The 54,581-nt window shown below is 33.4% G+C and overlaps 6 protein-coding genes and 1 long non-coding RNA gene across 8 annotated transcripts; 1 reads left to right on the top strand and 6 right to left on the bottom strand.

The window, feature by feature from the left end:
- Positions 1-4,665: 4,665 nt before the first annotated feature.
- Positions 4,666-6,689, top strand: LOC122598403. Its single transcript, XR_006323608.1, has 4 exons — positions 4,666-4,812; positions 4,964-5,152; positions 6,103-6,221; positions 6,310-6,689. It is a non-coding gene; the product is annotated as an uncharacterized LOC122598403 (long non-coding RNA).
- Positions 6,690-8,604: 1,915 nt separating this feature from the next.
- LOC122595741 (probable serine/threonine-protein kinase irlB) lies at positions 8,605-11,339 on the bottom strand. The gene is made up of 2 exons (XM_043768170.1): positions 11,058-11,339; positions 8,605-10,032 (listed from the first exon to the last, which is right to left on the bottom strand). Exon 2 carries the CDS (start codon positions 10,028-10,030, stop codon positions 8,966-8,968), a length of 1,065 nt encoding a protein of 354 aa, XP_043624105.1. The 5' UTR covers positions 10,031-10,032; positions 11,058-11,339; the 3' UTR covers positions 8,605-8,965.
- Positions 11,340-12,588: 1,249 nt separating this feature from the next.
- On the bottom strand, positions 12,589-16,308 carry LOC122598505 (multiple organellar RNA editing factor 1, mitochondrial). The gene is made up of 5 exons (XM_043771098.1): positions 15,820-16,308; positions 14,685-14,782; positions 14,542-14,607; positions 13,540-14,441; positions 12,589-13,039 (listed from the first exon to the last, which is right to left on the bottom strand). The coding sequence occupies exons 1-5, from the start codon at positions 16,227-16,229 to the stop codon at positions 13,034-13,036; spliced, it is 1,482 nt and encodes a 493-aa protein (XP_043627033.1). The 5' UTR covers positions 16,230-16,308; the 3' UTR covers positions 12,589-13,033.
- A 2,398-nt stretch (positions 16,309-18,706) lies between these two features.
- On the bottom strand, positions 18,707-19,362 carry LOC122595860 (ferredoxin-like). Its single transcript, XM_043768323.1, has one exon. It carries the CDS (start codon positions 19,303-19,305, stop codon positions 18,865-18,867), a length of 441 nt encoding a protein of 146 aa, XP_043624258.1. The 5' UTR covers positions 19,306-19,362; the 3' UTR covers positions 18,707-18,864.
- A 1,646-nt stretch (positions 19,363-21,008) lies between these two features.
- Positions 21,009-21,640, bottom strand: LOC122595140 (ferredoxin-like). The gene has a single exon (XM_043767456.1). It carries the CDS (start codon positions 21,574-21,576, stop codon positions 21,139-21,141), a length of 438 nt encoding a protein of 145 aa, XP_043623391.1. The 5' UTR covers positions 21,577-21,640; the 3' UTR covers positions 21,009-21,138.
- Positions 21,501-24,774, bottom strand: LOC122595138 (transmembrane 9 superfamily member 1-like). 2 transcript variants are annotated; one of them, XM_043767455.1, is made up of 6 exons: positions 24,298-24,771; positions 23,925-24,197; positions 23,352-23,486; positions 23,175-23,274; positions 22,544-22,636; positions 21,501-22,459 (listed from the first exon to the last, which is right to left on the bottom strand). In XM_043767455.1, the coding sequence occupies exons 3-6, from the start codon at positions 23,454-23,456 to the stop codon at positions 22,389-22,391; spliced, it is 369 nt and encodes a 122-aa protein (XP_043623390.1). In that variant the 5' UTR covers positions 23,457-23,486; positions 23,925-24,197; positions 24,298-24,771; the 3' UTR covers positions 21,501-22,388. The 2 variants fall into 2 exon arrangements, with proteins under 2 accessions (XP_043623390.1, XP_043623389.1); XM_043767454.1 differs by having other exon boundaries at positions 22,279-22,459; positions 23,108-23,274; positions 24,298-24,774.
- A 3,241-nt stretch (positions 24,775-28,015) lies between these two features.
- Positions 28,016-34,246, bottom strand: LOC122595137 (transmembrane 9 superfamily member 1-like). The gene is made up of 12 exons (XM_043767453.1): positions 34,052-34,246; positions 32,418-32,610; positions 32,239-32,343; positions 32,012-32,029; positions 31,815-31,909; positions 31,563-31,715; positions 30,804-30,938; positions 30,560-30,726; positions 29,975-30,069; positions 29,457-29,830; positions 28,786-29,059; positions 28,016-28,422 (listed from the first exon to the last, which is right to left on the bottom strand). Exons 1-12 carry the CDS (start codon positions 34,133-34,135, stop codon positions 28,355-28,357), a joined length of 1,761 nt encoding a protein of 586 aa, XP_043623388.1. The 5' UTR covers positions 34,136-34,246; the 3' UTR covers positions 28,016-28,354.
- Positions 34,247-54,581: the final 20,335 nt, after the last annotated feature.

Raw genomic sequence — 54,581 nt, forward strand, 5'->3', positions numbered from 1 at the left:
ACAAATTTCTATGGTAGGGGCATAGAGCTGAACTCACACACTAGCCTCATTTTTGCACTTATTTTGAATAAGTTTGCTTTCAGGTTTTCCGGGAGAAAAAAAAAAAAAAAAGAAGGGGCAGTTACAACTGTTAGTTTTAGAAAAGTCTTTGTTAAAATAAGTAGTTGCTAAAAGAAAATAAACACAAAGAGGCTCCAAGGAAAAGTAATAGAATTGCAAAAAGATATTCAAGGAAAAACAAACAGAACTGCTATGGTCTGAACCATGGTGGATCATTTTATTCAAGAAACGAATACGCACATTAGCTTGAATATCGATAGTTTGTGCTTGGTATTGGTCCTGATGAAACTTTCTGTGTGGCTTGTATATAATTAGTTGAGTAATCCTCTTGATGATGCAAGTGTAAATCCATAATGTATTGATTACTTTTATACCATTTCTTTGGCTTACAGTAGTGTTACTCACTTTTGCATGTAATAGGCTCAGAAATTCTCCCGACTTGCCCAAATATTTAACTATTTATTTAAGCGTTCATTTGTTGAGAAGACCTGTCTCATAAGATGGATTATTGATATATAACGTTTTTGGTTTAGAAAAGACTTGAATTTTGTTGGCAGCGACTGAAAATGTAAGTCTACAACAAGAATTTGTACTCTCTACCATTAACAATGAGAGAAGAATATTCATTACACAGTTTCTGAAATTAGCCCATAATAAACACCATCAGGATATGAAAACACCACCTCCGGTGAGTCAACAACTGGAATCAAAGCCTACAAATTCCAGTAAAACGACCACCAGGTGCAACCGTACGTGCAAGTATGTTGAGAAATCAGAATAAACAACCACCACACAAACTCACACAATCAACAAAAACTGCATCACCTTGAGCAGAAGGGCTTAGCCTCATCCTACACAAGTTAACCCACAAAAAGTTTATCTGTGGGTTAATTACACAAAGTTAACCAACTTTTTATCCAATCTCTGTAACATGTACCTTTTCACCCATGCACCATTCAACTTTCAAGTTAAGTTTTAACCATAATCAGTTTGCCAGTGCCGCATAGCTGTAACCATCATCGGTATATGCATGAACCACTGAACACATTAGCTGTCATGCCAACATTTTTACGTGTTAACCTATACAACTTACCTTAAACAGAGGTCTTCAGGAGTCAGAGAGTTTCCAAGGGTGAAAATCTGTTGGTTACTTGAAACAGAAACCGGATCTTGGCTTATGTATATAACCTTTTTATCTTTTGCCATTGAGAGGACAAATTTTCGGTCAGAAGACACCATTAACAAGCTGTGAAACTTGTTTTTCAGATGTGAAGTGGGCCCAAAAGAGCATCATGATTCCACCTTCCTTGTTATTGAAAGAAAGATTTGCAAACTGAGATTCCATGGTACTGGTTCGCCGTTGGCTAAGAAGTGGCTTTTCTGTTGGTGGTGGTTGCTGGTGTTTATATAAGGCTCTCAGGCTCTTTAATCTCTTTCTCTAAAACTTTTTGTTCCACTGCAAATATATTTGCTTTAGTTTTCCATATACAATCAACATATATAATTCATACTAAACAAATCTAGGTTATACCAAAAGATACAAAGATCTCTACTATATATATTTATAACTTCACCAATGCATTAAACTTGGATCTTTGGAATTTGACACCCTACAACTGCACTCAACTTGAAATGGTATTGGTTAATGCTATCCTAGACAGACATGGCCTAATCTAGCTTCTCAAAATGCCATAATCCTGAAATTGACATGGCTTATATGCTAATCTATCAGGTTTCTCTTTGACTCTGTAGCATATTCCCAAATTCCCCCACCCCCCCATCTCCATAACCAACTGGTCTGAACATGTTCTGTTTCCAAATTATGCCCGTTTAACCCATCAATATAAAGCATAACCAAATCAACCCAACTTCAGGTACATGAGCAAGTCGCGACCTCCAGTTCTAACATTGCTGCAAGTTGTGAGCCTATCATACACATTCTTTATGGAAATGATCAAATTACACGTCCCATCATTGGACTTTATTATTGTCAATTTGCCATACACCTTTTTGAGACTTTAGTGTTGAATCTAAATTTTGGACAATGCAACTCCAACATTGATTTTAAAATGGAAAAACCTAGTTCTACAAAGAGGTTGAATTTAGTTCCCTCCTAAAAGGAAGGAATCAGGAAAGATGGATCAGTATAAAAGCTGAAAAGGGAAGGATGGAAATAAGAATTTAAAGTGAGATTGATGAACTGATATCTTTTTTCAAGTGAATTTATTTTCTTTTGAGGGTGAAAAAGACGTCATAAACACATACATAAAACATTTGAGAAAATCATATTACACCAATAAAAGAATAGACCAAATACATTTAAATCCTGTGATGAAGTTTTAAATCTATTAAGTTCACCCTGCATATTTCTGACTATACAAAGAGTAGGCATGATATTAGTACCATTTCTAAAAGTTGTAAATTACTCGTGAATATATTTTTTAAAAGTTGTAAATTACTCGTGAATATCGGAAAGTTTGACTTATGTTATTTTAATTGAGTCCGCGTTAAAAAGCTCATTTCTAATATTAATATTGCTACGTGAACTTCATTCATTCTTATTTTTAAGGGAATTGATATTAGCACCATGTAAGTTTATTAACTTACCACAACCATGCATTATATGCTTGTACATCATGATATAAGTATTGTATTGTGTGGTAATTTTATCAAAATATTATGATATTAAGAGCACCTGCAATGAAGATTGATAAAAAGCTTGATATCATTAGGTACAAAGGTTTTTTTTTATCAAAAGGTTGACAATGTTCAACCCTTTGATGAAAAGTTTTTTTTTTTTAATTCATACACAAAAAAGCTTTAGAAAAAGCTTTTGCATTGGAATGGATAGCTTTTTCTATTTTTTAATTAATAGATCGGTTAGTTGCCAAAATAAAAAGTTTTTAAAAGCTTTTTCTAGATGCCCTATTATCAACTATCCATTTTTAACCTTATTTGTGTCAATATCAAAGCTTAGAAATATGTGTAGAATTCTTAGTTACAACAAACTGTTTGTTTTGCATTCCTTCTCACTTTTCTTGCTCACTTTTGGCCTATTCTATTCACATTTCGCTTTCTTTTCTTCCCCACTAATTTAAAAAAAAAACTCTCCAATCTATTAGTAATGAAAAGTGTACAAAAAGAAGAAATTATCGTTTAAAAATGATAGTTGTTGATAGTTGGATGACTGGTTATATTATTAGTAAAATACGAGATAAGAACTATGCATATATTCTTATAGACAACCAACGAATAAAATTTTGCTTACTCGAGTAATCCAATGACGAAAAGTGACCCATATCTCAAGACATGTTGATATTATCACATGCTTATCATTAGAAGATATCAAGTCATTGTACTCGTGCGTTGTCGCAAAATATATTTTTTACACGATGACCCGAATTTATGTCATATATTCAAACTCAAACTTTATAATGTAACAATAACAATAAGAAAAAAAAAGGATTATTACCTAAATAAACAAAAAAGAAGCTTATTTTATGAATTAGCCAAGCTTTTGAAAACTTGTCAATTTGAACAAAATTTCCGTGTGATTTATGTACAAAACACAAGTATTCTTTTAGCCAATCCTTGTATTTTGTACATAAATCACACGAGTATTTTATTTAAATTGACAAGTTTTTTAAAGCTTGTCTATTAATAAAATAGGCTTCCTTTTTTTGTTTATTTAAGTAATAATCCTCCAAAAAAATTGTAAGGAATAATAAAATGTATAAAAACATAAACAATAATTATATTAATGCTTTAAATGTTACATGAATATAAAATGTAATGATGATAAAAATTGTTATATATTAAAAACGTTATATATATAAAGAAGGATGAAAATAATCAAAAATTAAATGTTTAAAAATAAAACCATAACTGTGTGAATGTTGTTTAATGAAAACATGGAAACCTAAAAGTTAGTATCAAGAAAATGAAAAAGAAACCTTTGAAGATAAAAATTAAAAATATAAAAACTTTGAGGAGTTAAAATGAAAATTAGTAAAATTTAGTATGTGTGAGATAAAACTTCTACATGTCAAGTTTAAAAGACTTATATATTTCACATTATTTTTTAGTATATGTATAACATATACAAATGTTTTGTCCACAAACTCTACCAAGAAATCTCATTGGCTCAGAATTAATATTTCGAAAAAAGATCATCACTATCGTAGTATCGTATAAGATAATCCACTATCGTACTTCCTAGTTAGTTCAAGTGGTTGAGCACATGCCTTACAAGCATGAGGTCTTGGGTTCAAGACTTGGGAAGTACATAGTTAGTCTTCCTATGAAGGCTTGGCTTGGGTATACCCAGGTTCAAGTCTGAGGGGGCAGAGTTTACCCCTATTGATCGTCGTGCCTTCAGGCGGATTAATAGGGGGTTTTCCCCCATTGAGTATTTGAAATAGGCATTTCTACTTCGAGGGAGCTCTCTAACGCGGACCCGATTAAGACAACGTATGTTGGACCTCCCGCTGTCGAATCGCGACACGAAGTTCTCAATCGAAATTCAGCTTTCAAAAAAAATTAAATAATTATAATAAAAGAGAAAAAAAAAAAAAAAAACTGTATGCCATTTTGAATTTTGAAAACCAAAACTCAGCCCCCATATAATTACCCAAAGAGAGTCAAAGACCCAATTTTCAAACAATCAGATCATACCTAGCCAGCAAGGTTTTTAATCGGAGCTCCAACGAGTCACAGCCCATCAAACACAGACCATCTTTCGGATCTTCAAAGGTTGTTTTTAATTTCGTTTCTAACTTTTTTCAAATTTATATGTTGACTCGATCACTTCAACCAACCGCCTGATCTTGAAGTCTTAAAGGCGAGCATCGGCTCTGTGTAATCTAACTCATTTTTCTTTTTTTCTTTTGATAATAAAATATAGGTTTGCTCTGAGGTAATCTAAATATCAGTAGTAGCAGAAAGTAATTGATGGCATATGATTTTTTTATCATCCATCCATCCATCCATCAAATTTCCGACCATGATTTCATTGTTTAATAATCCATCAAATTTCCGACCATGTTTAATAATCCATCAAATTTCCGACCATGGTTTCACTGTTTAATAATAAGTAAGTTACAATTCTCATCATTTTATTAGTTTGTTTTCTTTTTACTTTAATGAATATTCTTCCATTTATCATTTCATCTATTTGGTTACATTTTGTTTTAAAAAAGAGAACAAGAAGTAGTGTTTTGTTTATGTCATTAAGTAAGTTGAGTCTCAATTGATGGGATTGATGTTGGTAGAACCTCTCTCCCAACTCTAAATCTATGAGATGGGTCAACGATCCAACATATAGCATAGTGATGAAAGAAAAGTTAAGGGGGCGTTTGGTTATAGAAAACACCTTTTGTTTTCCATTTATGTTTTCCAGGAAAACATGGAAAACAGAAAACGCGTTCTAATCATAGTTTTCTAAGAAAATAAAAAACAACGTTTTCTATTTTTCCATAGAAAACTTGAAAACACCTTTTTCTTGTTTTCTATTTTCCATTTTCATTTTCCAATTCATTTCACCCCCTTCCCCTCACAACTCAACATGTTTTCTAGTTTTCTAATTAGAACGCGTTTTCAAAATTTTTATTTGTTTTCTAGAAAACAAAAACTCCTTTTATTTTCTAGAAAATTAAAAATGAAAAACTAGACTACATTTTCTACAACCAAAAGCGCCCTAATATTTTCTGTTTTGAAACATAGAAGCCAACTATGTTTACTAGGTGTGCTATCTTATGTAAGACTCGTGTACCATTGAACAATACAACTTTGTTTTTTCCCTTTCACGATTTTATAGTTTTTTTTTTTATGTAATCTATTTTTAATAAGAGAGTAATTTTGACAATTCCGGTAGACAAAAACCATGTGATCGGAAGTTGGGAACAGCTGTCGAATTCTTCATAATCTTTTTTTTCTCTTTCTTTTTTTAGATATAGAGATGTTGATGATAGTTTTGGTTTGATTTTGTTATTGTTGAGGATGATACCATATAACGGCTGTTATAACTTTTTTCTTATTGTACAGTCTTCTCAACAAAGATGCATGGCACTAATGTAATAACTGGTGACGGTGATGAACTACGTAATGACACCTTTCCTCACCAGGGATTTGTTAATGGAATGATATGGCAAGTGGAGAGAAAGGTAGATATATACTCCGTATTTAAGTTTTTGTTTACTTACATTTTATCATCCCATAAGAATATTCTAATGAATATCTATATATGTATAGTTTTTTTTTCAGTTGGTGCCTAAAAACAAAGAAGTCAATGTCAATATCGGTGTGAATCCTTCTCTACAAGAATATCACAAAAATAATTCAAAGCTCGGAGCAGTTATGGTCAAAGCATGAAATGACTAGTGTTGAGAGCCATGAAAATGAGGAAAAAATGGTGAGGAAAAAATGGTGGACCTAGTTCATCATTTTGGGCTTGTAAAATATGGAGTATCAAATCAAAAATATAATATATTAAAATTGAAATAGATAACTATTAGGATTTATGAGTGTATATTTTTATGGAGAATGCTAACTACACAACCTTGAGAGCTATTGTTCTTGTGCACTAAACAAATTGTATTTTTCTATTAAAAGTTCACTATCTAGATTTTATAATAAAATTACAATTATTTTGTACACGTTAATAATGTGGGCAAAACCAGCAGTGTTTGGTTTTTTGGGTTTTTTTTATAACTCTACAATCCACATGTCTACATGGCTTCCCTGGCACTGGGTGACGACCATAGACATCATAACAACAAGGGCATGCAGGATCTGAAAGTTTTAAGTGAAATGTTTTGTAAAGATAGTCTTGGAGGTTCTCAGAGTAGTGCAAAACTTAAATGATTAATACAATGTCAAGTAGGGAAATCACTGGGGGCATGCGTGGGAAGTGATCTCGACCTCTCCTGCAACCTGATCAATGAACTGTGTACACCGGCCCTTGCTCTTGGTGACAGAAATTGTGGTTAATAATCTAGGATGTAATGTATTTGTACTAACTGAACACTAAACCATTAAAAATAACAAAAGTTCCTTCAAAATTACTAAAAATTGTAACAATATAGTTATCAACATTACTTTGCACAAATACAAGACTAGTTTTTTAAAAAGTTTGTTTTAACGACCACATGTAATCCTGGTTCTCTCACTGTATTGACCACTCTGCGCATGCCATTTGCTTCATTAGAAGCATCTGTGCCTGGTCTCTTAATTTGCAGTCCTCCATTTGCTTCATTAGAAGCATCTGTGTAATCCGGAAATGGAAATAGATTCACCTCAAACCATTAGTTACACAAGCATGTACAAAATGAAAGAGTCGAACAGGAGCTTATTTCAGCCATGATAAATCACTGTTTTTTTTTCTTTTCAAAATGGCCAAGCTTACCAACAGCTATTGCAAAATATTTCAATCGGCATGAATAAACATTCTTCAAAATGGCAAAAACTTACCCACAACTATTGCAAAAAACATGCAACGTACCAGCATCATACCCTCGATGGATTCTTTCAAACTTGTACCTGTAGAAGTAAAGTTAAGGATCCAAAGGTCTCAAAGACACTCATCTGTCTCTATATCTTTCCATTAAAGGCTTCTTTTACTTTCAAGCAAGGAAGGGAGTAAGTGCTAGATTTTGAAAATACAAGTGAAAGTATCACACTGATCAGTAAATGACTTGTAACCCAAAGTACTTTATCATAGCAAAAGTAAAAGAAGCAAGCTTCATTACTAGTATATAATGAGTTCAAAAAAGTGAGGGCCTTAGCAGGAACTGTTATGCCGGTACGTATTAGACAATATTCTTAGAGGTTTAGAGTGTAAATATTCACTCTATATATGTAACCCTTATTCTCTCATTATCAATAATAACAACAATGATACCTATAAACCTGTTTATTTGTACGGAATGTCCTATAAGGGTTATATGATAAATAAAAACTGCAGTAGATACATATAACCACCAGTAAACATATACTGTATGAAATTTACTAGAAAGTAGAAATTGAAAGATCCCACTGCAAGATGGCACCATGAATTGATCCTTGTAGAAATTATAGAAGGCAAAACTTTGAACACTGAGCTTTGACTAGATGGTCATGTTACTTCTGGCTCATAAAGTTTGATATCGATGTGGAAAGGAAAAGTAGCATTTAACCTGTAATGAAACCAAAGGTTCAACTAACTAGGATCACACAGAAGGTACACATAAGCTTGGTTTCGTATTAGAAGATCAGGAAAACATTCTGGGAAATTGACATGAATCATTTCGCTTTTTCTATCTTGATGGTCAATAGGTGCAGATACTTGATAGAGAAATAACTTAACCGAGTTAGAGAACTCACATTGATAAGTAGATCACAGCTAGCCATCTTGATCCCACAAGGGTGAAGGATTGATTCTGGTTTACACCGTTGGCCTTATTAGTGTGTAGTAAATTTTACTTCAATAACAACATATAACTTTCAACTGTAGGTGTAGTATGCATTATGCCTGTGGAAACATAGTATTAAAAATGACAGACAACAATGTTGACAAAAACCGAAGAATATACTTCTCATGTAAAATGAAAATTTAGAATCTAGTCGTTACAAAACAACCACCATGTAAACTGTAAAGACAAACTTTCAGATTTACAAAACAAAAGCCTCCACTGTCAACTTCTTCTACCTATAAACCATCAGTATTGCTATCATTGAGGAACTGAAAAAACTAAAAACCCATTATCCCAACGAACCCTAATCTCCTGTCCAACTTGCAGTCCCTTCCCTCTGATAATTTGTCCCCATTTTCCAATCAAATTGTAGTAACTCCCACGACACTTCAACTTCATCAAAAATAGATCCCCTGTATCATAGTCCCGAGCATTTATATTTATCTGAAGCTCATTTCTTAATTGTTCTCGTGCCTGTGATGCCCAATACAAAAGAATATGATCTTCAATAGATTTTCCAGGTAATGTAAGAAACGGATGATTTGTATCCACATCGGATAAAGTGAGTGCCTTTTTAATTGGCCAGTCTTGGTGGTGCTGGTGTTGTATTTGTTGTAGTTGTTGTTGTAGTTGTTGTTGTTGTTGTTGTTGTTGTGTTGTTGTTGTTGTTGTTGTTGTTGTTGTTGTTGTCGTTGTTGTTGTTGTTGTTGTAGTTGTTGTTGTATCACCGGGATTGCTGCAGGCACAACTGTGTGCTCATATGGGACAGAAAAGTGAAGACACCCATTAGCCCATCGAATCTTGATCTCTTTCCCAGCACCAAGTCCTCTACTCCTTATAATTTTCCCCCATTTTCCAATTAAGTTGTAATAGTTTCCACGCCACCTCAGCTTCATCACATACATCTCCTCTGTATCTACATCCCGGGCAGTCAAATTCACTTGCTCTTCGTTTCTCAGCAGCTCCCGTTGTTGTGGGGTCCAATGCACAAGAATATGATCTTCAACAGATCTCCTTGTTAGAGGTAAGAAAGGATGATTAGTGTCCACGTCAGACAATGTCAAAACTTTATTGATGGGCCACTGGTCATGCTGTGCTACGGGTGCTGGAATTATCTGCAACGGAGGTGCAGAAATAGGTTGTTGTTGTTGTTGTTGTGGGACCGAGAAGTGCAAACATCCATTAAACCAACGAAGTTTGATCTCCTTCCCAACATCAAGTCCCTTGCTACGGACGATTCTTCCCCATTTGCCAATAAGGTTGTAATAACTCCCACGCCATTTTAACTTCATTATATAACCATCACCAGTGTCATCATCTTGAGCGTTTATGGCCACTTGCTCTCTATTCAGTAGATGATCTCGTTCAAGTTGTGTCAAATGCACAAGGATATATGTCTCCACTGGCTGGCGAGGTAGAGTGAGAAACGGGTGAGTAATGTCAACATCCGATAATGTAAGGGCCTTTCTGATAGGCCATTCATCGTGTGCGAGTACTGCATTGTTGTGTCTAGAACGCCTCATGCCTGTGAGTAAGTTAGAAATAGAGTAATTTGTTACAACGTTCACTTTTTTCCCACCCAGATCAGAAAAAACATGCCTTAGTACACGTTGGAGCTTATTCAACACATAGTCATCATGTAAATAAACAAATAGTTATCCGGTATAGATTTTTCTTTCAAGTACACCAAAATAAGTGTCAGTCAACAGAAGCTACAAAAGTTTGTCTACAGATTTTCAGCTAGCACAAACAAAGTTGTCTACAGATTTTCAGCTAGCACAAAATGCTATTCCGGGTATACGGATATAATTTAACAAAACAAGTTTGTCTACAGATTTTCAGCTAGCACAAACAAAGTTGTCACTTGTTACAAAGGGGTCTAGCACTCCTACCCATTTATCAAAAAAGCATATTCAACAATTCGCATGTAATTCTTTAATTTCCATTTTGTTCAATAATAAGATCATCTATATGTCATACACTAACAATCATGAATTTCGGATAAAAACGTTCACCGTATATAAACCCGCTGAATTACTTCAATTTTGTGTTTTTTCAAAACCAGTGAGAAATTACAATTTTGTGGCTTCTCACCTTTTATCACAAAATTAGAAACCTTTTATTTAAATCCTGCCCCTATATGCCGAATTACGATCAACACAAAAATTCACAAACACATTAAGAATCAAGACAAAAATCTTAAAAAGTAATACAAATTAGCAAATCAAAAATCCTAATCCACCTGCATTTGTCAGATAACACAAAACAAACAAAATATTCAATAATTAAAATTTTTAATTTTTTTTTAAAAAAAAGGCCTAACTAAGCTCACGCCAATTGCAAGGTTAAACCACTAACTAAAAAAAAAATAAGTTAACAAAGAATTATGTATCTGGCTGTCAGATACTAAAACCTAACTTTAAATACAAAAAATAATAAAACTGAATAATTAAAAGAGGTTTAAGTAAGAGGTTTCGAAGTAAATTACATCGTTAGGAAAGTAATTAAGAAAATATATTGACAACAAGTGATGAAAGTAAAAAACTTTACCTCTAAAAAAGGGGATGTGATCGAGTAAAAACCCTAAGGAAGCATATAATGATGATTATGTTATAAAAATGGGGGAAATTGTTGTAAGAATTTTATATTTATTTATTTAACAAACTAGTAGAAATTACTCGTATTAAAGATAAGTTACTAATATTTAATTGATGAATGTTTAAAAAACAAAGGGGGGTGGGTGTTAAATGTTCATTGTGTGGTGCGTGTGGGTTTGGAGCTCAAGTGGCAATCGGAGCAACAGGAGCCCAATTGGTGTGATTCATTTTTTTTTAATTTTTTTTTCGTCGGTCGAGTTAGACTGGTCTCGGTCCTTAACTTAAACCTAAACCATGTAATTCGGGTAAAATTCATTTGGTGGATTGGTTTGTTGTTGGTTTCTCAAGTTAAGTGGGTTTTATGTCTAGTGATTTTCTTTATCATAATTCTAACTTTTAAAAATTTTAATAACAAGCTTTTATGATTCACTAGAGCTACGAGTATACGATCAACAAAATACAAGTTTATATCATACCAAAATTTTGAAATCCCATGGTCGTGCTTGCTCAAGCAGAGAGTCGACCACCCGTATCAATCCAAACACCACTTAATTAATGAATATATTCCCGAACCGAAATGCCAAACAGCCACCAGCAACGCTTAAAAGCCAAGCGAACAACCGAAAGCCATTTACGAGCCCCAAATGACTACATGATGCGAAGAAAACTAAGCACACAATGTTATTTTAAGATTAAAAATTTAAGATAAGATGGAGAAATCATCTGCACATCAAACTGTACAAATACACAACTAAAAGGGTTAAAATGGAAATATATGTTTGACTTTTGTATTATGTTCATGTAGGCATAATAGGAACAGCCATAGTACGTATCATAAGCCCTTTTAAGATATTAGATTTTAGATTTTGATTTCAGAAGCTTATGAACATGAACATTTATATTTTTCAAATAAACATTCAAAAGAAACCCGAGTTTGAGACTCGATTTGGTGGCCCAATCCAAACCAAAAATATAAAGTTCATTGATAGTTAGTATGTAAGTTTTTATAGTACAAAAAGTTGAGATTTCTTTCAAGATTTAAACTATTATTTGATTTTGACGAAGAATAAGTTTCATACTTTTAAAAGTTGAGATTTTATAAAAGAAAGAAAACTAGTAGATCCCTAACATTATTTGATTATAGATTCTTCATTATGTTTGTAGTACCAACTATATGATAATTTCCAAATCATTCTTTATTTGATGCATATAAAGAATGAATCAACCATTTACACAAGTTCCAAATGAGCAACCAACTCAAATGACAGTTACCACGTTCTATATAATTATTTGATGCAAATATATACATTCATACATACTATTTGATGCAGTTTGAGAAACGTATGCAAAATAGTGAAATACTGAGAAAAAGCTTCCTACAAAAAAGTACATAACTTTCATCTAAACTCTATACTAACCTTTTCATTAACTTTCAGTACATTGCACGAAACAAGTCGACAAATACATGAGCGACAAATTGTATATTGAAGACTGAATTGTTGGTTCATATTTAATTTCCACCACGAACCCTTATGATGTTTTATCAAATCAATGGTTTCTAATTAATTCATACTGGAGCAAGCTCCACATGAATCTTGTGGACTATGACAACCAAATAAACCAAATTGTAACGTTACACGGACTAGATAAAAAGCAGCTATCATCACTAATAAGATCCAAATAGCGTCTCGAGAATATACTACCAACATGGTAACTGTCGAAATGCATTCAAACAAAATGCAAATGGTAAAAGATCCAGGCACCATGGAAAGTTTCATCATTTTATTAGCCTTCTAGAACAAACAGCACACTCATAACAGAGGAAAAACAGAACCCAACAACATTTCCCCCTATGCTGCTTCAGCTAGTACACTTGACTGATTCTTCCCAGAAATATTTACGATTCTTGCTACTTGAACATTTTGATCATCATTTCTGCAGATGCAAAAGTAACTTCATCAATACAAGGGATTCAATGCAGTATCATAGCATTCAAAAAACAAGCATTTGCAGAAATCCTGGTCAACACACATATCCATACCAAGACACGCCTGTATATTTTGACACAAAAGCGGCAACTGGGCAAGTTGTATTTTTTTAGTGAGTCAAGAAGCCCTGTTTGGGATGTCCCGAAAAGAATTTTGGCTATCATTTAAAGATTGAAATGTATTTCAAGAGACATCCCAACATAATCTCTTTTTAGCTAAGTAGTTTTACCCACCCATTTGTGATTTCCATAATCCAAAGAAACCCATTCAGCTACCAATATGGTCACCGCTAGTTTAGGTGATGTCCCACAAAACGATCATTTTGTTTAAAAAGTTCATTGACACTTCCAACATTGAGTTACAAATATACTGATATAGTGGCATGGCAGAAAAACTCACACAGAGTAACCATTCTTAAAGGATAAAAGAAGAGCGAGGAATTCATACTTTGAAAGCATCTGCATCTTCAATAGCTTCATAAGTTCCTTGCTGCCTAGGATCATTGCTCCTCTGGTCCACCTGACTTCCACCATATTGTGATGAGCTTTGATTGCTGCCAGAACCAAATCCTTGCCCGTATTGTCCACCAGCCTGTTGCCCATAACCTCCACTGCTAGCTTGTCCATATTGTTGTCCACCAGCCTGTTGCCCGTCACTTCCGCCACTTATTTGTCCTAATTGTCTACCTGTACCTTGACCATAACTTGCACCGCCTCCTTGTCCATATTGTCCACCTACCCCTTGCTCGTAGTTTCCAATGCCACCCTGGCCATAGTTTCCAATGCCACCCTGCCCATAGTTTCCACCGGCACCCTGCCCGTAGTTTCCACCACCACCCTGGCCAAAGTTTCCACTGGCACCCTGCCCGTAGTTTCCACCACCACCCTGCCCATATTGTGCACCTGTGCCTTGCCCATAGCCTCCACCAATTCCACCTTGGCCATAATTTCCAGCCCCTGTCTGTCCATATTGTCCACCGGCACCTTGCCCGTAACCTCCACCACTTCCGTCACCATATGATCCACCCCTACTTTGACCATATTGCCCTCCAACCCCTTGCCTATAGCTTCCACCACCACCTCCTTGATTGTAAGCACCAGAAGGCGGGGAAGAAAAATCAGTTTGCCTGCCAGGACTGGTATTTCTCATTTCAGCTTGGTTGTAATTTGCCGGGCTACTTCTATCTCCTCGGTAATTACCCTGTCCTCCAGGTGGATTATTCTGTTCAAATTGGCCTCTTGGAGGTGGTCTATTGTACTCTCTATTTCGATCGTTATACCTTCCACCTTGTCTGCCATATTGTACAGGAGGTGGTCTTGGTATGATAGTTCCATTAACATACTTGTCTCCTGCAAATTTCAAAAAAAATAAATAATGCTCTTCAAAAACCATACTTCACTCCACAATAAAACACCTAGAATGATTAAAAAATATATAAAAAAATACTACCTCCGTATTCTTTGTTAACAGGATCTATATAGGAATCCGGCAACACAAATACAACCCCAGGTAAACCTGTTCAAGAAAGTGTGAGATCGCCAGCATTAACGATTGAACACCATAATCTACTTTCAAGTAAGAAATAAACATACTTTTAAATTTCTCTGAGTCTTCCTCTGACACCTCAACTTGAAATCCATGGTACGTAGTTGTGCTACAAGCATAAATTTTCTTCTTCGCTTCTTCCACGCTGGAATTATAGAGTATCAGATAAACTAATAACAACTTACAATATCATCTGACCGCAACACTAGATCACCATTTAAAACAAACTCACAGATAGCAGATCCCTAGTTATTACTAAACCCTCTTAACTACTTATTGACACTTCATATAAAAAACAAAACAAAACAAAAAAACGACATCTTTTTGATGCATGTTATGCTTGTGTGAACTACATAACCGCGTGTATAATCAAAGATTAATTCTTCAGAAACCAACTGATCATCACTAAAACATTAATTCTAAAAAACAGCTTCTAGAATCAGAAATGATGGTCTTATATGCCCACAACATTTCAATCAATTTCAGGTAATTTTGTCAAAACTATGATATGCAAAAGCTGCAATTAACATAGAAGATTCCAATTAACAATTAGCACTTTAAAAGAAGGAAAGATTTACAAAATCAGACAGAATCGCATACTCCTCTGTAACATGTACACTTATTAGAACATTCTAATTAAGCAACGCTAGCAAATGACCGAAGAATTTTCATAATAGTATTAAAAAGAACTCATGGCCATACTGATAGTGATTTAAACAAAGTTTTAAACCTCACAAAACACACCTTGAAGAATGTATACAAAACATACATGTTCTTTATATTGGAAAAACAAATATTCACACACGTCACCACATATTTCTGCTCAAAAAGACCAGTGCCTCAACCGTAATGCTAGGCCAAATATCCTTTAGCGTAAAAATTGCCAAATGTATTTTGTTTCGTGAGCAACTTGATCTCACAATTTTGTTTAATCCTAACAAAACAAATCATGTAAAGATCATACATATACAAAAGTAGTCAATCATAAACTCTACATTCAACGAAAAGTATACATCTTTCTTTTCGGGAAAGACGTATGCACACACCAATAGCATTAGAACCCACAATCGAGTAACCCCAAATCCCCAATACCACTAGGCCAAATAAAAATCATATTTAATCAATGTTCAAATAATTATATATATATAATACAAAATATGTAATGAGAAAGAAAAGGGCAACCTTCCGAAGACACGAGCAGCAGTTTCAACATAAGTTTCAACCATTTCCTCAGGAGAAGGTTTAGGATCTTTAGGAAACTCCATAGTAATCAACCAATGATTATAATCACACCCTTCGAACAATATTGCATCTGGGCTAATCTGATCACTATCCAATCCATCATATTTAGATGATGATGATGATCTTGTAGACAAACCCCTTATCTTAAAACCCATACCCATGTTTCCGGGTATGGGTTTAGCCTGACTAACATTTTTAAACAAACTATGCTTAAGGTTAGAGTTATGGAAAATGGTGGTTGTACATGGTGCGACGATGGATTGTACGGCGGATGAGAAGTGGGCTTGGTTGTTAATGATGGAAGATGTGAGCTTTAGTGGTCGCCGGAGACGGAGAGCCGTTGCCGCCATGAGTGTGGTGGTAGAACTAGGGTTTATGGTTTAATGGGGTTTGAGCTGAGGAACTACTACTAGTGGTAAAGTGTGTGATTTGCTTAAATGGTACTTGTGATATGTATATATTGGTTTTTTAGTCCATATAGTTGAAAGATATCCAATTTACTATAACTTGTTTTTTTATTTTGAAAATAAATATAAAACTATAAAGATAGCCCTGCAATACGGCGGCGATGATGATGACAGTGATCTGGTGGCTGTGACGACTGATGGTGATGGCGGCAACTATTAGTGACAGGGACTGCGTTGAATAGTGTTGTTTATATAAATGTAATTGATGTGAAAGTTATAATGAAAATATTTTAAAAAATAAAGACTTGGTGATGTAAATCAGTTAAATCGAGTAATTTCCATGTCTTTTATTTTCTAACTTTTTAAAAATATTTGTAAGGTAGTAAGGATAAATACAAACAAATTTTATATAAATATAAACATCATATCAAGTTAAAACGAAAATATTTAATTTGAAAATGTTTTATAACATAGCGTCATGTCGCTTATTCAGATGCAATTTACATGTATACTAGTTGAGAATTGGAGCTTAGGGGTTTAGTTATTGCCCAAGCTCGATATTCGTTTTTTTTCATTTCAATTAAATTTATATTACAAACCCTCAAACTTAATAGACTTGTCTCATTACACAAGCTCGAAAATCTCATGATCAAAATAAACTAATCTTATAGTTAAAAAAGAAAAAAACTCAAGAAACTTACTTTGGACTCTTGTGACTTGTGGAACTCAAATAGCTTTAAAGAAACTTTCGACCAAACAGAACTGAATATTAGTTATATTAGTTTATTAAGCTCTACTCGTGAAACTAACCGAGTACTAATTTTGGTTCGAGTTCGTCTATATAGATATAATTTTATATAGGCTATAATAATATAAAAACTTGACCATTTCTTCTTGGTAGCGTATACTATTTGTGGAACGGTATATTCCTTTTTTATTTGTCCGTTAATTTTGTTAGTGGATTCCCACATTCAATAATGGCATAACCATAATTTGATTTGTAAGGTCGCTCCTTATAGTTCTTCTAATGTGAGTCCGAAGTGCTTCCGACGCAGCCAAGGAAGAAGACGCAAGTAACACCAGGCGCGTTTAGGCCGGCGTCTGGTGTTTTCTTCTAATATTAGACACATTTTGTGAAGGAAAGTGGGGCCTGAAAAGCTGATGTGAGTAGAAGAAGTGGGGGTTATAAGGAAGGGGTGTCGTTGTGTGTCTAGAAGAGAGAGAAACTGATGAATAATGGAAGACGTGGGTTAAAATTTGGGTGTTATAAGGATAGGCGTAATTGCGCATTATCATATTTGACCAAAGTGTTGTATTTGAATTCTTTTTTAAAAAAACTTTAGGCTCATGTCACTTGTGAAACTCAAATAGCTCTATACAAAAACTGAATATTGGTTATATTAGTTTATTAAGCTCGACTCGTGAAACTAACCGAGTACTAATTTTGGTTTGAGTTCATCTAAAGCCTTTTTCAAGGAATATTGGAATAAAATATTTACTTTGGTCGACCAGGCCCCGGATCGGACAGCTTTTCACTCCTAGATGAAATGTTCTGCTAATAAAATACCACCAGCCACCATCAGTTATATTTTGTATCAATCCGGCTTGTGATAATATATGTTTTTTCAATCTATATGACCATGTTTTCCATTTATAAGACCAAACAACCCCTACTTGAAACCATAATTATTTTGACTCAGCCATCCATTAAACATCATACGAGTATTAATTTGCTCAACACCAATATTATTATCCCTCCCAGAAAGAATTAACGTGAAATTAATGAAGCGTGCGGTAGAAACGACATTAAAACAAAATACTAAATGTTTAAAACGACATTATTTGGATTTTTTACTAAATAATGAGGTTTGAACTTGAGAGCTCGGGTGCACACTCCGGGTAAAACAGAATAATGACTATTAGCTCTAATATCGAGCAACCGAAGACTGACTAAAAAAATTCAACATTGACAATAGAAGTATGTACAACTTAAACCTGCTACAAACAACACATTCATTTTTAAAGAAAACTTCAAAGAACCAAGGCCTTGATTTCCCTTGTAATCATCTCTTTCTCTTCAATGGTAATAGTACTCCAAATGTCTGGAAGAAAAATACCATAGAATTATAGAAATGCAAGACATAATGTCAAGTACATATATATACCGTGACTCATGAGCCAAGACCCAGTTGGCCAGTTGTACAAATTTATGTTTCACCTAATTATAAAAACATTGTACTCCGATTTATTAATGACAAGCACCCAAATATCAAATTATGATTAAATGAGGGAAATTACCACAAGACATAACAACATGAATAAGCTAGGTCTAAATAATGTATAGGGTCAATTCCAGTAACAATACCAAATTTCCTAAAATAAACAAGAGTGGTAAAAAGCATAATACATTAACCAACACATAGCAAAACTTGCAATTCAATTAAAGTTTGAAGACATGACATTACATAATACGTATGATATTATATATATATCCTCATAAAACACATCCATATCCATAATTTTATTAAATAAAAATCATAACACCGGCCATCATCATATATTAAACAAAAAAAAAAAATTAACCAGTGAGCTCCTCCTCCTTGTGGGTCTCAATGACAACATCACTAGTTGGATAAGCCACACAAGTGAGCACCCAACCTTGTTCAATTTGGTCATCATCAAGAAAGCTTCCATCTGATTGGTCAAGGGTGCCAGATACTACCTTACCAGCACATGAAGAGCATGAGCCAGCCCTGCATGAGTATGGCAAGTCAACTCCTTCTTCCTCACAGTGGTCAAGAATGTAGACATCATCTGGGACCTGGAGCTCTGTCTTTCCTTCTGGGGTTATGAGGGTCACTTTGTATGTGGCCATCATGGTCACCCCATGGTTTTTGGAGGTGGAGTACTTGTTGAGCCCAAAAAGGGCTGATGGTTTGTTGGAGATGGAGAGGGAAGTGGTTGGTTGTTGACAGCGGAGGAAGGTGGTGCCGGTGAGGGTGGCGGTTGCTGCTGCCATTGTTGGTGGAACAGAGAGATGTGAGGAGGATGTGTGGTAGTAGAAGCCTAGAATATGAGGATAGAGTAGTGGGCTTGTGGAAATAGTGTGTTCGAAAGGATGAGATGTATGCAACGTGTCAAAATTTTTGTGGTTTGCTTATCATGTTACAAACTATTGGTGTGGTTCTTTCTATCGAAAAGAATAGTTCGAAGTTGAGTTGATTTGTTTACTTTTCATTTTTTTTTTTTTAACAGTATTCGATATCAGACAACACTTCACGGTATAATGGTGAAATCCTGCACGTAGTTTAGATAACGAGATGTAGACCATGAGTCATCACAGGTGATTAAGGGAAAAAACTCACAGACTTGTCACTCATGAGAGTTGAAACCAAGACCTGTTAGGAAAAACCAGGGATGTATCTTTTGTATTTTATATTTTTATAAGAGTATATTATATGGAACATCAATAAATGGTATTTGAAGAATTTGATATCCTGAGGTCTTGAGTTTAAAACCGAATATCAGCAAAAATACTTCTCGGATTAGTGGAGACATGTGCATTCTCAGGAAAAAATAAAAACACATGGTCTCTTGTGGAATTGAAAGATGAATATATGAAAAAACAATATCACCCAATCAGCTCGTATTAGTTAAGGTTTTCTTAGTTAACTTCATAAAATTAAGAAAACATTATCAAATCTGACATCCATAGAGTGGAGATCAAATTAAGGAATGAGACCAAAGCTCTAGAGAAAATATTTTATACGAATGACGAGTTAGCTACTAACAAATTCAATCAGACAATCTCACTGTATAAACCAAGGGAGGCCATTATATTGAGTTAAACTTCACATGATATTCAAGGGAGTTAAAACTTCCTAGTCCATACATCCATATAAATTTGACAATTTTGATGTCTGGAAACGACTTTTAATGTTTATAGGAAACAGACGTATGTGATTTAAATGTTTATAATAGAATCAACTATGTGATAGAGAAGTGAGGTCGATATAGGGAGCTGTGGGATACAATCTCTAAGTGCTCTTGTGATACCAAACTATTGTTCATGAACATAACAAACAACATGACTATAAGGAACGAGTATGAGCATGTCGATGAGAATCATGTGTGTAACTCCATTGTCGTCTACACCATGTTAGCTAGTTGAAGTACATCTCGTGTCGTCTACTGAAAACTGAAAGACCAAGTATGTTGAAATTTACCCACCCTATACACGATTTCTTTGTTGAAATTTTTAATAAGGTGTACATGCTTCCTAATATTGATCTCCATTCATGTATATGAATGATATACTAGTGGTTTGTATTATTTTGTGAAAGTTCCACAAACAGGCTTGTATTTATTTCAAATGGCAAACATATGTTTGTTGAGAAATTGGAGTCCCAAAATGAGACATGGAGTCTCAACATTCATTGTCTGATGCAAAAATTGAGGATAAGAAATTAGGCTCCATTTTTCTCTGTTTTTGACCCATTCTTCCCCTTTCGATTAGTTGTCTTGTACCAAGTTTTTGGAATTATATAAACTAGAAATAATAATGACTATTACTTGTTCGGTAGTCATGGTTAATGATGTCACATTAACAAAGTGAATGACGGTCACGGCCAATGATGTTCATTTGAAGACATGTTTTACAAATAGCACAAAGAACAATATAATGTGTATTACTTGTAACCATTTTCTTATATTCGTACAAAATTGGTATAAATATATATTTGATCCATGCTCAATACAAATCATATAAAGCATTACATTCATCTTTTATGAAAAAACATCAAGTAGATCAAATACAATGAATATCAATTAAAACAAAGGAACTCAAAACTAATTAGCCAGTAAGTTCTTCCTCCTTGTGAGTCTCGATAACAACATCACTGGTTGGATAAGCTACACAAGTAAGCACCCAACCTTCTTCAATTTGGTCATCATCAAGAAAGCTTCCATCTGATTGGTCAAGGGTGCCAGATACTACCTTACCAGCACATGAAGAGCATGAGCCAGCCCTGCATGAGTATGGCAAGTCAACTCCTTCTTCCTCACAGTGGTCAAGAATGTAGACATCATCTGGGACCTGGAGCTCTGTCTTTCCTTCTGGGGTTATGAGGGTCACTTTGTATGTGGCCATCATGGTCACTCCACGGTTTTTGGAAGTGGATTTGTTGAGCCCAAAAAGGGCTGATGGTTTGTTGGAGATGGTTGGTTGTTGGCGGCGGAGGAAGGTGGTGCTGGCCATGGTGCCGGTGAGGGAGGCGGTGGTTGTTGCCATTGTGTAAAATGGTTGTGGTGGCAGGAGAAAGAAAGAAAGATGGGGGTGATGAAGAAGTTGAGTATGAAGAAGATAAAGAGAGGGGGCTTGTGGAAATAGTGTGCTTTAGGATGAGATTTCTGCCACATGGCAAGTTTTTGTGGTGTGTATTATCATGTTATTATCACCATTGGCTAATATTTCGTCTATTTTATTTATTAGTTTTGTAAGATTATTATGGTGTGTACTTTCTCTATATATGATTTTGGCCTTTCATTTTGTATGGACATTTGGTTGCAACTTGCAAATATGAATATTGGGTATAACTTTAGGATTTTGTGGATGTGTTTGTTCGAGTTTGTTTGTGTAATCTATTAACTTGTTCATGAGTGAATATGTTTGTTCGAGCGTGTGTGTGTGTGTAATTTTTTTGATCTTTTTGAAAAGTAAAGATTGTATATATATGACACTAGGCCGTAATTACGGACTAGTACAAGTACAAGGGTTAAGTTACATCAAAATTACACCACTCTTTCCGACTAATACTACCTTGTCTCATTCTACATTTGTAATATAGAAACCCTATAGACTTTGATGTAAGCTAATATTAATTAGTCTTAGACTTGTATGGATACAAGGACAATGTAAGATGAATTTATAAAAGCATAAACTTGAGGATAGCAAGCTAAAGCAAATCGTATTATGAAGAATACCTTATAATTCCAGAAGGATGTGAAGACAAAGTACATCTCAATGAAAATAGTAAAATACTACCAAAAGGTAGTAGTCCTCCCATTATCGAGACCACAGATAGAGTAAGATACCACTTCTTCTCAGGAATAGGGTGAGGAATGGTCTTCGCGACAAGGGTTGTTTGGAGCACCACTCCAGTTCCTTCCTACAACTGTACCAACAAGAGTAAGGGGGAAAGAAACTACACCCCAGAAGCAAATGATTCTTACCGTGAACTATTAGCTAGGATTCTTACCGCCATTGCGAGAATACATGCCACCACTCACATAACCAGACACAAATGACGTGAGCATAAGAAACGACAAACGTAGTGACAATTGCTCCTCTCCTAAACAGAAGCAAAATTGTTATAATGAGATCAGAACTTATTCAATTTCAGGAATATCAGTATTTTCATCCTTTTTCTGAAATAAATTACTGCATCTCAGCATATGGACTGCTGGTAACATCATTCTTAAAAACGAAGGTGACAACATGGGTATCAAATAACAGAATGGAGTTCAGAGTAAAGTAAAAACCTTTTTGCAACTGGTTAAAGCATGTTGTATTGTCATGAAATGCTTTTTCCAAAAAATTTACACATTTTTTTAGTATCAAGTGTGTAAAAATGCACTACAAAAATAGATTATTTCAATAAAAATACTCTTTAAATTATATAAATTGAACCCATAACATGACCAAATCGACCCATTTGTACATGAATGGGTCGAAACTGCCACTTCTCCCTCGAGCAGATAACTAAAAGCATCCTCAAAGACCTAACTGCTTCCACCTAATATAACTTGACTTCTGAACGTACCCAATGTACAATGTCGCAACAATTGAAAACAAGATGACAACAAGAATCAGGACAGCCAATTGTGCACCTATTCCAACAACTGCCGACAACACAACCAGACTGCGAGGAGGTTGAAAAACATCCCCATGCACAAGCTTCCAGCCAGATTCTTCACTTACATCTCTTTCCTGAAAAGGATACATATTAAAATCTGCTAACAGCATCATTACAGATTACAAAACTTGTCATCTCATATTAATGTTACCAGACTTTCCAGATCATCATCTTCCCGAGCATACTTAGCATAGTCACTTCTAAGGGTCCGCATCAGAATCATTGAAACCAAGCCAGTGAGGAAGATAACCATCATGAACGAATTGAATATAGAGAACCAATGAACCTGCATGATGCAACACTCAGTTTATAATCTCACGAGTGAAGATTATTAGTATATTGTGTAGCAAACTAATAAATGCATCCTCTAAAACAGATGTGAAGAGAGCAAAAGAAGAAAAGATGTGAAGTTATATCAAATCAAGTTAGTAACCTAGCTCAACTTGTAAGAACTCAAGAAAACAGAAAGGGCATAACTTGTGCTTGGAGAAACAAGTGATTCAACAAAACAAGAGGTGACAAAAATACAAGTTTCCGGCAGGTTGGATAACAAGTCAAAAAGGTAAATTCAGTATGGGTTCGGATAGCACGAAATGACTTTTACTCAAACAAATAATCGCTCATAGTAAATGATTATTGTGTCATATACTCATTGTTATAATAAGAATATATTAAATCAACAATCATTTAGGTTTCTAACAAAGTTAATTAAAACAAGCTATACATTTCCCTGTGCAGCCAATTGGACCCGTTTCCTTTAAGCAAAACTTCAATTTAGGAGATAGGCCAGTCAGGGATAAGACATAACCCATCTTGATCCATTCTTAAGTTACTCCGGCTAGTTGCCACCTCTAAATGTAACACAAGGATTTTAGGCATTTATCGGATGCTCTAAAAGTAACATGGTTTCCGTCCACTTGACCGAGTAAGTCATCTCTAGTGTTTTCTCAGCTTCCAGTGGTTTTGGGTTCTCTTGAGTAAGATTAACATGAATGATCTGTAATAAGAAAGATCCATAATATTAGAACTGGTTGACCATGAGTTCCATATATGGTATACTACCATTAAAGTTCATATACAATAAAAATAAAAAATACCTGATATCTTTAAAATGAAAGAAGGGATGTTGTTTTCCTGGTGCATCCTTTTAATGGCTGAGCAATTTAGAGCCAAACACCCGAAAACCTTTTGCCACACCGATAACAAATGTATCACGGCCATGAATAGCTGAGATGATATAATAGCGCTAAATTCAAAGCATTTAAGCTGCCAATTCCCAACCTAGTTTTAGAGGCATTTAAGCGCCATTTCCATTTCTTAAACTCAACATGATTTTGGAGCTGCTTGTGCAAGATCCAACCCAGTTTTGCCATACTCCATCCCAACAGTTTAAGAAGACCTAGACCCACTTCATCCCAAACCCGTTTTGACTAGTTACCCAATCTGACCCACCCGTTTTGCCACATCTAATTAACTAATAGAAACGTCAATAGGCAAATAAACAGTGAAGAAATTTAATCTATTCTTATAGTAACGTCAATAGAAAAATAAACATTTTATGTAATACAAATAGCTTGTTTTGTACTTTCATTTGTGTTTTTGTCGTTATATGTACAGTTGCAATACACCACTCAATTAACGATATGTGTAAATTGTAATTCATAGACTAGCATATGATATCCCCCTAGTGATGAACAATATAGCCAAAGCAGGGAGTTAAAAACACTTTGCAGAGCAAGTGGATCTATGGGATAAAATACGAGTATAAAAGCTAGTTGATTAGAAAAAGGCATCAAACAGAATACATAAAACTGAAACTGATGTCTAACATTTCTGAGTTTTTGTTACATGAATATATGGACCCAAGATTTCCAGGAAACTCTTAATTCGATAAGTATAACTAAAGCACCTGATCGATTACTAGATATTGATAACCACAAGTCAAAGAATGGTTCGACTTCGATATGGAATAGGCTTGCCCGGGTGATCAAGAAGAAGTAGAGTTTCTATGTAGGAGCTCACAAACAATGTCAATGAACTACAAAGTCTGTGAATTGCAATACCATCAGTGTTTTCGGAGTGTGGGTCATAAACTGAAAGCAACACTCCTGCTTCAAAGTCATCCACTTTTGTTGTTCCCACGATAGGTTTGCCACTTTTCGTAAACCCTAGTACATCGAATAATGCATCCTGCGTGCAAATGGTGTATAGCTTTGTAAACGACTTTTGAACACCATCCTCAATCATCATCCATACGGCACAAACATTTTTCAGGGTCTCGGCCTCTTTATAGTCTTCAATCATCATCCATACGGCACAAACACTTTTGTTTGTCGTACCTTATGAATACATGATTCGGTCCGGTTTTTTAGAGGTTTTAATCGGTCATAAACCGGGAGCTTTCGATGAGTGACTTCCATCGTTTTGATACCATTTTGGACTGGATCAATTTTTTGCTCTTCATGATTTGTGTTTGGATTTCGAAAGGTATGTGGTCTGACATTTCGGGATGTAGTGAAGAATTTCCTAGGGTTTATTTTTCAAATGGAGAAGAGAAGCATCAAGCATGTAAAATAGGGGTCTTCTTGTCGGGTTACTCATTCGGGTAAAACATATTTGTTGTTCACATAACGACAAAACAAATAGGGATAAGTTACTTTTTAGCAATCAATTTTTATTTATTCCCGAAAATAGTAACATTTGACATACGTACATGATGACGTAGACATTTTTTGATTACGTGACCTTTTTAATCCAAAAAATTACATGGCTCCGTTTTAGTTTCGGTTTCGGCAAGGTATTTTTTCTCGTCTTTCCTTCTGAAACTAATTTCAGCTTAATTTCATTGATTCTTGCTGAGTCTCTTCCATTTTCAGGTATTAAAAAGTTGTGTATGAAGATTTTAAAGAAGACATAGATCTAGCTTTTCTTCGTCTATCTCGAGATTAAAAAATCTCTAAATTTAGATTCCAAAACGCCGTCGTTTTCGCCAAAGGGAGATTCTGTTGATGTTCAAGGTGAGACGAGAGTTTCATATGACAGATCTGGGTCGTTTATGAATAGTTTGTCGAAGAATGACATAGATCCAGATAGCGGAGGTCCAGAGGTTAGATCGAACACGAACAGCCACCGACGATTGCTAAATTAGTTAAAGAAATCGATAAAAAAAACCACCTCTATCGTCGGTGTTGAAGCAATCCGACAATAATTGAGAGTTCATTGTTAAAAAGTAAAAATTTTAAAGATCACTGCTTTTTCGTAAAATGGTCGAAAGTCCTTTCTATTTCCTGTAATTATAAAGAATGTTACGTCATTAAAAAATGTCAAGTAATTAAAAAAAATGTTCATGTCACCATGTACGCGTGGCAAATGTTGCTATTTCTGGTAATAAGCGAAAGTTCATTGCTAAAATGTAAAACCTTTAAAAATCAATGTTATTTTTATAAATTGGTCGAAAGGTGTTTTTTATTTTCTGCAGTAAACAAATAATACTCGTAATATATTTGATATTTATTAAAAGAAAAATAAGATTATTAACAAATGGTTGAAAAGAAAGGGTTAGGCTCATCCTTATAGCATGTCTTCACCGCGTCTGAAGCGCTTCCGACGCCGGAACCGACCTAGACGCTATAAGCACGACCAGCGTCCGAACATTTCTTCCAAACTTGAACACAACATTTTGGTGGTGGTGTGGGTCCCTCTTTTGTTTTAACGGTGCTAAAGTAAAAAAATAAACAAATTTTTTTTGTATATGTGTGTGTATAGACTATAGTTGCCGGTATTGTATGTAGAAGAAGACGATGATATAACAATTATATATTTTGACTTTTGAGTCAGGATAAAGTATCCTCCATCATTGAATATATTAAATATATAATAAATTTTTGTTTTAGTCCTTGAGCTTTCATTTGTTTACAAAAATAATAATATAAGTTTATTAGTTATAATTTTAAGCCTTAAAGATATATGTAGGTTATTAAGTCTTTGTTATCCAAAACCATCATATATGTCCCACGACGGAAATTTGATGGTAGAAGTCCTTTGACAAAAATTGTAATGTGTTAGAAAGGGAGGCTAAGGTTACGAAGTAAGTTCAATTGGTTAAGGAAAGCTCAGTAATGCGTTTTATTTTTTTTAAGTATTGTAATGTGTTTTTTTAATAATAAAATGTGTTTAAATAATTAAATTATAATAAATTGTGTTTGTTTAATTCTGTAAAAAAAAAAATGACATGATAAAATAATAAATGAATAATGGGAGAAGCGGGCTATAAAAAGAGAGCTAAAAAGGTGTACTTAGTGTATTTAGAAGAAAGAGAACCTCATGAATAGTAGATAAAATGGGTTAAAAAGTGAGTTAATATAGGAGAGGCCTTATCATCATTAGCTAAAAACTAATTGAAAAGAAAAGAGTTAGATTAACGCAAATGGTAGTTTAGTAAATGCAAAGTTCAATAGGCATCCTAATGACAATTGAATCATTTAATACTATCTATCCACCATATCGCCATGGTTTATGTAAATTTGCAAGCAAGTCTATCGCCCCTGTTTATGTAAACTTGCAAGGAACTCGAGGGCAACTTCTAGGCGTTATCATCTTACACCAGATAGTCTTACAGAAAAAGTTGGAGCTCTTAAAAATAGTAGACTATTAAACTCGTTAAATTAATTATAAACTTGTAAAAGTAAAAAAAAGATAAATAATTATAGAAAACCATCTACATTAACCATGACCAAAAGACATTGTTTCACCTTCATCCATATTTCGAGTTTTTTTAATTTTTACCCAAACCAGGTTACAGCAGGTGACTAGTAATACAATAAAGAGAGTTTATTTTCTGGAATAGCCAATGAATAAAAATACATTAGAACATGTATATAACAAGTTGTTTCTTGAGAGCTTGCTACATTAACAAACAGTCTTCAACCGAACCACTTTTCTCTTCATAATAAAAACAATCTATGCATTCCTCTAAACCTTTTCTTCTACATCCCTTCCTTCCACAAAAGAAAGAAATATAAAGACCCCATTCCTGTGTAAACCAGTCCCCCGACCCCCATCTTAATCTGAAGCATATCTTCCATTTGGTATCAACATAATAAACTACAAAAACGGGGAGGCTACTGTGGGGCGTTGTTCTTCAAAATAAGAAACTTAATCACACTTAATATTTCGGTAGATCCGTCTCACAAAAAGATTAGAACCCAAATGCCCAACAGCACCTGGAAAATTCAGGTACGGAAAAGAAGAGATTCAGTTAGCAAAATAGAACATAACGAGGATTCCAGAATCATATAATTGGTAGCCAATGTGGCAATGTGCCAACATCAATACTATGTTCAGGCAAATAGAAGCAAGTACTACGTTTTATATGCTATGAACATTTTGTATATGACCAAAAAATAAAAAAAACTTATCCGATTTACACATTGCCCGTCCCATACAAAATCAGTTTGAGATTAAAAGTACCCAAATAGACCCAATTCATAACAAAATGGCTCGAAATTGGTACTTACTAGAATGGCAAATCTTATAACGCAATTAGGTATATGCTTAAAGAACTGAAACTTTGGCACGGAACTTACCGCAGAGAATTCCTAAACCAAGACAGAACATGGCCGTGTATCCGAAGTAGAAGCTGGTTTGAAAGAAGCCGGACATCTTAGTCTTGACATAGTAGTAATATATTGAATACAAGTAGACGTAAATCGCAGTTGAAGCTGCGGAGAAGAATGATGTCCATTGCCAGTGATAATTCTCCGCGTTTAACAGAAAATATGTTCCCACAATTGTCACACAAACAGTCACAATAACAAGAATGATGAAGACAAGTAGCATAAAGCCATAAACGTAGTACACCTGACACATGAAAGAACAAATATTTAATATGTTGCTTATATTCAATATCATTACAATTATAATATAAATATCTGTACTAAACTCTGTAGAAACTTATATGCATTAAAATGAAGGTGTCAGACCTGTAACCCGATCAACCCAAATTCCCGGCTCCCATTTTACATCAAATGTGCTATTTGACCAGTTAGAGATAAAAAGCAACCCAACTCAACCCGTTTTAAAGTAAATGAAACTGTATAAAGAAGTTACAATTACCTCCGTCTGATTATATTATAAAGCAACTTCCCCAAAAAGAATGTACTTTTTAAAAACCGAAGAAACAGTACATATATGAGAGAAAGCCATATTTGGATTCTAGGATATAGCAAGCTAAAGCAAATCACATTATGAAGAATACCTTGTAATTCCAGAAGGATGTGAAAACAAAGTACATCTCAATGAAAATACTACCAAAAGGTAGTAGTCCTCCCATTATCGAGACCACAGATGGTGTAAGATACCACTTCTTCTCAGGAATAGGGCGAGGAATGGTTTTCACGCGACAAGGGTTGTTTGGAGCACCACTCCAGTTCCTTCCTACAACTGTACCAACAAGAGTAAGGGGGAAAGAAACCACACCCCAGATAAGAAGAACTATCACCATTGTGCCAAATGGAATTGCTGCTAAAGAACCATAGAATATCGCAATGGTATTCAGAACAAAACCAATTCCAAAGCACAAAAATGGGAAAAGAGATGAAGTGAGGATCAGCGACTTTATCCAGTGTTTCCCTGTAAAAAAATAATATACTCAAATGGCTAACAAAACCATGGAGACAGTATGTTCATAATAAAATGAATTAAAGGGCACACGAGTAAATTAACAGGGACTTCATAAGGAAGATACAGCCATGGCCTATTAGCTAGGATTCTTACCGCCATTGCGAGAATACATGCCACCACTCACATAACCAGATACAAACGATGTGAGAGCATAAGAAACAACAAACGTAGTGACAATTGCTCCTCTCCTAAACAGAAGCAAAATTGTTATAATGAGATCAGAATTTATTAGATTTCAGAAATGTCAGTATCTTCGTCATTCTTAAATATATATATAAATGCATATGGACTCTGCTGTTAAGTGGTAACATCATTCTTAAGAATGAAGGTGTCAACATGGGTGTCAAATAACAGAATGGAGCTCAGACTAAAGTAAAAACCTTTTTGCAACTGGTTAAAGCACGTTGTATTTTCATAAAAAATGCCTTTTCCAAAAAGTTTACACTTTTTGTTAGTATCAACTATCAAGTGTGTAGAAATAACTACAAATTATAAATTATTTCAATAAAAATTCTCTTTGGATTATTTAACTTGAACCCATAAAATGACCCAAGTCAACCCATTTGTACACGAATGGGTCAAAAATGCCCATTTGTACATGAATAGGTCAAAACTGCCACTTCTTTCTCGAACAGATAACTAAAAGCATCCTCAAAGACCTAACTGCTTCCACCTTACCCAATGTACAATGTAGCAACAATTGCAAACAAGATGACAACAAGAATCAGGACGGCCAATTGAGCACCCGTTCCAACAACTGCCGACAACAAAACCAGACTGCGAGGAGGTCGAAAAACATCTCCATGCACAAGCTTCCAACCAGATTCTTCACTTACATCTCTTTCCTGAAAAGGATACTTTTTAAAATCTGCTAACAGCATCATTACAAATTACAAAACTTGTCATCTCATAGTAATATTACCAGACTTTCCAGATCATCATCTTCCCGAGCATACTTAGCATAGTCATTTCTAAGGGTCCGCATCAGAATCATTGAAACCAAGCCAGTGAGGAAGATAACCATCATGAACGAATTGAATATAGAGAACCAATGAATCTGCATGATGCAACACTCAGTTTATAATCTCATGAGTGAAATTTATTAGTATATTGTGTAGCAAACTAATAAATGCATCCTCTAAAACGGGTGCGAAGAGAGCAAAAGAAGAAAAGATGTGACGTTATATCAAATCAAGTTAGTAACCTAGCTGAACTTGTAAGAACTCAAGAAACCAGAAAGGGCATATCCTGTGCTTGGAGAAACAAGTGATTCAACAAAACTAGAGGTGACAAAACAAAACGTTTCCGGCAGGTTGCATAACCAGTCAAAAAGGTAATTTCAGTATGGGTTAGGGTAGCATAGCACGAAATGCCTTTTACTCAAACAATGAATCTCTCTTAGTAATTGATTATTGTGCCATATACTCATTGTTATAGTAAGAAAATATTAAATCAGCAATCATTTAGGTTTCTAACAAAGTGATTTAGAAGAAGCTATACATTTCCCTGTAACAAAAATTTTAGAACCCTATGCAGTCAATTGGACCCGTTTCCTTGAAGCAAAACTTCAAATTAGAAGATAGGCCAGCCAGGGATAAGACATAACCCATCTTGATCCATTCTTAAGTTACTCCGGCTAGTTTCCACCTCTAAATGGAACACAAAGATTTTAAGCGTTTACCTGATGCTCAAAGAAATGGTAATCCAGGTAAACATCAAAACGGTGTGCAAAAGTAACATTAGTTTCCGTCCACTTGACTGAGTAAGTCATCTCTAGTGTTTTCCCAGCTTCCAGTGGTTTTTGGTTCTCTTGAGTAAGATTAACATGAATGATCTGTAATAAGAGAGAACCATAATATTAGAACCGGTTGACTATTAGATCCATATATGATATATCACCATTAAAGTTCATACACAATAAAAAAACAAAAACCTGATCTTTGTTGTATTGTATCGTAATGTTCTTATGTGTGAACATCATATGCTTGTTATCACTGTTCCTGTCCGAATGTAGCTCACCGACAAAACCTATAGGAACAACATTTGTGCAATGAGATAAACATTAAAATTAGATACTGGGATATTAAAAAATAATGTGGGTAGTGAAAAGGGTGTCTAATAAGTGCATACCCCACAGTGGGAGATCATCTGAGCCCACGTTCAACACAGCAGAAACCAAAGAAAACGATATCAGAAAGCAGATAATGGAAAAAACAAATATGTGCAAGAAATATAGTAATCAAGTATAATGTAAATTGACCATTTTTGTATTAAACACATCCAAATATATGTCCTATCAAGACGAAATTGAAATAATAAAAAGAATATAATGCACACAGGATGACTAAAAGGCATACCCATGAAAAATTCAAACCAATAGTTATTCTCAATAGCTTCCTTAAACTGCTTAACCTTGGAGTCATCAAGTTCAAGCTCGCAAATTTTAGACTTTTCCACATTCTCTGCCAAAGCAAACATGTCATGTACCATTTAACAGCATAAAGTACAACACTATAACAAACAGTGACCAACATACTTTGGAACTTGATGTCAAATTGACTATTAATAAGCTCGTTTCCACCCAATACTTCACCCAGACCACCCCACTTATGTCCAGGATTGCCAGGTTGACGGCAAAATGGAAGGCTGTAATAGTTGTAAGTTTCTTGTGGATTGTTGTAAGGCCCGACTTTATTCACCCAAAGGTTAACTGGTTCATCTGGTTGATACTGCAAATCAAAATCATAAGTATGTCAAAACAAGGCAATAGAAACAACGAAAATAAAATAACATATAGCCAGCCTCTAAGACTGATTTGCTGAATATGGCAAACCCTTATAGAGTAGGGGAGAGGGTGTCTTCGGTCTTGGCTAAAAACTTAGAATCTAAAGACAAAATTTTAATATAAAAAGATAATACTAACAAAACTACTAAATTAAAGACCTAAACAAAACAGGACAAAACAAGAAAAAGAAAAAAACATTTAAACCTGTAACTCTCATTCAGTCATTGCTAACACTCCAAAAACTTGACAATTACTAACTTGTATAAAAAAGATCTACAACTCAAGTTAGAAATTCTTTTAGTAACACCTAACTGATTAGGTCATAGATCAACAACAAACGCTTCAAATGCACAATGCAAAGCCAATTCTGAAAATGATGAATCTGAGAGTGTAGACCTAACCAAATTGTTGTTAATGTACATTGTGGTCCATAAAGTTCCTCCAAGACGTATATGTAAAGATCAACTTGAAATCGACAAAAGCAAGGTTAATTCGCCAAAGCCACAACAAATCCAAAAGGGTTTATGATGCACTGAACGTCTGAATCGATTAGAGTCAGATATGAGAGAGAAAAGAAACAAGGTCGGTCAAGATCAAAAATCATCCAGTGATGACAGTACACGGTAGGAAAAAAAGGGAGCAACTTCCAGCACAGCTAGTGATCTACACTAGAAGAGTGTACAAAAAAGATAGCAGTCAAGTCCAGCCTAAAGTAAAATAAAAAATGACACGCTAGAAGATGCCCACCTCGACCCTTTACTTTGCAGATCCCTGGCACTTCCGTAAATGAACTCAATTCAAGACGACACAACGTTCTTGCACTATATTAGCTTGTTATCAAAACAATGCCTTGATACCCTAGTGCAATTATAACCTACTCAAACAAACTCCAAGCATCCGAGATGTGATCATGAAACATAATACAACTAACTCCAATCCAGCTATAACTCTTACTTCCAAAAGGATAATATTATTAATAGTAAGACTTTAGCATCTTAAGTCTAGTACAAGAAATAAGAGATTGATCCAACATAATTTACGATCACTTTCCCATCGCAATAACAAAACAACTCATCCAAGTAACACAATTTCTATAAATGATTTAAAAATGGTAAAGGATCACAATTATTATATAGAAATACATACATATATTTTAAGCCAAACATAGATCTAAACCCTCATTAAAAATAAAAATAGAAACACAGACCTCAATTATTTAAGCTAAAAATTCTATCACGATACAATACAAATCAATTCAAATAAATCACTGTACAAAGATCTCAAACTAAGATAGAAATATATATACATATATATATATACTAGCATTTAAAAATGGAAGATCTAAAAGACTGAAGGTGAAAAATTAGGGCTTCGGGGTACTGAACCTTGTGATCATACTCGGAAGCAAAGACCGGCGACGAAATAAGGAAAATTGAAGCAATGAGGAGAGATCGGACGGCGAGCGACATCGCGGTCGCCGGCGATTGGATTTGGATCTAACGGCGATTAATTGATCGGAAAGGTGTAATTTTGTGTGTGTGTGTGTGTGGATCCGTGAGGGGAGGGGTTTCAATATTAAGCGTATTTTTCCCTTAAAACTTTATCAGACTTTGCCGAGTTAATAAGTCAGCTTAAAAAATTTTTATTACGAGAGGAGTGGAGGTAACAAAAATGTCGCGTTTGTTTCACAGAATGTTTTAGAAAAGAATGGAATCTTTTAAAGGAATTGGAATTTGAAGAAATGTTTTTGATTTTTTGAAAAATCAAGTGATGGAATTTCTTCCTCCATCCTCAAGGAATGGAGATTCCATCAAATGATAGAATATTTACATTTCTATGGAATGAGACTCTCTCTTCTTTGTGCAACCAAACGCACTAAGGAATAGAATTCAATTCCAATTCCATCAAATTCTGTGAACCAAACGCGACCTAATACTTTTTTTAGCGTCATACCTTAATAAAATGTGTTTGACATGATTTTAAACCGTTATGATTCTTCAAAATATCTCTGGATCATTATTATATGAAACTGAATATTATAATGTTAAACTAATAACTAATTACCGTAATACGATGATCAACAGTGATAGTGATAGCGATAACGGGTGGTGGGGACAGCAACAGGTAGTGATGGTGGTGGCTAGGGGTGTTCGTGGTTCAGCTTGGTCTGGTTTTGACTAAATCTCAAACCAAACCAGGTCCCGGTTTCAACATATTTTAAACCAAACCAGACCTAGTGTGTTGTCTCAACGGACCAAACCAAACCATGTAAGCCGATTCAGTTTGACCGGTTCAACGGTTTCGTGATCCTCTTTTTCTTTTTTCTTTTCATTTCTATCTCCAAATAATTTTATGCATAATTTCCGTATAAATTTTTTTTTCCTTTTCTTTATCACACAAAAAAATATCAGGAAAACTATGATCTTAATATTTCAACGGTTGACGTTTTGCTTAAACCGTAATCGGATCAAGAAACCCCGTTTTTCAAAACTTAAAAAGGCAGACAAGACTTTAACAACTCAATTTGACCAAACCAATCCAAATACTCCGGTGTGGTCTGGTTTTCATAATTTGATGGTTTGATGAATACCCTTAGTGGTGGCGATGAATGGATTCAACATACTATACCTATTGAAGACCCGAAAGGAATTGTCTCTTAGTGTAATAATCTGCAGCTCAATTTCGAGACTCGTAAAGTAATGGAGGCTATAATTTTCACTTGGTGGTGACACGTCTGAAAAGAGAAAAATAATGTGATTCACAACATTAGAAGCAACAACATTGATGATATTGTTCACTCTATAGCATCTCTTTCTTCCTTCGGGTTTCTAATCGTGACAGGACGCACCATTATGTTTGGAATGATTTGATCGCAAACTCTATGTATAACAAATGAATAAGGTCTTTTGTCGGCTTGCTTTAGGGTCGTGTGTTTATGCTTCCCTCGGGGCTTGTATAGGACTAAATCAAAAACATCACAGAGTGAAAATTGGTGACGCAACCTCTGTTGATGGGGACTTTTCTCATGTCCTGTTTAGCGTAAGCGACATGAGTTTTTTTTACCCCTTTTGTATTCCTATTAGTTAAAGTCCCGAGATGGTTCTATATTATGTTATTTTGTTGTATATCTATAATAGTCCCCCTTTTTTTTTATCATGTTCTTTGAACTCTGTACCTTGTTTCTCTAGCATCTTGCTAGAGTTTCCTTTATTAATATAATTCATTTTGTTGTTAGAAAAAAAGCAACTGATATAAAAAATAGTTTAATTATTTTAAAATTTTATGAATATATGTTGTAAATTATTTTATTAAAGGTATCTTTGTTGGAACATATATGTTAGTTAGTAAGTGGGATAAATGATGAGAGACATTTTAGGTACTTCAACCATATAACTTGAAAGAAAAAAGGAAAGAGTTGATATTTTACAAAACATGATAGATAATATACGTTGACAGAAAATTAATGTTTGATACTTTCTTATTAAGCTTGCTTATCAGGCACAACATGAGCCCTCACGAGTTGGGTAAAAAAAGTCATTTCTAGCCTACTCATATCTTTATAATAAATAAAAGATAATTGTCTTTTAAAAGTATTTTTAGAAAAAATGTGATGTGTCAAGTCTATAAATTTACTTAAAAGGTCTATATTTTAATTATGATTTCATAAATAATTTACACTTTTTTAAATTAAAAATAGGTCACTAAATGCTTATTTAAAGTTATTAATCTTTATTTATAAACAAAGAAAATTATTTTATATAGTATATAATATTCTTTTATGTTTTGTAAATGCAATAAGTACTTTATCAATATATGAATGGTTATTTACATAAATAGTACCTGGACTATCCACCATATTACTGGTTTCATACCTAAAAATTTAAAATTACTCTCATCATACCCCAACTTATCAATTATCCACTCGGACGATACCTAAACCTGACGGGCGTCAGTTTGACCGTTAATTTGGGGTATGACTACCGTAAATTTTAAACTATAGGTAGGTAATCAGTAATATGTTGCATAGTCCAGGTACCATTTATGTAATTAGCCATTATTATTATTATTATTATTATTATTATTATTATTATTATTATTATTATTATTATCATTATTATTATTACAATATTATTAAGGCTCAAGTTTATGAACAGTGTCACGTGCCACGTGGCGCTGTTTTATTGGTCCACTTCTACCCCGCGTTTTTTCCCAGATTTTACCATATCGGATTCCGTTAAGGTTATTTTTTTTTTGGTTTTCTACATAGTTTTTTTTGCTTTTGTGTTTTCTTTCTGTTGGTCCACCTATACCCCGCATTTTTTCGGATTTTGCCATATCGGATCCCGTTAAGGTTATTTTTCTTTCGGTTTTTGTTGGTTTATTACATAGTTTTTTTGCTTTTGTGTTTTCTGTAACATCCCGAACTTTTTAATCAACGGTTGATTTGAGTCGTTAAGTCAACACAACGTGTCCGTTAAGTCTCTAGGAGATTTAATGCTTATATGTAATTAATGTGCCATATATAGAAGGCTTCAATGCCTTAATGACGTATATGTTAATGTGTTTAAGATGTCAAAGATGATTAAGATGTGTTAAAGGTGTCGAAAAGTATTCCCGCTAAGTCGTTTAAGCCTTAAATGTGATGTTTAATAGTGGAAGGACCTAAGTGTGAGATTAGGAAAGATGCTCTAGCTGATTAAGGGTTCATTAAGCCCTAATCACATTCTCATCTCAGTTCCTAGCCTCTCTTTTTCAAGCCCTAGCCGCCCCTCCAATTCCTTGATCAATCCTCACGCGTTTTGCTCGTTTCTTGATGATTTGAAGAGGTTTTGATCCATAGTTTGCATCCTTCTTGTAATCTACAGGTATTTGGAGTATTATTACATTGATTTCGTGTCCTTTCAATCCCTTGATTCGTTCCATAACTGATCTAGGTCTTTAGAGGGTTGATTGGAGTCATAAACGTGTGTTTTGATCGATTCGGTAACCTAAAACGTTTGTTATTGTGATGCAAATCAATTAGGAGTTAATCAATGATTTCATTGCATCATTATGGCCTTAAAATGATGAATTTTGAGGTACAAAAGTCGTTCATAAGGTTTGGGGTCGTTTGGGGTGTGTTTGGTTAAGTTTTGGAGGTTAAACAATGAGTTTTGTGCAGAACCGGGACTAGCTGCGGCGCAGCTACTAAGCTGCGGCGCAACTAGAAAACAGTGACCTTTAGTTGCGACGCAACTTGGTAGTTGCGACGCAATAGCGACAGAATTTTCAAATGGCCATAACTTTTGAACCGTAACTCCGTTTTTGACAAATAAGATATCCACGGAATCGTGAGAGAGTCTACTTTCTAATGGAAATATTTTTGAAAGATGATTGTAATGTCAAGTTTCCAGAAAGGTTAATTTAGTGAGTGTATCCCGAGTTTCGTCGAGTTATGTAAGCTTTAAAGTATTAATCGAATGTCCGATGCATCAAGCATTGTCATGAGTCATGTTTATAGGTATTTAGACGTGAGTCATGACCATAAGTGAGTGGGTATTTATTAGCTCATTATGTCGTTTAATGATTATAGGTAGTCGGAATACTTGCAAAGCTCGGTAACTTACGTTATCATTTCTTGTGCACTCCATTGAGGTAAGATACACTACTTTAACACGCTGAGGGTTCAACATAAACATAGTTTTCATATAATAACATCCCAAATGGTATCTTGTTTGCTTATGAGTATTCGGGATTATACGGGAGGTGATATGGGCTATGTAGATGCATATAAAAGCCTGAAATGCTACCCCAATGATACGTATTGCTATGAGATGTTATGTATGCTTAATAGATGATATGATATGAAATGATGTACGATCTAAGATGATAAATGTTATGCAATGTTGTAATGATATACGATATGCAATGATATATGACGATGTACGTGATGTAACAATGTATGCGATGTGATGATATGAAATGAAACGCTATGAAATGTGATGTATGATGATGATATGTGAAATGTGCATGATTACATGGCTTGTTCATCTAGTTCACTAGACTTATTAAGTTGCCATGACACGTGCACGTTTAAGGACCCAAACGTAATGATGTATATGTGATGATTGTTTAAGTTGTGTAAACACCTAAACTATATGTGATGTGAAATCGAGCTCGTAAATTTGATGTGAAAGTGTTAAGCTTAACCCGTACTTGCCCTAGCCCGGTTAAGTGCGTTGATGTGGTTGCTTGGGTGGCTCCTTGCAACATGGTACAACGTGAAGAGTAATACGGGAGGTCTTACCAACCTCATTGTCATTGAACATACGGATTACTCCTGGATTGGCTTGCCATTCCTTAACGACATTGATGTACTACTGAATGGTAGTTCATCTAGTCGGGTGCGACTTATGTCACACTTAACGAGATGCATATGTTATATGAGATGCGTTACTTTTGTCACAATTATAAAGATGTTCAAATGTGATATGTGATGATGCAAAAGATGACTAGGCACATTTAGGATGACCCATCCTAATATGAAAGATGTTGATGCTATGATATGTATGTGAGATGATATGTTGATGATATGTGCCTTAACGACTTAATATGACTTTTATATAATGTTTTAAATGGACAAACGTTTTATAAACCATGTGTGATCTTACTTAGCTAATTCGTTAGCTAACACTTGCTCTTTTAAAATGTGTTGTGCCCTCAGGTCCAACAATAGTGAGCAGGTAGATGTGTGAAGATGTGAGGCATGGGTAGATGATCTTGAAGCTAGCTATAGATTACCCATAGTGGCTGCTCGATTTAGACATTTGCTTTATGTTTAAATATTAATGACTTGTATTGATAATGTACTCGGTTGTTTAATGTTGGACAACCGATGGATTTCCATTTAGACTTATTTTGATGATATGGCTAGTAACACCATTTAATGAATAAACCAAACAGATTTTACTGGTTTGGACTTTTAAAGTTAATTCCGCTTCTTTTAACGCCGTTAGGCAAAAGTTTTTGGAAATCCTTATTTTTAAACGATGGGTGTTACATTTTCTTTCTATTGGTTCATCGTATACCCCACATCTCTATTTAGATTTTGCCATTTTGGATCCGTTTGGGGTGTTTTCTTGGTGTTCATCATAGTTTTTTGGCTTTTGTGTTCTCAAATAATATATTGGAAAGTTTTACTTAACATTTTATTTTTCCTTTGTTATTTCTATTTTCTTTAAGGTTATTTATCTTTCGTTTATCTTGGTTTTTTGATACCTTTTTTTTTTGCTTATATGATCTCTATTATTGGTTCATCATATATCCCGCATCACTATTTAGATTCTGACATTACGGATCCCATTTGGAGTTTTTTCTTTCCTTTTTTTTTGGCATGGTTATCAATAGTAACCATGCTTATTAAAACTTGACACGTGGCATCGGTTATAAAGTGACACATCGCACGTTTCTTATAGTTTGGATTTTGCCACATTGCATCCTGTTCGGATTTTGTCACGTCATTTTCTTTTTTAGTTTTGTTTTTCCTTTTCGGATTTTTTATTACGGGTTACTTCTGTTGTTTTTTTCACACTTTTTATTTGTCATTCAACCTTATTGTGATACACCCCGTACCACTACTTGCATTTTGCTATATCGCATCCACTTGATATCTGAATTAATATATTGATATTTTTGTCATATCACATCCCGTTCAGGTTTCTACTACGGGTTACGTTTTGGTTTCTTGCATACTTTTAAACAAACATATTAATGACAAAATTATTTCTAATTAAGCTGTTGAAAATTCACGGCATATATACTAAAATAACGAACTGTTTCAACAAATGCGGGGTACAAAATTTTCTAGTATATATTAAAGGGCATGGCTATGAATAGTGCCATGCCCTTTAATCTTTCGCCATGTGTCCCAATCAATTCTCACCAGATGTCATTGGATCAATGGTTGATTCTATACCCCATATCACTATTCAGATTTTGTCACATCGGATCCCGTTTAAATTTTTTCTCTTTTTGTAAACAGTAACCCACCTACGTCGCGAGTTGCTATTCGTTGATATCACACCCCGTAACACTATTTGGACTTTTATAAATCGCATTCGTCTAGGATTTTCTAGTACGGGTTACTTTTTGATTTATTTTTACACTATTTTCCTTTTGAGTCATCCAAACTTTTTGTGGCACACCCCGTACCACTATTTGCATTTTGCTACATTGGGCCTGCTTAAATTCTCAACTAATAAATATTAACGTTTTTGCTATATCATATCCCATTCTGATTTCCACTACGAACTAATATATATTAATGTTTTTGCTATATCATATCCCATTTTGATTTCCACTATGAATTACTTTTTGATTTATTGCATACTTTTAAACAAACATATTCATGACATAATAATTTTTAATTAATGAGTGATTTAAGGTTCAATGCAAATACACCAAAATAACGTAACCGTTTCAACAAAACAATTGAAGCCTCGCAACGCGGGGTCCAAATTTTTCTAGTTATCATTATCATGGTTGTTGTTGTTTTTGTTAATTACACAAAGTATTATTTAGGAGTAAATAATTTTAAAAAGTACATTGATATTTTTGTAAATATTTACTTTTATTTTATAAAAGAATACTTTATTTTTGTAAAAAAATTATTGTAAATATTAATTTTTTTATTAAAAACTATTATATCAAATTATGGATCCATGTTGATTTTAATTATTTATTTCATTTTTATTTATTTTTCATATAAAAAAATAAGTAAATCGAAAACAGTACCTTAATTTCATGTAAAGCATTGATAAATGTACTTGGAATCTTAAATGGATACCACCACATGGAGTTGATTAAATCCGATTTGAGCTAATCTTGACTGGATACCACCACATGGAGTTGATTAAATCCGATTTGAGCTAACTCAAACCTTACATGGTAGTTGTACAAGTACTAATGCAATACAAGAAATTAAGATATTTTTTCCGGTTTACCCCTTTAAAAAAGAAAATTGAAAATAAAAAAAAATTATAAAATTAAAAACTTTGTACTAAAGGTGATCTTTTATAAAATAAAATATTATTTTATTAAAAATAAATATCAAATTCTTTAATTTTATTTCTTTTCAAATATCTACTTGTATTTTATAAAAGACTTCTTTAATTTTATATAAAACTTATTTTATTAAAAACTATTAATATATCAAGTTATAGATCCATGATGATTATAATTGTGTATTTTCATATTTATTTATTTTTAGCAATAAATTTGAGTTTTAAATCTATTTATTCTTAAATAATACTTTTTGTAATTAAAAAACAACAACAGCCATAATAATAATAATAATAATAATAATGATAATAATAATTATAATAATAACAATAATAATTAATTACATAAATGGTACCTGAACTATAAACTATATTACTGATTACCTACCTATAGTTTAAAATTTACGGTAGTCATACCCCAAATTAACGGTCAAACTGACGCCCTTCAGGTTCAGATATCGTCCGAGTGGAGAATTGATAAGTTGGGGTATGATGAGAGTAATTTTAAAGTTTTAGGTATGAAACCAGTAATATAGTGGGTAGTCCAGGTACCAGTTCTGGTAAATAACCCATATATAAATATTGTGTTATTCAATTCACTATCTCTAAAAATTACTTGCATAATATATAAGTATTCTTTTATGTTTTGTTAATGCAATAGGTACTTTATCAATATATAAATATTGTGTTATTCAATTCACTATTTCCAAAAATTACTTGCATATTTTTTAGTTTTATAATTTTAATTAAAATACCCGGGTTAAACCCGGGTAAATTCGCTAGTATCTTATTATAATCACATCTCATATACATATTTCACTTGCAATGCAAATCTTAAGCTTTTGAACAATATATCAACGAACTGATAATTCAAAATCTAAAATTTTCATTTTATAATTGGTTGAATCAAGGATATTAGTTTAAATGTAATAGTGGCACTGACGACATCGTATTTCCGAAACATTGTTGAGAATGTTAACACATTGAACCTTATGGTGAGTTTCTTTTTTAGCATCTTTGTAATAGTTTTTCACTTGATGATAGTATGTATTGTAATTATTGTTGTATATAAAACTTTTTTTAAACAAGTGATAGCCCTAGTTTTTTTCTTTTTTTTTTTCTTGAAAATTTATCAGGTGGTCTTTTGAGAGGTATTATATTGATGGCAAGTTAATATGTTGACTTGATGGGGTGCATTTCTTGTACTTGAACTAAATGTGATGCTTTAAAGGTTTGGGTACATGGAGCTCATTCCAAAGTGATACCACTTTAAAGCACTTGATAATTTTCTATATTAGGTTTGGTTTTTCATGTTCTAGGTGATGATAATGATATTAGATATTTATTAAAGTACTTATTTAAGTTCAAGTTATTAAAAACTTACAATGAAGAATGAAAAATATTTTTACAAAATTATTAGAAGATAAATATACCAGGTAGTGTTGTGATAAAAGAAATAAAAAAAAGTTTCATTAGAATCAAAACAACGTGTTAAAAAGAAGTTCATCAAGAAAAGAGCTTGTAAAAAGACCTTATTTATTGAACCTTTTATACCAATGGTTGTTGAAACCAAAGCGGGTACTGTCATTGGTAAAAAATGAGATATGAGGTTGATGTTATACATAAATTTGCTACACGTATCAACTAGCTTATTACCCGCGTAATACACGGAATTTGTATATATATTTTTACTTAAATAAACTTTTAATATATGAAAATGATTGACATTTAATTAAATATTTACATATTTTTAAACCACAATTATAATATCATGTTTACTGTGAAATAAAAATGCTACCAAATATTTTTTTTCAGCCATAAAATTAAAATATATACATGGAGCACATTTATTATAACGAGCATAATGTCCGCCCGTTGCGGAGGCTAGAAGGTGGAGACAATATAAAAGAGAGGCGGTGGTGGAGATCGAGGGAGACAGTGAAGAAGAAGAGCGGCAACGGAATTTTGGAAGCCAAAGATAAGATGTGTGAATATAATGTAAATGTTGAGGGTATTTTGGGGATGAAAAATATGCTTAAAGTCTTAATTTCAATATGCTTTATAAGGAGGTATAGATAAGTGTAGTTCATCATTATCTTTTTTTTAAAGTTAGTTTCGATTCAGACGTGTTGGAGGCAATTTTAACCAGCGATTTTTTGGACCTCCAACCCCCTCATCGTGGAAAATACCTTGAGATGAGAAACCCAAGATTTAAACCTAAGACCTTGGAAAAAACTCACTTCCGAGACCCACATAATGGATTTAGAAGATATCTATGCCAACCCACCTAAGTGGAGTTGGTTAGTTCATCATTATCTTAGTTGTGAAATATTAAATAGATATCTTTATTAACACTACGTTTAAACTACATATCATTTACTTATATTAAGAATATCAAATATGTTATTTTAATTCATGGATTTAAGAATCACATCTAAAAAACATGTAATATAAAAGTATCTGAAAATTACTTGTGGTGTCCTTGAAATTAAAGGTTCAGTAATGAAAGGAAAATATAATTGAATTTTCTCATAATAATATCATACTTTTAATGTTTTATTATGAACAAATATTAAAAATAATAATAAATAAATAACACAACTAAGATTATTAACAAAAGAAAAATATGAAACAAATGGTATAAGTTATCGACAAATAAATAAACGTATAGTAAATTTATCAAATAACTTTTTTTTTGTCAAAATTTAAATACCATATTCAATTTGTCAATCAATTTTAAATAAAATTTTTATCAAAAAGTCATATCATTTACACGACATTATAAATTATATATATAATAAAAAAAAACTTTATATACATGAAAATATATATTAGTGTCGTATATAATTTTTATATAATTATAATTTATTAACATTAAGAAATTCAGGGTACTATTATTAAAATGATGTAGTTAACAAAGTTATTGAATGATATTCAATTAAGTTATTTATTAAACTAAAATAAATAAAATTAATGACATTATAAAACACATTAATATAAAAGTTTAAAGACTAAAAGTGTTATTGATTACTTCTTTGATAATTGATGATGTCATCAATATAATCTAATGGTGAAAAATAAGATATCAAATTCAATCAATGGTTCATACTTTTTAAATTTGAAATTAAAGGTTTTGTTTTAATATATATTAAAGATGAGACTTTTCATGATGATTTTATGATGTTGGCACACCAATGCCTGCTGGTATTAGGTAAGAAAAATAAATAAGAGATGAGGTCAAATTTGTGCGTGTAGGTGGTGTAAATGTGAGCGAGAATGGGGATAGTGATAAGATTGAAGAAGAAGAGTTACATGAAAATAGTAGAACAAATAGTGATAGTGACGGTGGGAAAATTAATGATATGATGATGGATGATGAACACATGATTAATAATTTAGAGATTGATATGACAAATTTTAAAAAAAATAGAGCCATTGGTGTTGAAAGTTGAAACATATGAGATTGAGATGACAAATTTTAAAAAAATTAGAGCCATTGGGGTTGAAAGTTGAAACATTTAATTGAAAAGAAAAAGTGAAAAACATTAATTGGTTTTTGTTTTCATAGGGAATTTTCTTGAAAACCATAATTTAAACGCGTTTTCAATTTTTCATATTTTCTTAGAAAACAGAAATGGAAAACAAGTGGTGTTTTCTATAACCAAACACACCCTTAATTTTGATAATCTTGATAGTGGAACAAGTTCTTAAAATGATGTTAGGAATGAAGATCTGAAGAAGTTAAAAAAAAAGGAGGATACTACAAACCTACATCCTAAAATAAGGCTCATTTTTATGTAGGGTATTTGGGGCAAAACAAGAAATTTACTGGCCTTACATCCGGTTGAAACATAAGAAGACATCTAAAAACAAGTAAAAGTCATAAGAAGAAATTTGGCTTGATTTGTAAAAACATTATTCCTGAATTTAACGAAGAAGTCGAAGGCAGTCATGGAGTTCAGTTTCAAATTTGAAGGTCTTATATGTAGAACCTTAAAAGACCTTTAGCCGCGAAATACTAATGCATTTGAAGACAAATATGCATAACCCACCTATTAGTTGATGTCTTGATGAGAAAGGGTTCTAACTTCTAAGAACGTTTGTGATGGTTTTTTTTATTTATATAATTATTATTACAAATTGTTGTTAATTTTTAAAGTTGATTTTCTTGTAATATTTCTTACACGAAGATATATATGAAAGTATACTCCATAGTTCATTAAACTCATTTTCTGTCACAATTCAATGATGGTTGAGAGGTTTTAAATGTAGTCACTAATTACCCTGCTTTACATATACTATATAAGAATGATTGGTAAGTTAGTTTGTGTTGATTCTAAACACCTTTCTATTATATTAAGTCAATTGTTTATGACCTTAAATTGTTTTATTTTTTTTAACTAAAGGTTGTTTGATTAAACATAAACTACTCGAATTCAAAATGCGTTTCACCTTGCGCCATTTCTCTTTCATATTGAGCCAACAATCATCTAAACTAAATTTGGTATTAACCAAATTGAAAACATGTTTTTTTTTTGTTGGTATGTGATCACGTAAAATGAACGTATGTCCGGAAACTATTTAAGCCTACGGGGTCACACGTCTCGACACAAATGTAATTATAATTAATTAATATATTCAATGTAATTTATTAACTAATTAAAGATCACGGGAATCTAATGGTCGTCCGTTAAATGTTAAATGGTTAACGGTACTTAACTGACGGACTTAACGGGGGAGATAATTGTAATTAAGAAAACAATTAGGAAACCCTCTAGAAAGTTCTCTAGAGGGGACGACCACAAGGAGGAAAAGGGTTTTCCAAAACCCTAAACTTGGTCATCAAGATACCTAATCCTATATATAGAGACCTAAACTAATTGTTTTTCTCATTCAATTCTAAAGGTTATCAAAACCCTAAACCTACTTTCTCTCTCTCTCTCTCTAATTTCGGTCATAGAGCCGAAATCATAAACCCTTTTAGGGTTCTTGGTGGTTTCGACCAAAGCAAGCAAAAGGAGAAGCCAATCGTTGCTGGTTCATGATCAAGTGCTAGCACGCATACATTCGAGTGTTGTGTGTGCAAAGGTAGAGAGTTTTACTTTAAACCTTATCATAAAGTTTCTTACTTTATCATCTTCATATAAAGGTATATGCTTTCTCTCTTGGTTAATTGATTAACTACATAGTTTAATCTTCCGATGCGTGCTTTGTGATTTAATTAGATAATTTGTTATATAACCCAACATTTTTAACCAGGTAACGAACTCTTAAAACCTTTCCTTTTTATGGGTCTAGCTATTCGGCCACCATAAGCAAACAAGCTTATACTAAAATTAACGTTAGGCTAACAACTTCTAAGTTATAAGTTATAACACTGTTTTCATTTCCCCGAAACGCCTATCTGTAACGTTTTCTTTTGATAACTGTTATATGAACCAACTTTGCTCAATTACTATTTTAGCTAGCATGCAACCATAAACAAATTAGTAGACATTGCCAATAGAACCGTACAGATTTTACGAATAAGGTATGTATAACATAAAATCGTACTCGATCATAGACATTAGTTTTTTTTTTAAAAGGTGTGGATTACTCACAACGAAGGGTCTAGCATACGTTGTCTTATTTGTGAAACTTTTTGAAAATGTTCTTCCCATGTCTCGATTATAAACATTAGTTCAATGTGGATGATTACAGTGTTATTCAGATCTATAACTTCGTGAATAATATGAACCCGGCCATTCCACGATGGGATCTCAAAAGGAGCTAACGTGATCTCAAGTAACTTTCACATGATAATTATGAGTGGAGCTTTGGCGGTAATGACGGGTATATATATATATATATATCAAGTAACTAGGATGATAATTTCCGAAAAAGGATAGAAAGGGTATGAAACTAAAGACGACGACGGATAACAATTTCCTAAGAATAAGTATTGATACTCAAGCTAAAGCCAGTTTAATTAAGTGACGGATACTATAAATATATTGAACAGATTAGGTTGTATCACCAAGAAAGTCACTCTTAAAAAAAGACAAATGGATGTAATCGAGTTGTGATTCATAAATTTTCTTAGGGAGAGAATATGTGGACTGTGGTTAGGCCGGAGCCAACGCCTCGTCGATGGGAGGTTCGTGGAACTCGTCGACCAGGACTCCAATGGCAGCGAGGGTTCGTAGAGCTCGTCGATGGCTTCTCTTGGATGGGTGGAACTTGGTCGACGGAGGGAAAGGAAGGAAAGATGGGGCCAGCTTCTTTTTTTTGTTTTGTTTTTAATTTGTATTTTATTTGTTTTGTAGATATTATATATGTATATGTGTAGTATATATTTATGTATGTGAAGAAGAGAATTTGTATTTATTTTAATAATAAAACACAATTTATTATCAAAACACATTACAATAAAAAAGACAACACAAAATTAAAAACCATAGTACTTGATAAAAATACGAAATACATAATGATAAGATTACTCTTCATCTTCATCATCTTTGATTGACATTTTCTCTAAGCCACGGTAAGAGCTTTCGTTTGCCCACCACTTATCGTGTTGCGGCATTTGACTTCCCAAGTACTTTTGTCTTTCCCGCAATTGTCCTGATACGATTCAGCCCAACGTGTGACCAACGTCAAAAACGCCATCGACCACCCTCTTTATCTTCTTGATCTTATCCTGTAGTAACAAAGAATATGTCTCTTCGTGCTTCGAGACCTTGTGGCCTGGGCCCCACAAACCGATAATAATATAAAAGTTGATTTATTTTTTAAATTATATAATTTTGTTAAATATAAAATAAGAATAAAATAAAAGTTGAGGAAGAGTTGAGAAAGAGGTGGAGTTGGTAGTGAGTGAGGAAAATGTGTTTTAGGAGAGAGAAAAGCTAATGTGACAGTGAGGAAGAGGAAGAATGATGTCTTGGGTTGGCTGAGGCCTTATCATGTACCTTAGAGCATCTCCAATGATATCAAGTTATCAAAGACTTTTTGTGACACCCGTCACCAAAACCGATAGTTTATTATAGTATCTATCTTACATTCTTAATTTCTCAACTAGTCGATGTGCTTATAGAGTATAACAAGCATAGAGATGTTGTGATCAAGCCAATATGCGATTCCTATTAGTTAAATTTCAATGGTTTAGGGTTTAGTCATTCTACCTTCCTAAACTTAGACAGTTATAATTATTTCCGTTGATATCTAGACATATAGTTATAGGTCATATTTATTTCAAGACATTGATAAGTCTCTATACCCTACTTAGTGTGTTAAAGTCTATAATCATCAAAGTAAATGATAATATATAGTAGAAATAAAAACATATTTACTTATAAGCTAAATAGATAAATAAATGAAACAATTAAAAAGATCATATGCAATTAAATTAGCTTATATCAAATATTCATACACATTGTTTTAATCTCCTGCCATGGATTACGGCTAAAGGGATTACAATCCCATTCCATTTAGAATTCTTGTATACATTAATATATCTATCCTAATTATAAATCAATTCAAACACTTAAAATTATATATAGTATAGGCAATATTAATTATCAACAATCTAAAACAAAACTTCTCCTTGCTTTGCTCTGCCGTCGAACAAAGAGGGAACACCACCACCAAAACCAAATTTTTATCACACAATTGTCAAGCTTCCATCTTAAATATTTTTTAAAAGTTAGTAAGTATATATAATTTTCATTATGTTTTTACAGAATCTTTTACATAACAATCTTTGGGTAGAATTCTTATAAATTATATCTACTTTATTTTATAAAGGTACTGTAAGGAGTGATCATCGACTTTGGTGGTAAAATTCTTAATTTCTATCTTTTATTAAATTATATATATTTATGTACAAACTTTGTAATCTATTTGATGAGTGTATACGTGTGGCCAAATTTCAAAAGATAATATAAGATTTTTATAAATTAAAAGTATGGTTAATAACTAAATAAATTTTGGAATCGATGGAGTACGGTAGAATTCATAATGTTACAATCCTATGTGTTGTTATAAATTTAAATGTTGACAAAATCTTAAAGACAATCTGAAAGATTTATATAGCTATGAAGATGTGTTATTGACTGACCTACATAGGTGTTGGAAAGATTTAAAAGTTTATATATGTATATTAGTTGTAGTAGTCTTTAAAACAGTAAGTTTGAGTTATTTCAGAATCTGGACAGATTCGGTTTGTTAACTTTGAAAGGTCGTATCTTGGTGATGGAAGATGGTTAAGTCACGTTTTTGGTGTCTAAAAATAATTTCAGGAAGTCTACTTTCTGGTGGAAGTGGTTTCGTGTCAAAATATGAAGTTTAAGGTTGTCAAACGAATTTTATAACAAAACTGTGCAAAGCTGAGTTTTCAGAACAGATTTAGGTCGACTTCAAATAGTCATATCTTGGTTGATTTTATGAAAGAAACATTTTTAAGATGTTAAGAGTGTACAGTAAAAGTTTGGATTTTTTTTGATGCTTCGAAAGCCCTTAACTTTTATAAAACTTTTCTGCGCGCAAACAGTAAATTTATTAACTAGTCTGTAATTATCGAATTTTTAAAAATATTTCAAGTACAAAATAAATTCTGTAAAAACTCATTTAAGTATCTACCACATAAAAGTTACTGTGGTAAAAATTTAAGGACTTGGTTAGTTCGGGTGATCCAGAATAAAAATTGATAAAGTTACCGAAAATTCCAGTGAATATGAGTTTGTAGAATTTAATCATAAATCATCAAGACAAATACTCTATATTAAGTTATATGACTTGTAACTTATTAAATATGACAAATCATTTTATGAATACTTTGAGTGTAGCCATATGTGTATTTCATCAAATACGAGTTACAATGGATGGTTCTTGACCATGTCCATAATTGTAACTTGTTCATATATATATATGTTGTGTAGATTCTAGCGACCTTGTTGGACTTTGCATAACCACTTGCTTGTTGAGGTGAGTTTCGTGGCCCCCTTTTTATCTTATTTATTTGGGGGAAAATGATGCTCAAAACACTTTTCATTTCTTTACTAGTTGTGCCAAAACTTGTTTGTTTTCTTGGACAAATACGTGTAATTATGAAATGTGTATGCTAGCTTGTTTGTGTTGATTCTATGATGCAATAGATGTCTGTTGATATCTATTGAAGACTATTTGAAATCTATCGACCAACTATATACTCCAGCTGGTAGTTGTTGGTATTACAGTGTGTGATTGAGTTGTTGGCAGGAGAGATGGGGATTGTGTTGTTGGATAACTATGATGACATTGATTGGTATTTGGTATGCATACATGCTACTACATGTTTATATTTACACTATTGTCCAAATCTCATATATCATGCACAACAAACTCATTTGTATTCCTTTAAACCTACGAACTCACCAACATTATGTTGACATTTTCGAGCATTCATTTTCAGGTAATAACAATGCTTAAGGAGATTGAGCATAAGGACTTTAGGAAGACTAATAAAGAGATCCTTCATGGACTCCTAGATTGCATTTGAACATTCAATACTATTTGCCACTTCTTTTGCTATTTGAGGCGTGTTGCCTAGACTTATCCCGCTTGTGGGAATCACATTTATTTGGATTTCATTTAGTATAACTCTATTATAAATTCCATGTGCTATGTTATTTCTTTTCGTCATATCCTACGATTCCGCCTAAGGTGGGGTGTGACACTTTTTTTCAATGTCCCTACTATCAATATATGATATTTAATTAAAAGTGTTAGTGGAAATTATAAACAAGTATTTAATTAAAAGTGAGTGTGAGTGTGTAATAAAAAGTCTTTGATCAAATAGCTTGATGAATAAGCTTTTGAAGAAAAAAGCTATTGTCTCCAATGGTATAAAGTTATTGAAAGACTTTTTATTTCACAAAAAGCTTTTCATCAACCTACCATTGGAGTTGCTCTTAGCTTGAGTACAAAACCTTTCACATGCCATTTTTTAAACCATAAAATTTATGGAAGCCATGTAATTTATTTATTTTACAATAAATATTAAAATATTGATATGTGTGGGAATCTATAACTAACACCTTGGGTACATGATAGCAATATATTTACTTTTCTCATTTTCATGCCCTCTATCAACTGCGACACCAGGTCGAGATGAGGATCGGACCATCCGATTAATAGCATTTTTGTCGAAGATTTGATGATTTCATCAAATCCTCGACAAAAGGACATAACTTGTTCCTTCATCATACAAGTCTAAACTTGTATTAGTCATCCTAATTAAACACTGAGTAACTTAGCTCAGGTTAAGTAACTAATTAATTAGCTTAATTAGACTCATCATGCATAATAATGTTAAGGATCGATAAGCCCGTATAAAAGCAATTAGTTCATCCTGACCTAGCTAGGTCATGTCAAGTAATTAACCCAGCTCAAGCTAAGTAAATTAACTTCCATTTAGTAGTTATTTAAATTTAAATATTTATAAATCATTATCATTATTTGCATTGTACGATTTTTATATGAGGATGTCCTTCCAATGTGGATATATTCACGTAGAACATTGCGTCATCATACGAACATGGTAGTATTTCCCAACAGGTCGTCTAAAAAGAGTAAAATACTCGTACTAATAATGCGTGCCTTCGAAAAAAATAGAAAAAAAGTACAATTTTGCCGTCCCTTTAAACTTAAAAGATCATTGAATATACATATCCAAGTTCAAAAATCAGTATTATTAGTTACTGTCTAGTGAGTGGTGGCGATTAATATATAAAATGCATTACATCAACAATTAAGAAAGACCAAATGAAAGAAAATAGTTAGGGGACCATAGATTTCTGAAAATCAAAGTACAATTTTAATATTCAAACTGAAAATGAATCAAAATAGAGTAAAAGGTCCATGATCCAATTTTGTTCACACCATAACAAATATCAATCAACTTGTATTTTTTTTTTTCTTATAATCACGACAACCTTCTCTCCTTGGTTATTGCATTCATTAATTTCAATAACATGAATAAATCTAAAAAGTCGGTGAAAAACTATAAACTAACAAATTGTGATGACGAAGGCGTTAGAGTTAGAAATGATGAAACAAAAGCCACCAGAAAAAAATAGACTTTTGGCAACGCCTATTCTCGTAAAGAAAAATACCATAGTTGCGAAGTGATCGTTTGACTTGCAAGGTCAAAGATGGATTTTTTTGGTCGTTTAGCGGTCTTGGCGACGACATGATGTACTCTTCGAAAGGTTTCGTCACCAAAAGTTAATACTCTTGTAGTAATGGATTATCTCCCAATGAAAAATGTTAATTCAAGAATAATGTTTTGAATTCAGAATAACAGTTTTCATGATCCCTTAAGGTTGTGTCATGACAAAATCGAACAAAAAAAGTTTGAGCTGATAAAGACTAGTCATATGACCGCACGATGCGGCGGTATAGTGACGGTGATGTCGTGTGGTGGTGGTTGAGTAGTTATTATTATAAATGTAAAAGTAATTGATATAAAAGGAGAAAATATAAATGTAGTTATTTAAGATATTATTGGTATTTTAAGAAGATATTATAGAGATCTTTAAAATAGTTTATAAAAGGAGAGACATTTTAGAGTTATCAATTTACTAGTTAGTTGATAAAAATAAAAGGAACAAATGTTTTATATAATATAATAACAATAATAGTAATATAATATAATATAATAATCTTTTATTTATTATACTAAAACAGAGTTGATTAATTAACTAATAATTTAAGGTTGACTTTATTTTTTAATTTTGATTTTAATTTATATTTTTTTTTGTTTTCAATCATATATTTACACTTTTTAACCATTAAGGGTCTAAAATCTAGTGATGTACTCGTAGTATCTATACTCCATTAATAAGCAAACTACCCCACTCCCTTTTAACATCTCTACCTTTAAATTGTCTTTTATGCCCTCCTAATTTACACTACTCTATTTTTTCTCCATCATGCTCATTACACACACATACGTTCATCCGATTTTCGATTTTCTCTCCCTCCCCCCTTCTTTGATTTTCTCCCCCCATAAACACCATTCACCACCGCCCCAAATACCACCATCCACCGCCGCAATCCACCTTCTATGTACGCTATCCCCCATAAACACCATCCACCACCGCCCCAAAAACCACCATCAAACTACCATCCACTGTCGCCGGCTTATTTTTTTTCTTTTTCATCGCCGCCGCCCCACAAACCACCATCAAACCACCGGTTTTTTTTTCTTATTCTCCGCTGCATCGTGCGGGTACAACGCTAGTAATATAGATAAAGATGCAGATAATTAGTTATAGATATAGCTATATAAATTGCGTTTTAATTACAAGTTGAGGAAGTTGGTGATAAATTTTCTTATTTTAGTACTTGCTGATGGAATGACTCACAAAACCTATTGATTCTATTTCTAAACTAGATGTTAAACTAATTAATAACATATGAAAGTTAATAATGAATGCTAGTGGAAATAAAACTAACTACTAAAAGATTAACTTCAAGTTTACAGACAAATCGTCATTATAATCGGCAAACTGAATGGGATACTTCAACATAACATTCATACATATAAGCTTTAAATATGGATACTCAATTGTTGATCTAATTAGGTCTAGTTTAAGTAGATTTCAAAGATCTTTAAATGGAAGAAACACTTTATCAATGTGCTCAACTTCAAGTTTCAAATGTACTTTACGTTCTAGATTAAAACGATCAAACATTACAGGCGTAATTCATGTTTCATTTTCACTGGATACATTAATCTTGAAGACGGTCAAGAACTGGTTCGGAAAGAATCACAATTGATACTCCGATCAGGTTGCGTACATCTTTTTTTTTTTTTAAACAACAAATCCTACTCTAGTGCTACTCTAATCTATAA

This window comes from Erigeron canadensis, chromosome 4 (genome assembly GCF_010389155.1).
Source record: "Erigeron canadensis isolate Cc75 chromosome 4, C_canadensis_v1, whole genome shotgun sequence".
Classification (NCBI taxonomy): domain Eukaryota; kingdom Viridiplantae; phylum Streptophyta; class Magnoliopsida; order Asterales; family Asteraceae; genus Erigeron; species Erigeron canadensis.

Excerpts from the sequence above, each read along its gene's own strand:
- LOC122595137 (XM_043767453.1), bottom strand. The coding sequence starts at position 34,135 with ATGTCGCTCGCCGTCCGATCTCTCCTCATTGCTTCAATTTTCCTTATT. Across the intron at positions 29,831-29,974 it reads CATGTATTCTCGCAATGGCG|GGAAACACTGGATAAAGTCG; the intron begins GTAAGAATCCTA and ends ATTTTTTTACAG. Across the intron at positions 29,060-29,456 it reads CATCCTTCTGGAATTACAAG|GTGTACTACGTTTATGGCTT; the intron begins GTATTCTTCATA and ends TTCATGTGTCAG.
- LOC122595138 (XM_043767454.1), bottom strand. The coding sequence starts at position 23,456 with ATGATGGTTATCTTCCTCACTGGCTTGGTTTCAATGATTCTGATGCGG. Across the intron at positions 22,637-23,107 it reads GTTGCGACATTGTACATTGG|GAGAGGAGCAATTGTCACTA; the intron begins GTACGTTCAGAA and ends GCTTCTGTTTAG. Across the intron at positions 22,460-22,543 it reads CATGTATTCTCGCAATGGCG|TTGTAGGAAGGAACTGGAGT; the intron begins GTAAGAATCCTA and ends TTGTTGGTACAG.
- LOC122598505 (XM_043771098.1), bottom strand. The coding sequence starts at position 16,229 with ATGGCGGCAACGGCTCTCCGTCTCCGGCGACCACTAAAGCTCACATCT. Across the intron at positions 14,608-14,684 it reads AGACTCAGAGAAATTTAAAA|GTTTACCTGGGGTTGTATTT; the intron begins GTATGTTTATTT and ends TTTCTTGAACAG. Across the intron at positions 14,442-14,541 it reads TGTTAACAAAGAATACGGAG|GAGACAAGTATGTTAATGGA; the intron begins GTAGTATTTTTT and ends TGAAATTTGCAG.
- LOC122595741 (XM_043768170.1), bottom strand. The coding sequence starts at position 10,030 with ATGAGGCGTTCTAGACACAACAATGCAGTACTCGCACACGATGAATGG.
- LOC122595140 (XM_043767456.1), bottom strand. The coding sequence starts at position 21,576 with ATGGCAACAACCACCGCCTCCCTCACCGGCACCATGGCCAGCACCACC.
- LOC122595860 (XM_043768323.1), bottom strand. The coding sequence starts at position 19,305 with ATGGCAGCAGCAACCGCCACCCTCACCGGCACCACCTTCCTCCGCTGT.